Raw genomic sequence first — 69,348 nt, 5'->3', positions numbered from 1 at the left:
AGCTCAGGCCTCTGCCAGCCTGCCCAGCAGAGGTGCCCACACCCAGGACCGAGGTTGAGCTCAGGCCTCTGCCAGCCTGCCCGGCGGAGGTGCCCACACCCAGGACCGAGGTTGAGCTCAGGCCTCTGCCACCCTGCCCGGCGGAGGTGCTGGTGGGTGTGGACACCACCATTGGATGGGCTCCAGGTACTGCTCACATTGCACCACTCGGAGGGAGCCCAAGGTGCCCCGCAGGGATCTCCAAGGACTTCCTAGAACACAGCCCCCTCCCTTCCACCCTCCACATCTTCCCTCTGCCCACCTGCTCCCTGCCAGGGTAGGTGGCTCTCCCCTGCTGGGCCTTCCATCAGCACCAAGGGGTTGGCAGCGTGGCACCAGGGAACAGCCCTCTGGCACCCCCACCCCTGGCATGGGCCCCATCAGCACTGGGGTTTGTAGTCGGAGCTCTTGTTACCGAAGGGGTTAAAAACAAGCAGCAAACACAGCCGGCTCCACTATAGTCAGAAAGCCCAGAACGAAAGGAACGGAAGAAACCACCACAGGGCGTTGGGTGCTGATGGGAGCTTCCCACAGGGTCTGTCCCCATGAGGCAGTGCAGAGGTGAAGAACAAGGAAAGGATCCAGAACGCATCGGCCAACCCTGAATCCAGAGTCAGACGGTGGCCCTGACAGAGGGAGGTGGGTAAGTGGGGTGTCCTCAGCTGGAGGCCCGGGGGAGCCTGTCGTCTGGACCCGCACACGGCCACCTGTGCCGAGGCGCATCCTCACCCTGGCCCCATTGTGACAGTCCTCACCTGGGGCCCTGCCCCTCTGCTGTCGACTCAGGTGCTCACGGCTGTGCTGGTTTACAGGCTCACCCTGGGCAGGAAGAGCCCCCCACACCGAGGAGAAGCCTGTGCTCAGAGGGGCCCCAGGAGCCTTCTACGCTGGCAGCCGCCCATGGCCCTTGGCACCAGAAAGGAAGGCACCGCACCCTTGGTCCCCTCCTGGCCCAGCCCAGCACCTGCTCTTCCTCCAGACCCCAGCGCAGCTTGACTTCCCAGCCCCTCATTGCTGGCCTTTTGCCGGGCAGCCAATCCCTGTTCCCTGCCATGGAGGAACCCTCCCTCTGCCCAGCAGGCCTGCCTTCTGGCCTCACCCCTGTATCTCTGCAGGGTCCCCTGGCTATCCCAGGTTCCCAAAGAACCCGCCCTAGCCCACTTGGCCTCAGGGCCGCAGCCCTGCCTGGTGGGTCCACTTTTCCCAGAGACTTGGCTGGCTTTCTCCCAGCGTCTGCCCAGGGCCTGCCCTGGAGCAGGTCTGGACACACCCGCTGCATGGACAAGAGAAACAACATGGCTCCCTCAGCCTCTCCACCCGGCCAGAGACAAGGGGAGCAGGCCCCAGACGTGCTGATGGGTTAGTGCTGGGGAAAGGTGCCAACCCTTGAGTGATAGCAACGTGTGCAGAAAACACACAGGGAGTCTCCGGGTCAGAGGGCCTCTGCAGGCACCCCCATTCCGGCATCCTCAGCCCTGGCCCTGAGCCCCCAGGCAGACTCCAGCCATTCCTCAGCCCTTCCAGGTCTCTAGTGTGCTGGTCCTGAGCCACTGCAGGCCATGGAAGCGGGCACTGAGGCCAGGGTGCTCTGGGGACGTCCCTTCCACACCCATGTCCCCACCTGTTCCTGGCCTGCTGAGGCACAGAGAATAGAGGAGAATGTGGCCTGGTTCAGGGCTGGAAGGGAGTCCCCTGAGATTAAGAGGGAGGACAGAAGAACGGAAAGTACCCAAATGTCCCTCAGTGGGGGCAGGTGAGAGACCGGGCGTCCCTCTCCGCAGATGATGGGCCAGCCAGCAACGGGAAGCCGGGACCGAGGGCTCAGACTGCGTGGGGTCCAGCGTGCCACTGTTTAATCTGCAAGCATAAGTGTGGCTTCAGTTGTAGACATATGCATAGATTCATTCTGATGTTAAAATAGGAACTAGGCCGGGCACAGTGACTCACACCTGTGATCCCAGCACTTTGGGAGGCTGAGGCGGGCAGATCATCTGAGGTCAGGAGTTCGAGACCAGCCTGGCCAACATGGTGAAACCCCGTCTCTACTAAAATTACAAAAATTAGCCGGGCATGGTGGCGGTCACCTGTAATCCCAGCTACTCAGGAGGCTGAGGCAGGAGAATCGCTGGAACTCCAGGAAGCGGAGGTTGCAGTGAGCCAAGACCGTGTCATTGCACTTCCAGCCTGGGCGACAGAGCAAGACTCTGTCTCAAAAAAAAGAAAAGAAAAAAGAAAAGGGAAATAAAATATAATGGACAAATATTCACAATACCAGTGAATACTCACTATTTTTTTTTTTTTTTTTTGAGACAGAGTCTTGCTCAACACTTTGGCCTCCCAAAGTGTTGGGATTACAGGCGAGAGCCACCGCGCCCAGTCTCTTTCCTCTTTTTAAAAAATGTTGAGTACTTATAGCAGGGTGCAGTGGCTCACGCCTATAATCCCAGCACCTGGGTGGGCAGATATTCGGGCCCAGGAGTTAGAGACCAGCTTAACCAACATGGCAAAACCCTGTCTCCACTAAAAATACAAAAATTAGCCGGGCATGGTGACACATGCTTGTAATCCCAGAGATGGGGTCTTGCTATGTTGCCCAAGCTGGTCTCCAACTCTTGGCCTCATGCCCTCTGGCTGGATTTAATTTTTTTTTTTTTTGAGACAAAGTTTTGCTTTTGTTGCCCAGGCTGGAGTGCAATGGCACAATCTTGGCTCACTGCAACCTCTGCCTCCCAGGTTCAAGCAATTCTTCTGCCTCAGCTTCTCAGGTAACTGGGACTACAGGTGCCCACCACCACGCCCAGCTAATTTTTGTATTTTTAGTAGAGATGGGGTTTCACCACGTTGGCCAGGCTGGTCTCAAACTCCTGACCTCAGGTGATCCATCTGCCTCGGCTTCCCAAAGTGCTCAGATTACATGCGTGAGCCACGGTGCCCGGCCTGGATTTAACTTCTTAATAGTATTTTTACAAGTCAGTTCTTCCTTAATTTGTGTGTAAATCTAATACCATTCATTCCAATCAAATTACCAATGGGATTTTTCAAAGAACTTGATTTAATGTTCTTGTGGAAGGTGAGTGAACACGAGACAAGACACTTCCGAAGACTGTCACACGGCGCGGGGTGTTTAAACATGGTATAAAGCTACAGCCAGCGTGGCAGGAGCTCCAAGGCAGAAACTGACACACCCCTGGAGAGAAATGCAAAGCCTGAGACCCAGGCACTCAGAGAGGCAGGTGATTGACACACGGTTTTGAATGCATCAGGGAATGGAGGGCGTATTCAAAAGTGATCTTGAGAGAACTGGATAGTAATTCGCAAAAGCCATGGCAAACACTAAAATTATTCCAATTAGAATTAACACATAAAATGACTTAAATGAAGACATGAAATGATGAAATGGAAAAAATGAAATAAAATATCCAAAGAAAATAAAGGTGCATGCTTATACCATCTTGGGGTGAAGAGGAACTTTTTAAATGTATTAGGAAGAATGGAAATCTAAAAAAAGACTCGTAGACAGGGCCAAGCGCAGTGGCTCACGCCTGTAATCCCAGCACTTTGGGAGGCCGAGGTGGGCAGATCACGAGGTCAGGAGTTGGAGACCAGCCTGACCAACATGGTGAAACCCTGTCTCTACTAAAAATACAAAAAAAAAAAAAAATAGCTTGGCATGGTGGCACGTGCCTGGAATCCCAGCTACTCGGGAGGCTGAGCCAGGAGAACTGCTTGAACCCAGGAGGCGGATGTTGCAGTGAGCAGAGATCACGCCATTGCACTCTATCCTGGGCAACAGAGCGGGACTCCTTCTCAAAAAAAAAAAAAAAAAAAAAAAAGACTCATGGACCTGACTAAATGATAATGTAATATGCATGCATAGAAAAGAAAAATGCCATTAAACATTAAAATAGATTAACAAGCTGAAGAAAATATTTGTGATTTATATATACAAGGATTATGTGAGTCAATATCTTTAACATATAAAGAGGCTTTCAAATTAATAAGAGAAAAACAACCAAGGGTTACAAAGAAAATGAAAGGAACAGAGAAGAGAGACTTAAGCTTTGCCAGAGATTTCATGTCATAGTTCAGTAGCATTGGGGGCTGCACAATCCAGCACCATTTCACTGTTCCCACTTTGCAGCTTTTGAATATTGAGCTATGAAAGTATGTGACATATGCGAACATCATAAAACTCGTGTTTTCCAGAACACAATTTCGTACATGGCTTTTATAAATGTACCATAAAGGAAATTTCCTTTACTTAGTAGGTTTGGGGGAAATGGTGGATAATTTAACGGGTGAGGCAGATGCAGTATTTCGGGATTCTCAGAGACTCTAATACAAAGATGCCAACTGTGACCGCAGCGTGTCCCTGACTATCTGACGGTGCTCACCGTGGCAGCTCTGGACCGGGCTCGGCTAGGAGCGCTGTGGTTCTTCAATGGGGAGCCTCAGTGAACCCCAACTATGGCCCGGGAAGAGGCTGCACGCACCCCTTTCAGCCAGGAGAGGGGGATATTCGGTCATTTTTGTGGGTGGCCCCGGGACCTTGTTTTTGTGGGAGCCACGATTTGGAAGTGGCCTTATTTTTTCACTCGTTTTATTATTGTCCCGAACAGCCTTGTCTGAGGCCTGCTCTGTGAGGCTGCTGACGTCTGCAGGAGAGAACCAGGACCTCACTGTGAGCGCTGGGCCCACTCCCAGGCTTGTCTTTCTCAATATTAAAGCATCAGCTTCGTCCAAGGTTGAGAGAGCCACAGGCTTGGGTGTGGCGCTGGAGAGCAGTCTGGGGACCCACGGGCCCTGGGGCGCCTTGCAGTCCTCTCTAGACCAGGAGACAGACGCAAGAGCTCACGCCACCTCTAACTCCAGCGGCACTTTGTCTTCAGGAGAAAAATGAATGTTTGCTCATTCGTTCATTCACTCCACAAACACAAAACGTATCACCCCCCACCCCACTACAGCTGTGACTCGATGTGGCCACTGAATGTGGAGGGGTCACCACGTCCCCTTCGCCTGCCGTGATCACCACCTCAGTCTGCCCCTCAGAGGCCCAAGGACATGAGTGTGTCTCCAGATGCTGGGCTTTGGCTCCTGCTGTCTATAGATTGATCAAGCAGAGGTGAGACAGTGTCTTCCACACCGTGGGTTGGAGGGCAGAGGGCACACGGTATGGGGTCCCCGGGGCTCCCCAGCCCCCAGCGGGCCATCGGCGCCAGTCCTCGCACTATCACGGGCTCCTGGAGAGAAGATGAGTTGCACGGTCTTCCCACTTCTGGAGTGCGATTTCCCACATGGGTGTTTTCTGAAACACAGTTTCCCGTGCCATTTATAAATGCACCGTCAAGGGAAGGCTCTCTGCAGAAGCAGCTTTGGAAGAGATGGAGGCTTCCATTGATTAAGGGTGTCTGTCCTATGTGCTTCTCAGAAACTTCACGCAGGGATGTAAATCGCAACCCTCCAAGCAGGTGAGGGGCAGACAGTGTGTCCCAAACAATCTGATTATGCACCTGTTCCCAAGCACACCCATGACAGTGCCTTCTGGAGGGTGGGAGAAGCGGCAGCCCCTGCTGGGGTCCAGTGCATTGGCTGGCAGGTCTGGGTGAGGCTTCAGTGACCACCCCCAGGCTCCTGGGGCTTCCACAGTGGAGGCTGCCATCCTGTCCTTTCTTCCTGACCCTCATGGCCCTGGCTGTATGTGGCCACCCCGGGTCCAGCTGGGCCAGGCCAAGGCCAGGTTGAGTCACAGGGGCCTTTCCAGACCCCTAGGGTCAACAGCATCAGAAATCATCGTGTAGGCTGGGCTTGGTGGCTCACGCCTGTAATCCCAGCACTTTGGGAGGCCGAGGCAGGTGGATCACAAGGTCAGGAGATCAAGACCATCCTGGCTAACACGGTGAAACCCCGTCTCTACTAAAAATACAAAAAAATTATCCAGGCGTGGTGGCGGGTGCCTGTAGTCCCAGCTACTTGGGAGAATGTCGTAAGCTGGCAGTGAGTGGAGATGCGCCACTGCACTCCAGCCTGGGTGACAGAGTGAGACTCCGTCTCAAAAAAAAAAAAAGAGAAATCAATGTGTAGTGAGCTGTGGGTCACCCCATCAAGCCAGCACACAGGTGGCTTCCAGGCTGGAGAGGACATGGGAGCTCATGCAGAAGGGCTTCCAGGCTGGAGAGGACATGGGAGCTCATGCAGAAGGGCTTCCAGGCTGGAGAGGACATGGGAGCTCATGCAGAAGGGCTTCCAGGCTGGAGAGGACATGGGAGCTCATGCAGAAGGGCTTCCAGGCTGGAGAGGACATGGGAGCTCATGCAGAAGGGCTTCCAGGCTGGTGAGGACATGGAAGCTCATGCAGAAGGAAGACGCCAGATGCATCCATGAGTGCCAGGAAGGGGCAGCCACACAGCGGGGACTGTGCTCCACCAGCCCCCGTAGCCCTGCCTGGGGAGCTTTAAGGCCCACCCTGCCACGTTTGCATCCTTGGGGCTTTCTGGGGCATGGAGAGTGAGGCCAGAGGTCCCCCAGTGACCAGCACCTGTGGTCCGCATGCTGGTGGGTATATCACGGGGGCCGATGCCAGTGGTGGCCTCAGGGACTGAGCTCCCAGAGAGCTCCCCATGAGAGGCCAGCTTTTCTGGGGCCCATCTGTAGAGCACCGGGCCTCTCTCCTGCTGAGACCACTCTGGTCTCTGCTGAGCAGTAGTGGGGTGCACAGGGACTGGGGGCTCTGATGGATGCGAGGGGCTTCCTGTCCTGTGGCCTACGCCAGGGCACCTGTCCTGGACAGAACCTTCCTTTACTGCAGGAGGTTCTGGGGTGTGAAGTTAGAAAACTGCCCTTCCGGAAGCCGGACACAGTGGCTCACACTTGTAATCCCAGCACCTTGGGAGGCCGAGGCAGGCGGGTTACCTGAGGTCAGGAGGTCGAGACCAGCCTGGCCAACATGGTGAAACCCCGTCTCTACTAAAAATACAAAAAATGCTGGGTGTGGTGGCATGCACCTGTAATCCCAGATACTAGGGAGGCTGAGGCAAGAGAGTCGCTTGAACCCGGGAGGCGGAGGTTGCAGTGAGCTGAAATTGCTACTGTACTCCAGCCTGGGCCACAGGGCAAGACTCTATCTCAAAAAAAAAAAAGAAAGAAAAAAGAAAAAAAGAAAAAAGAAAACTGCCCTTCCAGGATAACTTGAGGTCAGGAGTTCGAGACCAGACTGGCCAACATAGTGAAACCCCGTCTCTACTAAAAATACAAAAATTAGCCAGGCAGCCGGGATGAGGTGGCTCACACCTGTAATCCCAGCACTTTGAGAGGCTGAGGCGGGTGGATCATGAGGTCAGGAGTTTGAGACCAGCCTGGCCAACATGGTGAAATCTCGTCTCTACTAAAAATACAAAAATTAGCCATGCGTGGTAGTGCACACCTGTAACCCCAGCTACTCGGGAGGCTGAGGCAGGAGACTCGCTTGAACCTGGGAGGCAGAGGTTGCAGTGAGCCGAGATGGCAGCACTGCACTCCAGCCTGGGCGATAGAGCGAGACCCCCCCCCCAAAAAAATTAGCCAGGCATGGTGGTGCGTGCCTATAATCACAGCTACTCGGGAGGGTGAGGTGGTAGTGAGCCGAGATCACGTCACTGCACTCCAGCCTGGCAACAGAGAGAGACTCTGTCTCAAAAAAAAAAAAAAAAGAAAAGAAAAGAAAAAAAGAAAAATAGGCTGGGCGCAGTGGCTCACGCCTGTAATCCCAGCACTTTGGGAGGCTGAGGCGGGCAGATCACGAGGTCAGGAGATCGAGACCATACTGGCTAACATGGTGAAACCCCATCTCTACTAAAAATACAAAAAATTAGCCTGGCAGCCCGGGCGCGGTGGCTCACGCCTGTAATTCCAGCACTTTGGGAGACCAAGGCGGGCAGATCACGAGATCAGGAGTTTGAGACCAGCCTGGCCAATATGGTGAAACCTTGTCTCTACTAAAAATACAAAAATTAGCCATGCGTGGTGGTGCACGCCTGTAACCCCAGATACTCAGGAGGCTGAGGATTCTCTTGAACCGGGGAGGTGGAGGTTGCAGTGAGCAGAGATGGCACCACTGCACTCCAGCCTGGGCAATAGAGGGAGACTCCTCAAAAAAAAACAAAACAAAACAAAACAAAAGCCGAGTATGGTGGTGCATGCCTGTAATCACAGCTACTTGGGAGGCTGAGGTTGCGGTGAGCCAAGATCACGTCATCGCACTCCAGCCTGGCAACAGAGCGAGACTCTGTCTCCAAAAAAAAAAAAAGAAAAAGAAAAAGAAAAACAGGCCGGGTGCGGTGGCTCACGCCTGTAATCCCAGCACTTTGGGAGGCCGAGGCGGGTGGATCATGAGGTCAGGAGATCGAGACCACCCTGGCTAACACGGTGAAACCCCATCTCTACTAAAAAAAAAAAAAAAAAATACAAAAAATTAGCCGGGCATGGTGGCGGGCGCCTGTAGTCCCAGCTACTCGGGAGACTGAGGCAGGAGAATGCCGTGAACCCGGAAGGCAGAGCTTGTGGTGAGCCGAGTTGGCGCCACTGCACTCCAGCCTGTGCGACAGAGCGAGATTCCATCTCAAAAAAAAAAAAAGAAAGAAAACTGCCCCTCCTTGGAGCCAAAACCAGCCCCCAGGAATTCTCCCCTTTCCACTTGTGCTGGTGGGAACAGCCCTGCAGGGCAGGGGAGGTTGGGTGTGGGGCTGGGGTCAGGGGACAGATGGGCCTGCTGCTCCCGCTGTCTCCTTCTAATCACTTTCAATCCCGTGAGCTCCTGAAAAACAAAGCTCTTTGGAATAAAAGGAAGAGAAAACAAGATCATTTTACTCAAACACAGGGAAGTGATCTCACTGTCATCATCAGTATTCTCTCCCTTCACTTTTTTTCATTAAAAAAAGTAACTATGTTAGAACAGCTTTAAAGTTATACAAACCTTGAGGCGCTAGTCCAGAACTGCCGCAACCCCCACCCAGCCCTCAGGCCCCCATGGACACTGTGGTTACATGAACAAACCTGCAGACACACCAAATTACAGCCAAGGAGCCACATTTTATTCAGATTTCCCACTCCCTACCGCCCCTCTCTGTCCCGGGATCCCATGTGACACTTCATTGTCGCAGTGCCTCAGGGTCCCCCCGCCCCCTGCCCCGTTGTTTCTCAGACTCCCCCGTTGGGCGGCCTGACTGCCCCAGAGAGGAGGGCTCAGGCACTGGGCCGCCTCTGCTTGGACCCAGCAGTTCACTCCTGGAGAGGCTGCGCTGTGGGTGGAGAGAGAAAGCCCCGGTGCGGGGCACCCACCCAGGCGAATCCTCCCCGAGACGCTGGCCTGGGCCAGGGGCCAAGGGGTCATCAGGCTGCCCCTGTGTGGTCACCCCTCATGCAGTACTTGCAGAAGGAAGTCACCAGGCCCAGCCCACACTTCAGGGGGGTTACCTCCCGCAAGGGTCTTCTCCCACTTTCGACCACCACAATTGTCCTGTGGCTCCAGGCCCTGCCCGGCGGTCCTCCGCCCCCTGCTCTGAAGCCCCCAACCTCCCTCCAACAAAGTCCCCCTTCCCAACCCACCCCGCACCTCCCACACTGCCCCTCTGCCCACCCCACCTTCCTGCTCCCTTCCCTGCTTCCACCTTCCACCCCCACCCTGAACCTACCCCTCCCAGCTCCCCAACCCCCCAGCTGCCCTGACGTTCCCCACCCAACACCCCTTACCCCATCCTCCAGGGCCTTCCCTGTTTCCTTCTCTCCCCCACAGCTGCCCCCCAAACCTGGGGCTCCAGACTGAGCTCCCAAGCCCGGCTCCTGAACGCCCCTCCCTCTATCCCGCCAGAGAAACACCTCCCCTGAACACCCCCATCTCCTCCTCACCATCCACCCCCACCCCCACTCCCATCCCAACCGACCCTGAGATCCCTAAGGCCCATCCCCACCCCATTCTCACCCCTATTCTGCCCTAAAGGCCACCTCCCCTGAAACCCCCATCCTCGGCCTCACACCCCCATTCCTACTTTCACCCTGTCTCTATCCTTGCCCTGAGCCCCGCCCCCCGCCACTGAGCCCTGCCCCTGAGTGCCCACCCTCACCCTATCATCACCCCCATCCCGCCAAAGGACCACCTCCCCTGAAGGCCCCCATCACGAACTCACCATCCACCCCCACCCCCACTCCCTTCCTAATCCCCCAACAGATCTCCCTAAGCCCCGCCCTCCACCCACCCACCCTGCCCTGAGGGCCACCTCCACTAATCCTCAGCCATCTCCACCCAGGGGGCCAACTCCACCTAACCCCCCCGCCCCGCCCTACCTCCATCCCTCCACCCCTCCACCCTCATCCCTTTCTTCACCCTTGCCCTGAAGCCCACCCCTATGACCTTCCTAAACCCCACCTCTGAGCGCCCTGCCCCTACCCCACAGCCACCCCTACCCTCCACCCCACCCCAAGGGCCCCCCTCTACTGAAACCCCCCTCATCTGCCCCATCCCCAGTCCTCCCATCTCCACCCCTCCCCTGAACCCCACCCCCCACTGAGGTCCCTAAACCCCACCCCTCACTCCACCCTGAGGGCCCCATCCTCTGAACCCCAATCCCCCAGCCCCACTGAGCTCTTAACCCTCCCCACCTGAGGGTTCCCTTTCCCTGCCCCTCCCCCAGCTTCCTAGCTCCCCACCCCAAGTGACCCCCCGCAGCTCCTCGCCCCTCCCACTGCAAACCGGCACTGAAGGGCTGCCCCGCCCCCGCCCCTCCCCGCCCCCGCGGGACACGCCCAGATTCTTCGCCCCCATAGCCTGGTGACCTCTGGCCACCCGCTGTCCCAGGTGGGCCTGGATCCTTCCAGCTCATTCTTTGCCTGCGCCGTCCCTCGTTCCATGGCCCAGTCCTCCCCGGGGACCCTGAGTCTGGAAGCCCCGGACCACTGGAACCTTGAACCCACCAGCTGGCTGTACCTGGAGCCGTGGCAGCAGCCCTGTGAAACCCGTGAGTCTCTCTCCCACTCCCTGACCATCCTGCCTTCAAGGGTGCGGCTGGCCAAGACCATCCCCAGGGGTCCCTGCTGGGCCTCGGGGACACTGTAGGAGGCTGGGGCATGGGGGTCCCTGAGGGGTTGAAGGCTGGGCCCAGAGGAAAGCAGGGGCTGCAGCGGCCATTGGCCCCAGGTCCTCATGAGGCCCCTGCCCTCCCCTTTTTGCCCCATCTTCCATGTTGTAACAGGGCCAGGCAGGTGGGGGGCATGCCTCAGGGGACCCTTGAGCCCCTCTCAGGGCTGGCACTGGCCTTGGCTGTCCTGCCCCTCATCCCTGGGTTGGGCAGGTGGGTGTCATTGCGGGGGTTCAGGTGGCCTGAACTAGTCAGGGTCTGCTCAGCAAGCTGCTTCCCGTGCTGGGGTGCATCAGGGATCTCAGCAGGGGCTGACGGCTTTCTCACGTCTGTGTCCGTGTGTCCTGACGCAGCATCCCCATGGCGGCCATCCCAGCCCTGGACCCAGAGGCCGAGCCCAGCATGGATGTGATTTTGGTGGGATCCAGTGAGCTCTCAAGCTCCGTTTCACCCAGGACAGGCAGAGGTGAGGGCTCATCGGCTTATTGGACCAGTCACTTAGGACGCTGATCCCAGGCCTGGATGAGGTCTGGAGTTCCAGGCTTCTGGAGTATTCATGCATTATTCAGACACCCGGGCTGGGGCAGGAGGTTCCCCACCCACAGTCTTCCCCCAGGTATGGCCGTTTAACACGCCAAGATAAGGTGTGAGGGCGGGATGGCAGGGGACCTCAGGCTCCTGTGACTTTGGAAAACGAATTGTGATGCTCACTTCCTGGCCAAATTTAAATTAAGAGATCAGAGGAAGAAGAAAGGGGCTACTTCTTATCTTCTTTTCCAGATCTTATTGCATATGAAGTCAAGGCTAACCAGCGAAATATAGAAGGTGAGTGTTTGCATACTGGCCCACACCAGACAAAAGAGACAGGGTGCAGTGGCTCACACCTATAATCCCAGCACTTTGGGAGACCAATGTGGGAGGATCATTTGAGCCCAGGAGTTTGAGACCAGCCTAGGCTGGTCTCACATAGTGAGACTCTGTTTTTACAAAAAAATAAAAATAAAAATTAACCAGGCATGGTGGCATGCACCTGTAGTCCCAGCTACTCAGGAGGCTGAGATGGGAGGATTGCTTGAGCTGGGGAGGTCGAGGCTGCAGTGAGCTATGATAACACCACTGCACTCCAGCCTGGGTGATGGTGAGATCCTGGAAGGAGGCAGTGGACACCACTGTGCCACGTGTATCCCTTCTCCCCCTCCCAAGGCCCCTGTAGCTTCATTTAAAGCATACAGTTCAATGTATTTTAGTTTATTTACAGAGTCAGCAACCATCATCACCATCTAATTTTAGAAGGTTTTCATCACCCTGAAAAGAAAACCCATGTCTAGTAACAGTCACTCCAAATTCCCCCTTCTTGCTTCCCTTCTTTTAACTCTAGGCAACCACTCCTCGACTTTCTCTCAACGTGGGTTTGCCTTTTCTGGATCCTTTGCATTTCCGTATGAATTTAGGGTCAGCCTGTCAACTCCTGCCCAAAAGCCAGCTGGGATTTTGAGAGGGCTCTGCAGATCCATTTGGGGACTCATGCTATTTTAACAATATTAAGTCTCTTCTTCTTTTTTTTTTTTTTTTTTGAGACAGTCTCTCACTCTGTCCCCCAGGCTGGAGGGCAGAGGCATGATCTTGGCGCATAGCAACCTCTGTCTACCAGGTTCAAGTGATTCTCCTGCTCAGCCTCCTAAAGTGCTGGGATTACAGGCATGAGCCACCACACCCAGCCAATGTTAAATCTTCTGATCCATGAACATGGGATATCTTTCCATTTTGTTCCATCTTCCTTAACATCTTCCAACAATGCTTTGCAGTTTTCAGTGTATAAGCCTCATATTTGTTTGGCTAAATTTATTCCTAAGTCATCTGCTGTATTTGACAGCACTGGGAAAACACAGTGTGCTTTGAATGTTTCCTTTAGACATCTGCATCTGCTGCGGAAGTCTCCAGGTTCACACACAGCACCCTCTGTTTGAGGGAGGGATCTGCGCCCCGTGTAAGGTAGGCAGGGAGGCTGGGGGTGACTCCCTTATGGCCTCAGAGCAGGGATGACACAAGCCAGCCTTGCTTTGCTCCTTCCAAGGACAAGTCCCTGGATGCCCTCTTCCTGTACGACGATGACGGGTACCAATCCTACTGCTCCATCTGCTGCTCCGGAGAGACGCTGCTCATCTGCGGAAACCCTGATTGCACCCGGTGAGGCGAGGGGCCTGCCCAGGGGGGTGAAGGGGCTGAGGACACACCCATCCTTTCAGCTACTCATTCTGGAGTGTGGGTGGATTTTCCTCCCAAATGGATGATTTCCCTGAGAGCTTCTGATTTCTGTCTCCAATGCGTCATTTGGCATAGAGCCCTGAGCTTGGGAGGCGGGTGTCTACGGTTGGCGATTGTGATTTTTCTTTTCGGTGTTGGTGTTGCCACATCACTGTGCAGGGGAGCGATGGAAACCCCACACCCCAGGCTGCCAGTCATGACCGGGGTGACAAGGGGTATGCTCACCCCTCAGTCGTTACTCCCTCGCCTCGGCTCCCTCTGTGGGCTCCTCTCCTCGGTCCTTCTGGGCCATCCTCGTATTTACAGCTCCCCCCGCCTCAAGTTCTCTCCCCCAGCTGCTGTTGCTACATTTGGTTTTGCTGGGAGTCCCTACGCTGTTTCTGCAGGCTCGAGTTTGGGGGCAGACAGGTGGCTTAGGGGGTTCCTTGGATCTGTCATTGCCTGTGAATCCACCTCCCTGTCTTCTGCACCTGGCTCGGCTCCTGTCACTCTGCGTCTCTAGGAAGGACCGTGTGCCCCTTCCCAGTCCACCCCCTGGTCTTCCCAAAGGGAGCTCCAGCGTGACTTTTCCCTCCAAAACAAGGCTCAATCAGGCCCACCTCCGCCATCCTCGGGAGAGGCGGGCTGTCATGTCCGCTGCTGTGGTTTTCTGTCTGGCCTCAGATGCTACTGCTTCGAGTGTGTGGATAGCCTGGTCGGCCCCGGGACCTCGGGGAAGGTGCACGCCATGAGCAACTGGGTGTGCTACCTGTGCCTGCCGTCCTCCCGAAGCGGGCTGCTACAGCGTCGGAGGAAGTGGCGCAGCCAGCTCAAGGCCTTCTACGACCGAGAGTCGGTAAGGAGCCCGTGGAGGGGCAAGACCCGGCAGCAGCAGGCCCTGACTTACGGCCTTCCCTCGGTTCCCACTGCAGAATGCAGGCGCGCCGACGGGCACCACAGCTGCAGCCTCGGGAGCAAACACTCTTTCCTGGGTTCCTCTCCGATAGTGGCTTCCACTCGATGGTGGCTTTGGGTAAACTGCTTTGGCAGTTTTGTTGCTTCCAAGCCTAGGAACGAGGCCCTGGTAGCAGATGGGAGAGGGGCCGGGAGAGGGTGGCTGGCACGTCTCAAAATCCAGTCCTCAGGAGCAAATGCCTGGGCTTGTGCTGGCCAGGTGTGGGCCGTTTTGGGAGTCCAGCCGAGGAGCCAGAGGGGCCGGCAGGAACCTCAGACAAAGGCAGAGAAGGTGGAATTTTGTCCCTCTGAGAGGGACTTCCAGGTCTCCATCCCGTACCTGTGAATGTGATCTTATTTGGAAACAGCGTTTTTGCAGATGTAATTTAGTTAAGGATCACGAGATAAGATGATTCCAGATTTAGGGTGGGCCCTCAATGCAGTGACTAGTGTCACTGTAAGAGATTTGGGAAATGGAGACGGAGAAAACAGCCACATGATGATGGAGGCAGAGACTGGAGTGAGGTGTCCACCAGCCATGGGTGCCAGCAGCCCCAGGAGCTGGGGGAGAGGCCTGGCACGTCCTCGCCTGGCGCCTTCTGAGGGAGGCACGCCTGCCGGCACACCTTCACTTCAAAACCTCTGGCCTCCTGAGCTGTGAAAGAATAATTTCTGCTGTGCCAAGTCCCCTGGTCTGTTTTTTCTTTTTGAGATGGAGTTTCGCTCTTGTTGCCCAGGCTGGAGTGCAATGGCACCCTCTTGGCTCACTGCAACCTCGGCCTCCCGGGTTCAAGCGATTCTCCTTCCTGCCTCCTGAGTACCTGGGATTACAGGCACCCGCCGCCACACCCGGCTAATTCTGTACTTTTAGTAGAGATGGGGTTTCACCATGTTGGCCAGGCTGGTCTCCAACTCCTGACCTCAAGTGATCCACCTGCCTCAGCCTCCCAAAGTGCTGGGATGACAGGCATGAGCCACCGGGCCCAGCCCCTCCAGTCTGTTTTAATTTGCAGGCCAGCCACGGGAAGCTCCTACAGAAGGGGTGTGGCCCCCAGTGAGGCAGCCAGCGGGGAGCAAGGGACCCCTGAGCTGACCATGAAACTGCACTGGCCTCCAGCTCACATTTGTTAAGGTTGAATGAAGTCATCTCTCCCTGCCTAGCAAGCTTCAGCCTGCTCCAATTCGAAGGAAAGGGTCAGATGGGAAGGTATTTTATAGGAACAGAGCCTAGCACTCTGAAAGCCGAGGCCCCCGAGTTTTGGGCCTTGGGGGTTGGCCCTTTAACAGGGAGCATGTGAGGCTGGAGCTGGCTGCCCGCCTGGCCCATCAGGTTGGCAGGGGCAGGGAAAACCACAGGCCTCACCTGCCCCGAGGCTCACCTCTCCCCGGCATCTCTGGTCTTGGGGCTCTCTTCTCCGAGGTTCTGGAAGCTGCCAGGATGAGCAAGACCAGCCTGGCCAATATGGTGAAACTCTGTCTCTACTAAAAATACAAAAATTAGCCGGGCGTGGTGGCGGGTGCCTGTGATCCCAGCTACTCGAGAGGGTGAAGCAGGAGAATCGCTTGAACCTGGGAGGCGGAAAGTTGCAGTGCGCCAAGATTGCACCATTGCACTCCAGCCTGGGTGACAGAGCAAGACTCCATCTCAAAAAAAAAAAAAAAAAAAATCAGCAAACCCCTCCACACCTACTGTCTCTCGGCTGGAGACAGGTCAGAGCGGGAGACTGACGCTGGGGCAGGGGGTGGAGTTGGCCTTCCTCGGGGGGCAGTGCTGGTCAGGACAGGCCCAGTCAGCCTCAGCAGGTGTGTCTTATGTGTGTCTCTGGTGAGTCTCAAGTGAGTGTTCATCCAGGGAAGAATTTTCATTGTAACTCAAGGGCTCTGTAGCCAAGCAGCCGGCACAATGTCCTGTTTTGGTTTTGTAATAAATAGGAGAATCCCCTTGAGATGTTCGAAACCGTGCCTGTGTGGAGGAGACAGCCAGTCCGGGTGCTGTCCCTTTTTGAAGACATCAAGAAAGGTGAGTCAGTGACGTCCCAAAGACACACATGGAAAGATGCCTCTACACACCTGACTGCCCCTCAGGCCACCCCCCGGGACTCCCCACCCCCTCCCCTAGACCAGCCAACTGCTGGTGTCCTGCACCCTTCCCCACCCTGGGCCCATGCTGACCCTGCACTGGGGCCTTTGGAAATGGCACTTGTCTTCTGGGCCCCGCAGGCACAGCCAAATCCATGAAGACACTCCCTCTCCTCTGGCCGTTAGGGATGCGTCCCGCTGGGACACCCACTAAGGCCCACAAGTGTCTCAGAGCGGCCTCACGCGGGAGCACATATCTGCCCCATGCAGCCGATCAGGAGCCTGATCCCGCAGCGCCTGCACAGCCTGTCCAAGGTCTTGCTGCCCAGGCGGGGCTGAGAAAGCCGGGGTCTCCTCCAAGGCCGTTCCAAGGCTCTGCAGCTCACACCAGCTGCAGAGTGGAGTGGACTCCACTGCTCTGTGGATTTCCTAGCCAGAGGTGACATCGCATCCCAGAAATGCCTGGTGCTGTAATACAGTCCTTGACATCCTTTTTTTTTTTTTTTGAGGCGGAGTCTCGCTCTGTTGCCCAGGCTTGATATCGGCTCGCTGCACCTCTGCCCCCCGGGTTCAACCAATTCTCCTGCCTCAGCCTCCCGAGCAGCTGGGATTACAGGTGCTCACCACCACGCCCAGCTAATTTTTGTGTTTTTAGTAGAGACAGGGTTTCACCATGTTGGCCAGGCTGGTCTTGAACTCCTGACCTCAGGTGATCCATCCACCTTGGACTCCCAAAATGCTGGAATTACAGGCTTGAGCGTCTGTGCCCGGCCGTGCTTGACATTCTTAAATCAATACTTGGCAATGTTTGCTTGTTTAGCTTGTTGTGAGACAAAAACCTCCATCCTTAATCCTCCTGCCACATCATTAAAAAGATAAAGTTGGGCTGGGTGCAGTGGCTCACACGTGTAATCCCAACAATTTGGGAGGCTGAAGTGGGTGGATCATTTGAGGTCAGGAGTTGGAGACCAGCCTGGCCAACATGGTGAAACCCTGTGTGGCACATGCCTGTAGTCCCAGCTACTCGGGAGGTTGAGGCAGGGGAACCGCTTGAACCTGGGAGGCGGAGGTTGCAGTGAGCCAAGATCACGCCACTGCGCTCCAGCCTGGGCGACAGAGGGAGACTCCATCTCAAAACAACAACAAAAATATACAGTTGGCTCCTTAATGGTAGGAGGGTCCTCTGATCGTCCGTCAGCCTTTTCGAGTCCCTGTAGGGGCACAATCCACGCTCACCCTCTGGGCCCTTCTGGTCTCTCCCCATCCAGAGCTGACGAGTTTGGGCTTTTTGGAAAGTGGTTCTGACCCGGGACAACTGAAGCATGTGGTTGATGTCACAGACACAGTGAGGAAGGATGTGAGTACCGCCGTGAACTCTCAGACACTGTAGTGGGAGCGGGGGTGCGAGCTTCCTCAGAGGAAATGCCAAGGATGAGGCGGGCAAGGAGGCGGCAGCAGGGGCTGGGAGGAGTCCTGAACACACGGGGGCCTCTCGGCAGCCTGGTGGGGATCCTGGGTCTGACAGGAGTCAGCCCACCCCCGCCGGCCCAGCCACCACTGTGATGCCCCACAGCGGAGGGCTGAGCAGCACCTTTTGGTGGTCCCAGCATTGCCCAGAGCCCAGAGCCCAGAGCTCAGAGCAGGGCAGTTGGGCAAACATCTTGTCCAACATCTTGAAATCTAAGTAGCCAAATTCCACTGCCTGTGATGGGGCGCTGTCCGGCAAGGAGGGGCTGAACCCCCACTCCACCCTCTAAAATGAGGAGGCCGAGCCTTGACCTGGACAACTGGTCACTGTTTGAAAGCATCCTCCCGCTGCTGGAAGGAGGTGACACAGCTCCAGTCGTGCGTTCCCCCTGTAGGCCAGATTCCCCGCTGCCCTGGTGCCTTCCCATGCCACTGTGAGAGAAGCATGAGCAGCCGCCTGTGTACAGGTCTTTTGGGGGCTCCCGGCCTGGCACCAGCAGCTCCCCCTCACCTCCGCTGTCCCCACCCCACCATGCCTTTTCGGCACTCGGAGACCCTCAGGTCGCACCTGCTGTCAACAGTTAGGTTTATCCACTTGCTACATCGTGGAAGGACACAAAATGATGCCCTGGAGGCATGAGGAGTTTGGGGCTAATGGGATTCGGGTTGTTATCTGATTTGAGGGGGTCCAGGGAAGTGGAGTCCATTGTAGACTGGTGCTATCAGGAGACGGGGTTCTGATACTTGACTATCTTAAGTTTTGGGGGGCTTTTTTGTTTTTTGTTTTTGAGATGGAGTCTCACTCTGTTGCCCAGGCTAGAGTGCAGTGGCACAATCTGGGCTCACTGCAACCTCCGCCTCCAGGGTTCAGGAGAGTCTCCTGCCTCAGCCTCCCAAGCAGCTGGTATTACAGGCACCCGCCACCATGCCCAGCTAATTTTTTGTATTTTTTAGTAGAGACGGGGTTTCACCATATTGGCCAGGCTGGTCTTGAACTCCTGATCTCAGGTGATCCACCCGCCTTGGCCTCCTAAAGTGCTGGGATTACAGGTGTTGGCCACCGCGTCCAGCTGTTAATTTTTATTTAAGAAGAATGACAGAGTGAGGGCCATCACTGTTAATGAAGCCAGTGTTGCTCACAGCCTCCCCTTGGTCACTTTTTGTGACTAAAGGGCACATGTTCAGGCAAGATTGTTGGGTGGCTGTGTTTTGTCTTCTTCCAGCTCGGCCATGGAATAGCCTGGTCCTTGGGGACCTACTCTGTGGTCCCCAGGGAGCTACTCTGTGGGGGCTGTTTCTGTTCAGCAGGGAAGGCTCTGCCCTTGCTGTTAGCTCCTGGAGGGCTGCGGACGGCACCTGCTGTGTTCACAGATGACAGTTACTTCCTTAGGTAGTCTGCATGTTGGGCCTCCCAGGACTGGTTCTCTAAGGGCAATGTGATGACAGACAGAAAAACCAAATTCTGCCAAAGTTTTAAAATAGGTTTATTCTGAGCCAATAAGAGTGACCATGGCCTGGGAAATACAGTCTTAAGAGGTCCCGAGGAAGTGCACCTGAGGCGGTCAGTTACAATTTGGTTTTATGTATTTATTTATTTTTATTTTATTTATTTATTTATTTGTTTTTGAGACGGAGTCTTGCTCTGTCGCCCAGGCTGGAGTGCAGTGGCGTGATCTCGGCTCACTGCAAGCTCCGCCTCCCGCGTTCCTGCCACTCTCCTGCCTCAGCCTCCCGAGTAGCTGGGACTACAGGTGCCCACCACCACGCCTGGCTAATTTTTTTATATTTTTAGTAGAGACGGGGTTTCCACGTGTTAGCCAGGATGGTCTCGATCTCCTGACCTCGTGATCCACCTGCCTCAGCCTCCCAAAGTGCTGGGATTACAGGCGTGAGCCACCACGCCCAGCACAATTGGTTTTGTACATTTCAGGGAGATGCGAACTGCAGGTGGAATCAGAAAACAGTACACGGGCCCGGCGCGGTGGCTCACGCCTGTAATCCCAGCACTTTGAGCTGAGGAGTTCAAGACCAGTTTGAGCAACTTGGTGAAACCCCATCTCTACCAAAAATACAAAAAAGTTGGCTAGGCATGGTGGTGTGCACCTGGGGGTGCTCAGGGGGCTGAGGCAGGAGGATTACTTGAGCCCAGGAGGTGGAGGTTGCAGTGAGCCGAGATCTCGCCATTGCACTACAGCCTGGGTGCAGAGCGAGACCCCATCTCAAAAAATCAATCAATCAATCAATCAATATATAGAATATGTGCATTGGATCAGCCCCAAAAGGCGGGATATCTTTAAGCTTACAGGTTATAGGTGGGTTTAGGGATTCTTTAGTTGGCAGTTGGTTGAAAGAGTTGAGCTTTGCCTAAAAACTGGGAGTCAGTAGAAAGGAATGCTTGAGTTAAAATAAGGAGGTCTGCTGTCTGTCGTGTGATGCCATGGCAGAGTCACAATATACCGGATCAAAAACACCCATTCCACAAGCTTTCATGGTTTGTAAGGCGCGATTCCCCTACGCTCCTTAGAAAGGAATTTGAGCAAGAAAAAATAAAGGCAGAATTCAGTCCCCAAATGCGTGGCACTGAGTCTTCACCTCAGACCCGGAGCGTTCTCCTCTGGGCTCCAGGCAGGCAGCCCCTGAGGCTGGTGGTGGCTGTGGATGGCTCTGCCCTAGTGGGCTCCACTCCTCAGCTTGCCCTGGCCTGTGGGCCCTGCGAGCTGAGCAGGGTCTGCCCTGGGGTCATCTCGTGCTGCCGCACGCGACCTTGCCCACTGCTGCTGCCTCTCAGTGCCCACTCCCCTCTGTCCTGCAGGTGGAGGAGTGGGGACCCTTCGATCTTGTGTACGGCGCCACACCTCCCCTGGGCCACACCTGTGACCGTCCTCCCAGTGAGTGATGCTTCAGTTCTGGCAGCCTGTCCCCACCACCCCTGTCTCCTCTCCTCTCTCCTCACACCTCCATGCCAGGGCAAAAACTGCAAATTGTCAGCATTTTTCAAAAACAGCTTTATCGAGGCACCACTGACATACAGTAAGTTGCATGCATTCAGTGTGTCCGACTGGATGAGTTCTGAGCTAGCTCCACACCCATGCACCCCTCATCATGAGCAACAGAGTAAGCGTCCCCATCACTGCAGGCTTCCCTGTGCCCCCAAGCCTCCCGCTGACCCCGTGCAGCCCCCAGCGTGCCCACATCACTGCAGCTCACGTGTCCTCTGGAGCTTCCTCTAAAAGGCAGTATTTGTGCCGCGGCACGCGCTCTGCGTCAGCTCCTCCCTCGGGGTTGCCTGTCTGTCTCTTCCCCACTCTAGGCCTGCCTGGGGGAGGAGGGGTCCTCGCACCTCTGTGGCCCCAGCACTGGGCAGGGCTTCATTGCTGCTGGAGGGACAGGGGCAGGGGGATCCCTCAGACCCAGGCCGGTGCGTCCCCTAGACCCCCTCAGCCCTTCTCTCAAGCCCCAGTTTCCTTAGGCCCCCGCCGAGACGCACCTGAACAGCGTCCCCATGACCAGCCCCCCCGGCCCCCCCTCAGCCCTGCCCCCTCACCCCACTCCAGGCTGGTACCTGTTCCAGTTCCACCGGCTCCTGCAGTACGCACGGCCCAAGCCAGGCAGCCCCAGGCCCTTCTTCTGGATGTTCGTGGACAATCTGGTGCTGAACAAGGAAGACCTGGACGTTGCATCTCGCTTCCTGGAGGTGCGTGCAGGGCTGCATGGGCCGCCCTCTGACCCCTGCCCACGTGAGGGAGGGGCTTTTCTGGTGGAGCTCAGTCTACACCCCAGGCTCTGGGCCTGGCTCCTTGCGGCCCCTGGTTTCCAGGTGTGTACAGGGCCCAGGAGAGCTGCTGTGCAGTCCGGGCAGGGACTGCGGCCTGGGACACAAAGCCCCTTCAAGGACAGCATTGGAAGGCAGTCCCACCTCACACCACTCCTGTGCTCACAGAACACGGCCTCGGGGGCTCACCTCCTGCCCCTGCCCCCTCAGTCTCCACCCACACACACACACATCACACCACACACACAGGTGCACACACACTGCAGTGCACAGTCACTGTACACATGCACCACACACAGGGACACACTTGCCACATACACACAGGCACACTACGTGCACGCATACTCACACCACACACATACAGCCTTTTCTTCACACGTCTGAATCCTGATTGTCAGAGCAGCCACTTTTGGACTCAGCGGATGGGTCCCCTCTGGGGCTGATGGGCCGGGTGTTCCAGACACTTCCAGGGTTGGGGAGGGACGGCCACACCTCAGCCACAGGAGACAGGCGTGAGGCTCAGGAGGGGGAATTTCCTCATGCTCTCAGGTTCCATGGAGGGGCCACAGCCAGCGGGGGCCCGACCCACCGAGTGGGCAGCACCTGTGGGCCAGAGCCTTTGCTGGGGGTCCAGGTGGCGTTGAGGTTCCTTTGGTGCTGGAATCTCGTGGAGTGGCTGGAATGCAAATCCAGCTATTCAGAAGGGGAGCAAACGCCATGAGCTGAAAATCACAAAGTCTGTGCTTTTAGAACAGGAGACTTTGTTTCTGTAAAGGGGCACAGCCTGCAAGGTCCCGTCCCCCAGGCTGGGAAGCACGGCCTCTGCCAAGACCAGAGGAGCCAGGAGGAGGCACTTCGAAGGGGAGGGGTGGCTGGGGCAGGAGCTCCGTGCTGACCGGGTTGGCTAAACCTGTGCGGCAGGTTATGGAGGAGCGGTGAATATTCATGAAGGGGGTCCTGCTGCATGCGTACTGAACAAAATCCGTGGAACTTACGACCTCTGTTCACTCTGGGGTGGAGTCTTATCATGTCAGTGTGTCGCAATGAGGCCCTAAACCTCAGAGGTCTTCTCAGGACACAGGCCCTCAAGCGCACAACCTCTGTAAACCGGCCGGAGCCAGTCTGTGGTCGGGGTCCCTTATCAGGAGGAGGTTCCTGAAGTCAGTCTCCTGCCCAGTCAGAGCTGTGGTCATGGCTGTGGAACGTGGTCAGTTGGCATCTGCAGGTGGATGAGCTGCAGTCGTTTGAACCTTGCTCATCCTCATCGCGGGGCCAGTGCGTGTTTAGCCGCTGCAGAAAAAGCAGCAGCTGTGGCGTGAGAGCAGACTCCGTCCTCTCAGTGTAGGGCACGCTGCTCGGCTCGACCCTTGCCTGGCGCGGCCTGAGGTCCTGTTTGTAATTTGATATCTTATTGCCACAGAGTCTGTTCTGTCAGTTTAAAATAATTCATCAGCATTTTTCTCCAAAGGTGATTTATAAGAAAAAAGGACGTAGGGAACACAGTCGGGCTAGAAAGTCCATTGACCACTCAGGGCCATTGGCGGCTGAGGCCAGTGGGCCTGTGGGGGGCACTTACCGTCCAGGTCCCCTGACCCACGGCCGACCCTCCCGCCCCCAGATGGAGCCAGTCACCATCCCAGATGTCCACGGCGGATCCCTGCAAAATGCTGTCCGCGTGTGGAGCAACATCCCAGCCATAAGGAGGTATTTCCTGGGCAGCTGAAAGCATTCAGGGTCAAGGGGAACATGGACCCAGAAGCGGGGTTCACTGAGGAAATGGGGTCTGTCTAGCAGAGCCAAGCCCAGAGCAGCCTCTGTGCCCCAGTGGGACTGTAGTCGGCCTTCGGGGCCACCCTGAGACCCTGAAGACACCGAAGCCTGAGGATGCCCCTTTCCCCTTGGGGAGCTTCTCCAGCACTGGCTCTCAGCTTCTCGGGGTCCAGCCCCTGGACACCCATATGTGCCATGGCGGCCTGGCCCTGAATCGGCTGCAGCCCCCAGGCTTTCATTCCGTGTGGCCTCCCCACCTCCCTTGCACACCCACAAGCTCATGCGTGCTCACACTCAGCCACACTCACATGACTCACTTGCACGCTCATCCACACGCCTGTGTGCTCATGTATGCACACACACAGTCATTCCCACGGTCACGCTCATCCACACACCTGTGTGCTCATGTATGCACACACACACACAGTCATTCCCACGGTCACGCTCATCCACACACCTGTGTGCTCATGCATGCACACACAGTCATCCCCACAGTCACGCTCATCCACACACCCACATGCTCCCTCAGTCACATGCTCACACAAGCACACTCATGACTAGCACCTGCATCCACACGTTCACATGTGCTCACAATCACACAGGCACACACGCATCAGTCTCACCCACCCACACGCTTGCACCCCCTACGGTGCACTCCTGGGCTGCCCTCCCCACCTTTTGGGGCCTTGAACACACGGCCTTTCCCCACGTGCCCTCTCTGCGGCTAAGCACCCCCTTCTGCTGCCCCCACAGCCTCTCCCAGCTGCCCCCGCCCCTCAACAGCCTTTCCAGGTGGCCCAGACCTCACGACCTCCAGCCAACCGCCCATCCATCCCCTCACTCCCACACTCGCATGGCGTGCCTCACTCATACGTGCATTCGTGTGGAACGAGCGCTTTCTGGCTCAGCTGAGTCATGTCTCCTCCTGCCTGAGAGTGAGTTCTGGAAACTTACTCCCTCTCACCTCCCGGGTTCCAGCATCTCCCACGTCACCACCGAGGCACGATCCTGTTGCCTGGCACCTGCCAAGGCATGGCACCCGCAGGTCTTGCTGGCCTGGCTTCCCCTGGATTTGAGTTTGGGTGGGGCTGAGCTGAAGCACTTTTCCAGAATGCTTTCTCTTCAGAAGCCCTCTCACCTGCATGCCAGCCTTCGCACAACCTCCCCCTAACCCTAAGCCTGTTCCCCGCCATGTCACTTCCTGGGAGGCCATGCCAGGCTCTGTGGGGCTGGGTGAGCGGGGGTGAAGGTGGGGGCAGACCCAGCAACACCTGAGTGCATTACAGGCCATGCCTCACCTGCTGCCTGGCCCCAGAGGCTCCTTGGCCCCCGGAGGCTCTATGCGTCCACACAGCAGTGAGAACAGCGCCCCATCAGGGTTCTTAAGTGGCAGGTGCAGCCAGACCCAGGGTTGCTGCTCCACAAAAGGCGCCTCCCTCTCCAGTGGCCACACTTGTGGCCCCTGCAGGCTTGGGCTGTGGGCTGGCAGCTGCCTCTTCCCAGTCCCCCTTTCTGAGCGAGGCTCCACAGAGCTCCTCACAGGGTTTCGAGGGCTGGATCCACCTGAGCCGTGATCCTGGGGTCACCTGGTTCCCAGAAGGAGGCTGGCAGTTCCTTCCCACAGGTTTCCCTCCCAGGCTCCTGGGTGTCTCAACAGTGACATGAGAGACACCCACTCACTGAAAGGAGAAATCATTTTGCAGAGGTAGCCACCATCACCCCCAGGATGGTTAAGGACAGTCCCCACTGCCCTAGGGAGGGTGCCTGAGGAGGAGGAGGAGGAGGGGGACACTGTATCTGGCACTTCACTCGCAGCCTTCACCCCAAAATAAACTGAGAAATGTTCCTGGCCTCCAGTGGGGTGGCTGGGAGCAGGAGAGGGGGTGTTGGTGCCAAGTCTGCAAAGCCCGACTTCCTCAAGGGCTCCTCACAGCACGCTGGCAGGGGACCTTTCCTCTCCCCACCTGCCCTCCTGCGCCCAGGGCTGGGGCTCCCGGCACAGGCAGCCCCAGGAACCCAGGGGAAGGCCTTTGTGATAGAATTCCCTGGGAATGCTCGCTGACTCTGCGAGGGTTTGGCCAACTTTTGCCCACAGTCCTGTCCTTTCCTCTGCGGGGGTGCTGCCCAGGGATGGTGACATCCTCTAGCGATGGCCCTGGAGCTCGCTGTTCACACGGAGTGACCCCCAGCCTGCTTCCCAGGGGACCAGCCCCCGGCCGGGGGAGGCAGGAGGCAGGGGAGTCATCTGGTCCCCTGCTGCTCACTCCACCTCCATGAGAAAAACTCCCAGAATCAGGCGGGGGTTCCGGGGGTGGGGTCTTAGGCACCTGGGACAACTGAGAGGCAGGCTGTTCCCCTCGCCCCCTCGCAGCAATTCCTTCCCAGCCCCATCTCGGGCCACCCAGTGGGCGCTGCGCTTGCTCACAACCTTCCCTCCCCTCCTCTCAGCAGCAGGCACTGGGCTCTGGTTTCGGAAGAAGAATTGTCCCTGCTGGCCCAGAACAAGCAGAGCTCGAAGCTCGCGGCCAAGTGGCCCACCAAGCTGGTGAAGAACTGCTTTCTCCCCCTAAAAGAATATTTCAAGTATTTTTCAACAGAACTCACTTCCTCTTTATAAATGAGTCACTACACTGTGAAGAGAAAGACTTTTCCTAGAACAAAGGCAACTTTCCTCACGTTGTCTCTTTCCTCTTCGGATTCTTGTTTTTTTGCGTCTCTGGTTTTTTTTGCGTCGTCACTGCAGACCCACGTTCCATTGGGTTCTGGAGACTCAGGGTCTCTCCCCCAACACGCTGGCTCATGGGACGGGGCGAGGCCCACGCCGCTGCACACGGGAACACACGTGGTGGTGCGCGATGTACTTCCTGAAAGCATTTCTGTGTTCTAGTTGAGAAGTTCAAGTATATTTATTATAAGATAGTTATTGGTCACGTCTGGTGTTTTATGTATAGGCACAGCCATCTGTCACCCTGCAGGGCAGGGGGTGGAGGCCAGAAGTGAGCAGGAGGCATGTTCGGAGCGCCTGCACCATGTCCCGCATGATGCACTTTCTGCCGGGGCCTTCCCCTTGAGGCCGCTGTTTGCGTTCGTAGAGAAACCACGCACCCTGATTGTAGCTGCACCAAACAGCCTGGACCTTTGCAAAAGTACAGGACCTCAGCCTTGGCAGACAAAGGAGGGACCTGCTGAACAGACGGTGCGGAGGCCAAGGCCAGATCCACCCACAAAAGTACAGGACCTCAGCCTTGGCAGGCAAAGGAGGGACTTGCTGAACAGACGGTGCGGAGGCCAAGGCCAGATCCACGCACAAAGGATGTCACTTGTGGGTCCTACCCCAGGTGGTATTGCTTGCAAAAAGTAGGGCTCCTCCTGGCCCTCTGCAGTCTGAGTCTCAGTGAGGATAAACCCAGCGGAAAGCTCTGCCTCAGGCTGGGCTCGAATCACAGGAAATGAATCTTACAGGGGAACTTTGGGTCTGCACTGGGACTATTAGTGGTACGTAAAATGCTTTGTGGAAGAAAGGTTAAAATTGGACCCTTTGAAGGTTAAAAATGTGTATCTGGAAGTAGAATAGAAGCCTTCACTTGAGTGAACATGACTGAACGCCTCTCCCATCTTGGGACAGTCCTGGATGCTTACGACACACATCTCATGTCCAGGGATGAATTTAGCAAGCTCTGTAATGACCCCGGGGTTCCTGAAGCCACAGAGGGAGCACAGGTGAGGGCATCCAAGTGCAAATGAGCCCTCTGGGGAGGCCGTGCTTAAGCTGGCACATAAATGGGGTTGAAACCATTGTGAGCCCATGGGCACGGGCCAGGCAGGGTGGTGAGAGCTCCAGACAGGGCGGGCTGGGCTCAGGCTGTGTCCACCCAGGGAACCAGTGTCATGGGCCCAACATAACTCGTGGTCGGTTTCTGTGAGGGCTGCTTCAAAGCAGGGGCCCAAGTCTCTGTTAGGGGCTTTCTGCCACCCAAAATGCACTTTCCTTCTTTTGTTCTCTCCCCAACACTCAGAACTGTCCACACCACCTTGAGATTCTCTATGTATTTTATTTTAAATTTTTATTTTTTGAGACAGGGTCTAGCTAGTCTCCCAGGCTGGAGTGCAGTGGCACAACCACAGCTCACTGCAGCCTCCGTCTCCTGGGCTCAAGAGATCCTCCAGCCTCAGCCTCTGGAGTAGCTGGGACTACAGGTGCATGCTACCATGCGCTGCTAATTTTTAAAAATTATTTGTAGAGATGGGGTCTTGCTCTGTTGCCCAGGCTGGTCTCAAGTGATCCTCCCACCTTGGCCTCCCTAAGTGTTGGAATTACAGGTGTGAGCCACTGTGCCCGGCCTTCCAAGTATTTGGATTTTATATACAGGGCCTGCATCATGATCCCATGCTCAGCTGAACCACCCTCCAAAGGATGCCCATGTCCCCATTCCCGGATCCTGTGAATGTTACCTCATGTGGCAAAGGAAGGACTTTGCTGACGGGATTAAATTGAGGTGGAAGGCCTCCCTGGATCATCCAGGTGGGTTCTACGTGTCATCCCAAAGGTCCTCATAAGAGAGGGGCAAAGTGAGGCTTGACCACACAGAGAATCCACACGGCCACTGAGGCGGCTGCTGGAGCTAAGCACAGGGATGCCTGGGCCACCCGGAGCTGGGAGAGGCAGGTAGGATACTCCCCTAGCGCCTCCACCAGGCAGGCTTCCACTCTCCAGGGCTGAGAGAGAATAGACTGCTGTTGTTTTGAGCCAGCAAGCGTGAGGTCGTTAGTTCCAGCGCCCACAGGAAACGAACATACAGTCATGCACCACATAACCTTCGGTCAACAAGCAATGCCACAGTGCTCCCATATCACAGCGCGGTATTTTTACTGCACCTGTTCTATGTTTAGATGGCTTTAGATACACAAATACCAGTGAGTCACAGCTGCCTACGCTATTCAGCACAGTCACCTGCCGCGTAGGCTCGTGGCCCTGGAGCAGCAGGCTGTGACACACAGCCTCGGCGTGTAGCAGGCTGTGCCACCAGGGCCAGTGTGTGCACTCTGTGTTCACACAAGGACAAAATCACCTAAGGACGCATTTCTCAGAAGGAATGTATCCTTTTCGTTAAACAACGTATGACTGTTCCCCGAAGAGAAAAGATCTTCCTTGGACCAGAAGTTGAGCTCTCAGCATCAGCCGACGCCCATGCTGTCAAACGCAGGTTGCTGTGCCAGACCCCAAAAGGACCCGGGCCTGGAGGTGCATCAAGGTGGAGATCAGAAGACCCCCCACGCCCTCGAAACGGCAGAGCAGGGCGGCCTGGGGCTAGGGGCATCAGGCAGCTGCTTCCTGCTTAAGCGCTACGACTCGCACCCAGAGCCTCGAACTCCAGGCTGCACAAATACGATTCCTGCTTGGTTCCCGGTTGGCCCTGGACACTGCCAAGGGGCCCTCTCTCCACACCCCTAGAACAAAAGCCTATCCTGCCGGCCCAAGAAACAGTCACGGTTGAGGGGGAAAACGAAAACCTTCCTTTGACTACAGGAAACTTCCCAAAGGTTTTCCTGTTTCTTCATCTAAACCCGTCTAAGTGTTGTGACCCACGTGCCGGTGTGCTGTGTGCGTTCACTTACAACAGCCCCATTCATGTATATGTCACACATCAGGGGATGCAGGCACCAAGGGGCTAAGGAACTTTCTGAGGTCACACAGCTCCGGAGTTGGGATCTGAACCAGCCACCGCTTACCGTTGTCTCCGAGGTTCCTGGGCTGGTCCTGGCACCCTCCCCCGCGGCCGCCTCGGCCTGCCTCAGTGTCCCCTTCTGGCCCAGCTGCCTTCCTGCCCCTGCCTGGCTGTGCCCTCCACGCGGCGTCCCCTCTCTCGGGGGGGGCCTGCCCGCAGCACTTGGCTTGCTGGGGTCTCCGGCGTCTGCCCGGGAAGCAGAGCCTGGACCTGCCCCTTCGGCCACAGCACGGCGGGCCCTGCGGTGTCGGACCCTCTCCCACCGCCCCCGGGCGGCACTGGGGGGCTGCGGGGTCTGGACCCACCGACAGGGCACCTTCCCTTCGCCGCCGCGGATGACCGGCCGCGCTCTTGGGAGGCCTTAATTTGGGAGGCTCTGCTCCCCCAGGACCCATTCCCCATCCTCCCAAAGCCCCCACGCGGTATCCGGGGGCCGTCCCCCTCCCCGCAGTCCCGCGGGTGGAGGGGATTCAGGTGCGCCCGGCCCTGGGGGGTGGAGCGCTCGGCCCGGCGTCAGCTAATCGGCGCGGCGCAGCCCCGGACCTCAGCCGCAGGCCCAGAGGCGCGCGGATCCCGGCCGGTCAATCAGGGAGGGCCTGCGGGAGGAGGTGGCGCTGCCCGCAGCCCGCCCGCCCGGCTCACCTGCGCCCTCCTCACCTGCGCCCTCCTCACCTGCGCCCTCCTCACCTGCGCCCTCCTCACCTGTGGGGCCATGCGGTCCCTTACCAGCAGCCGCCCGCCCCGGGGCGAGGAACCTCAGCCCCTAACATCGCCACCCCTCCAGCCTCGCCGGTCCTAGCCGGCGTCCCTGAGCGTGTCCCGGGAAGCGCACGTCCACGCTGGCGCTGGACCGGGTTTTCTGACTCCAGGGACGGGACTCGTCCTAAAGAGTCCGGCTCAGATGCGGTTACGCGCCTCACCTCACCCGTGTGCGGACCGCCAGTGCCTCCGCCCTGCACGCCGCGGGCCCTGCCCAGCTCTTCCCGCCGGAGGGCAGGTGGCCCCCGCCCCGCCCCTGCCAGGCGCGCGATTTTAAATCCTCCCAACCCCCGTCTCTCAGCGTGGCCTGGGAGGGGGAAGCCGCCCGGCTTCAGGGCTTCCTGCGCCTTCGCCGCCGCCCTACCTGCCCTCCCGCCGCCCTCCCTGCCCTTCCCCGCCGCCGTCCCCCCATCCCCCCATCCCCCCAGCCCGTCTCTTCCGCCTTCTTATTTTGTGCCTGGGCTCTCTGCTCCGCAAAAATGTTGACTTCCCACGGGCAGAGGTTTCAGAATTTTTTTAAAGCTTTTGTCCACGGCGTTCTCTACATCTTGGTTGAAGGAATGGCAGCCTGCGGGGTGCCGTCTGGGGCCCCCGTCTCCCTGCGCTTCTCGCCTCCTCCATGCGCAGGAGGCGGTGGGGATCCGAGCCTCAGCCCAGAGGCGGGGGCTCCGGGAGGAGGGTGCCCCGCTGCCCTGTCTAGCAGCCTCACCCAGGCCCTTCCGGAGGTGCCTCTGCAGAAAGGGAGTCACGTCCCCCCTGGGCCTCACCTGGCTTGCAGGGATCAGGGAGGGAGGGCGGGGTGGGCTGGGTGCGGTGGGGAAGGAGCAGGGACCCTGGGTCCCACCCTCGGTTGCGTGGTGCAGCCTTTCCCAAACCAGCTGCCCCAGACTCCAGGCCAGACGCCACTGCCAAGGCTGACGAGCCCAGAGCCGCAAGGCTGCCTCGGTTTCTCGGCGGGGGATCCTCAGAGCCAGTGTTATGCAAAGAGGCTGCGCCAGCGCCCTTCAGACCCCTAGAAGGCTAGGGGAGCAAGGCTAGGTGGGGGCGGGCTGGGGCTGGCCCAGAGGATAGAGCCCGCCCACTTTCCCTCCCTCCTTCCATTCATGCATGCGTTCATTCAATCATTCATTCCTCAGCAGTCGCTGAGCTCACTCGCCTAAGTCCTGGAGATCATCGGAGCGCAGCCGGCCAGGGGCCTGGCGCTCTCCCAGCCTTGGGGCCTGGGTCCCCGGACTCCTCCTCGGGGAGGGCCGCAGGACCGGCGCATTGTGCGCGGCGCGGGGAACGGCCCTTGCCTCCACGGTCCCCTCCCCCGCGCGCCGGCACCCGCAGCACCCCTGGCCACCTTCCTGCCGGGTACCCCCCACCCCTGCGCTTCCCAGGGCACCTACGGCGCCCAGGTCCGCGTCCAGGCGGACAGGCCGACCTGCCTCTGTCCCGCCTCCGGCCGACGGGCACACGCCTGGGCAGAGCCGAACTTTCCGGAGCCGCCGCGCAGCGCCCCGCCTCCTGTCCCGGGGCGGTCTCGGTCGCCAGAGGAGCCAGGCCAGGGGCGGGGCGGGGACGGGGCGGGGACACGGCTGCCTCCAGCACGCCGCGCGCTGGGCGCTCAGAGCCTCGGGAGCGGCGGGAGCGCAGTTAGAGCCGATCTCCCGCGCCCCGAGGTTGCTCCTCTCCGAGGTCTCCCGCGGCCCAAGTTCTCCGCGCCCCGAGGTCTCCGCGGCCCGAGGTCTCCGCCCGCACCATGCGGCTGGGCAGGTGAGCCGGGGAAGGAGCGGAGGCGCCGCGGTCAGGGGCGGGGTGGCTCTGCCCGCGGGTCCCCAGCTCGGCTCGGACGCGGGGCCTGCGGGGCTCGCCTGGAGGTGCCGGGCTGGCAGTGCGGGTCCGAGGAGCCGGCGGCGGAGGCGCCGGGGCGGCCGGCGGGGCGTGGACGGCAGTGGGCGGCGGGGCCTGGCACCGGGACCCACGGCAGGACGCACAGCCGTGCGGGGGCGGGCTCGGGGGCGGGGTCCCTGCCAGGGAAGGAGGACCGCGAACACTGGAAGGAGGGAGGGAAGGCGGGCGCACCCTGCACGCCGGGGCACGGGCGCTGCCCCTTCCACTCCCTGGCACTGCTGATTTCCTAGAAGAAGGGAGAAGGAGGGAGGTGACCGGCCGAGCGCTCTCCAAGGCCAGCTGGTGCCCACGGTCTGCGGACACGCCCTCCCCCACACACGTGGGATTCCCCGCAGCCCGGCAGCCGATCCACACTGGGGAAGGCGGGGCTGCCTGAACCAGGAGTGACAGCTTCCTCCTGGATTTTTGCGAAAATATCCAAAATATACTCTTCGCAACCCACGTTGTAGGGTCCGCAGCCTGTGCTCCCCTGGGTGAACCTGTGAGGCCCCTGACCCCAGGGATGCCTCCCGCACAGCTCAGAGCCGGGCCACACCGGAGTCACACTCCCCAGGTCCCCTCCCCATTAGAAGTGTATGCAGTTATGATCCTGCCCTAGAGAGAAAGAATTTAAAGGTCCGGGAATGTCATAGCCCTCCCAAATGTCTTAGCCCTCCGCCACCCACACCTTCAGGTAGGCAGCCCTGTCCATGCTGGGTCTTGAGGCAAGCTCGGGGTGGGGGTAGGTTAGATGCAGGGGTGCTGAGGGTCCAAGGAAAGGACACAGAGGCCGCTGCTTAGGCAGCACCCAGGGAGGGGACAAGCCAGAAACAGCCTGGAGCAGGCACCCCCCACCCTGGCCCAGGAAGCCCCCAGATGTCCTGAGGAGGCCTCCATAGACAGGAGGGGCCCTGTGGGCTGGTGATGAATATGGGCACTGTGGGAGACAAATGGGGGCACAGAGGGGTTCTCACAGCTGTCGTTTAGATGGTGGCTCTGGGGAGATGCTTGAAGGGGCTAAGGCTGGAGGCAGGGAGGTACCGGTGGAGGCAGGGGGCCTGCTGGAGGCCATCACAGCCATCTTGCCAGCCAGAATGGTGGCCCCAACAGGGGGAGTGGGAGAGAGAGGAAGGGCCGCCTGCAGGCTTCAAGAGCCCCTGGTGGCCAGGAGAGGCCTTGGTGCATGTGTGCTCACTTGGCACAGACACACCTCCATGCAGACTCAGATGACGGCCATCGTGGGTGGGGCAGGGGTTTCTGTGGCTCCAGGGCTCAGGGACAGCCCACTGGGAGGTTCCCACAAGACCAACCTTTGACTTACAAAGCCCCCAAGCTTTCCCAGGCAGAGGCCACAGAGAAGAGGGATGAGCATCTCCCAGACCTTGGAGGTGCAGGGACATCAGAGAAGGAGATGTCCCTGCTCCAGGGGCTCCTGCTTCAAGGGGAGCTGGCCCCAGAAACTGATGGTTTGGGGGGCTGGGGTAAGCACTGCTACCAAAGTGGTCCCAGCCACTAAGGGCCCCCACGTGGGGAAGGCATCCTGGGGGCTGGCGGGAGGAGGTGGCGAGCCTGTGGCGTGCAGGGTGCAAAGGCTCCCAGACCCAAGATGGCAGGGGCATTGGAGTCACTAGGGGAATTTGCTGCCCGAGGCAGGGGCACCAGCTGCAGCAGGATCTGAAACAGGAGGAGCTCAGGTTTGGTTTCAAAATGATCCGCGTTCCCCACAGGGCTGTCCCGTCACTCACCTGACCCTGTCATGGGCACGCCTGATGTTCTCCATCTCCCCAGCATTTTAAGTGACGCTCCTACTATATGTGCCCTGAAAGCTTTTTTTTTTTTCTGATTTCCTACAACTTCTTGGCATCTGTCCCCAGGAAGGCTAGACCAGCCTCACTGGCGTCCCTCGCTCCCCTTCATCCTCACGCCAGCATCACTGTGTTTCTGGGGATTTGTTACCGCGAGAGCTAGAGAGTGGTGAGAGGCTGCCAGCCCCTCAGACTTGCTGTGCTGGGCAGGGGGGTGGTGGTCCTGGCCCCGGACCCCAAATTCCCATGGAGAACAGAGGCAGGCAGGCTCCTGGCTCTGCCTTCACATTTCTGTGATGGGCCTAACTACCTCCTGCCCATGGGAACCAGCCTGCTCCTGTTTGGAAGATACAGGTAACTCCCTGGTGGCCCCGCCTCACCTGCCTTTCTGGTTGTTTTTTCCAGTCCTGGACTGCTCTTCCTGCTCTTCAGCAGCCTTCGAGCCGGTAAGTTCAGGGTGTGCTTTGCCATGGGGCGCCCAGCTCAGAGATGGGCTCTCCGGCTGTGTGGACTGCTGGCCGCAGGGCGCTGGGAGCAGCCTCACCAGGCTCCTTCTTGCTTCTCAAGTGGCCCTTTGGAGACAGTTGGACCCTAAACCTAGGTTGCTGCACAGGATAGAAGCGTTTCCTTAAAGGGAAACACTTCTGCAAACTCCGGAGTTCTTGTTTGACTCCGTGTTTGTTGTGGGCAGAATGCAGTTCCTCTGAGCCAGGGCTTCCTGGGTCCCCTGGTCTTCCTGTCCCAGGCAGCAGCCCTGCTGAGTCCTAAGAGCCACCAGCCTCTGGAAGAGCCAGGAATAAGGACGAGGCACCGCAGCACAAACCCGAAACCTTGCCAAGCCTTCCAGCCCAGAGGGCTTTGGGGGCAGGGGACACACACAGATTTTCCTGCAGGTGCCAGGTGCAGTGGCTCACTCCTGTAATCCCAGCACTTTGGGAGGCCAAGGCGGGTGGATCACCTGAGGTCAGGAGTTCGAGACCAGGCTGGCCAACATAGTGAAGCCCGATCTCTACTAAAAATACAAAAAATTAGCTGGGCATGGTGGCGGGCACCTGTAATCCCAGCTACTTGGGAGGCTGAGGCAGGAGAATGGCGTGAACCCCAGAGTCGGGGGTTGCAGTGAGCTGAGATCACGCCATTGCACCCCAGCCTGGGTGACGGAGCAAGACTCCGTCTCAAAAAAAAAGATTTTCCCACAGGCATTTACGTAGCTGCACAAACAGTAAAGCTACCCTGTGTCTGCCACATTTGTGACAGCTTTCCTACTGCAAGTGAGTAGCAATATAATGTAATTGCTGAGAAATTCTTTTCCCTTAAATGCCTTTCCCTTAAAGAACTTTTTATTGTGCATTAATTATAGACTCCCGAGAAGTAGTAAAAGTAGTGCTGAGTAACAAAAATAACACTGAGCGGCCAGGCCCCATCCAGCCGCTCCTCCCCATGGCAGCCCCTTACATAACAGGAGTGTGTCATCGAAGCCAAAGACTGACATGGACCTCACCATGAAATGTCTGCGTTTTTCAAGTTTGACTGCATTCCTACATGTGCCTTGTTAATAAATTCTGAGCCACTGTTGGTGTTTGAGGCTTGAAACCCAAAGCCTGCCCTATAGAGTAGCTTCATGGCCTGGGCATCAGCCTCCAGAAACAGATTTTGCATCTTTTGGGCCATTGCAGATACTCAGGAGAAGGAAGTCAGAGCGATGGTAGGCAGCGATGTGGAGCTCAGCTGCGCTTGCCCTGAAGGAAGCCGTTTTGATTTAAATGATGTTTACGTATATTGGCAAACCAGTGAGTCGAAAACCGTGGTGACCTACCACATCCCACAGAACAGCTCCTTGGAAAACGTGGACAGCCGCTACCGGAACCGAGCCCTGATGTCACCGGCCGGCATGCGGCGGGGTGACTTCTCCCTGCGCTTGTTCAACGTCACCCCCCAGGACGAGCAGAAGTTTCACTGCCTGGTGTTGAGCCAATCCCTGGGATTCCAGGAGGTTTTGAGCATTGAGGTTACACTGCATGTGGCAGGTAGGACCATCAAGGCGGGGACAGCTGGGTCCATCCCAGCCTCACATCCTGGACAAGTGTTCATGAAACCCCCTCCTTGGCTCATTCACTGTTTCTTCCAGTGAAGAAAATTCTCATCTGTGTTATCAGGCTTCTGTCTAACTTCGAGGGAAACTAAACAGCTGAAAAATCCTTAGTGCATGACCTGCGGCTGCTTGGTTTCCCGGAAGAGCTCCTACCCTTGCTGTCTTTGCCTCTTGAGTTAGTTAGCTTTTGTTTTTGTTTTTGTTTTTTGAGATGGAGTCTCGCTCTGTCACCCAGGCTGCAGTGCAGTGGCACGATCTTGGCTCACCGCAACCCCCGCCTCCTGGGTTCAAGCAATTCTCCACAGCCTCCCGAGTAGCTGGGACTACAGGCACGTGCCACCACACCCAGCTAATTTTTGTATTTTTAGTAGAGACAGGGTTTCACCATGTTGGCCAGGCTGGTCTCAAATTCCTGGCCTCATGATCTGCCCGCCTCAGCCTCCCAAAGTGCTGGGATTACAGGTGTGAGCCACCGCGCCTGGCCAGTTAGTTTGTTTTTTGAGACAGGGTCTCACTGTTGCCCAGGCTGGAGTGCAGTAGCGTGATCACGCTGCAGCCTTGACCTCCTGAGCTCAAGCAATTCTCCTGCTTCAGCCTCCTGAGTATCTGGGACTACAGGGACATGCCACCTCGCCTGGCTAATTTTGATTATTTGTAGAAATGGGGTCTCATTATGTTGCCCAGGCTGGTCTCAAACTCCTGGACACAAGCGATCCTCCTGCCTCACCCTCCCAACGTGCTGGGATTACAGGCGTGAGCCACCACACCCAAACTAGAGTTTTAAAAGTGAAATTTGAAGGGAACGCTATAAAGCACTAAATGAGAACAAAATTTAAGAGAAAAATAAGAGGCAACCAAGGAGCTCTGGGCAGTTCATTGGGGAGAACAGCTGTGTCCATTTCAGATGGACTGTGAGCCCCTGTGTCAGCAGTGAGAATGACCAGATCCAAATGAGGGGGTCCCGGCACAGCCGACGGCCGTGGAGTGGGGGGCCTGTGGGTGCCAGTCACTGCCCGACAGTCTCAGCGGTCTCTGGCTACTGGGACTGGCTTGGGAGATGACTCTTGGGCAGGACAGGGCGGAGACTGTTGCTCAGACCACAGCCCTGGTCCTGGCCTGTCACCCATGTCGGGGCACAATGGACCGCCTCCCCTCTGACCCAGCCTTGGCACCGTGTACCCTCTGTTTCTTGACCAGCAGGGCCTGGCATCTCTCACAACCTGTTTCCCTCCCCTGCAGCAAACTTCAGCGTGCCCGTCGTCAGCACCCCCCACAGCCCCTCCCAGGATGAGCTCACCTTCACGTGTACATCCATAAATGGCTACCCCAGGCCCAACGTGTACTGGATCAATAAGACGGACAACAGCCTGCTGGACCAGGCTCTGCAGAATGACACCGTCTTCTTGAACACGCGGGGCCTGTATGACGTGGTCAGCGTGCTGAGGATCGCACGGACCCCCAGCGTGAACATTGGCTGCTGCATAGAGAACGTGCTTCTGCAGCAGAACCTGACTGTCGGCAGCCAGACAGGTAAGGTCCCGGCACCTGCGTGCTGAGCTGAGCCCGACAGTGGGGCCAGGGCTGGCTTGGGAGAGCCTCTGAGGCAGGAGACAAAAAGTCCCTTCGACGCGGCTCAGCACCCGAAAGGTGGTTGGAAGGGAGAGGAGGTGAGAGGCACCTGCCGCACAGTGAGAACCACCGCGGTCTCCGGGAACAGGAATGGGTGCCGTGCCCAGCGCATATTGCTCCATTTTCTTCACCTGGAGTCAGTTTTCTTAAACCTACTTTACAGATGAGGGCTGAACTCTGAGGCTGGGTAACACTTCAGAAGCCGCAGGACTAGGCAGCAGCAGCCCAGAACAGAAGCCCACAGCTGTGCAGCCCCCACCCAAGCTCCCTGCCTCTTGGGCGTGTGTCCCCTGAGAAGACTGAAGCCCCCAGACACAGGAATCCCGCTGCGCACGGCTGCTGGCCCAGCCCCTCCCTGTGGAAAGGGTGCCCGGCTCCTCCCTGTGGAAGGGGTTCCTCTACGGGGACTCCTTTGTAGAGGACACAGGCCCTCCCCATTTGTGTCCCCATCTCCTGTGTCAGGATGAGAGGCAGAAGGTGGAGGCAGGAGATGATCGAGGAGGGGTCCTGGGGCCCTGCTGGCTGCAGGAAAGGGGCTGCCAGCAGGACTCACCGTGTGGCCCTGGGCAAAGCAAGAATGCAGGGCTCCTTGTTTCGGGAGCATTAAGAATTCCAGACAGTGACCACAAGCATTGCACCTCCTGCCGGCCTTTCTGAGCTCAACCCCAGAAGCCTGCACAGGTCATACCCTCGAAGTCCACCCTGGCTGCCAGGATCCCCAGCAGAGCCGGACATTCTCTTTCTTGAAATCAGGGCTCTGCCCTTCTGACTCAACATTCAGAGTCTGTGACCTGCGTGCAGCAGGATGAGGGGCTGCTCCCAAAGCAGCCTCTGATAACTGCCTTCCAGCCAGCATACTCCCCGCAGAGCAGCCCAGGTGGCAGCAGAAGCTTCTCCCAGGGCCGTCGTCTCAACCCCGGCTACACAGTGGGGTCATCTGGGCAGCCTATGAAAGCCCCCATGCCCAGACCCATTGCACCTGAAGCTCTGGGCTGGCACCTGGCATCGGGACAGTGTCTAAAAGCTTCAGAGGTTCAAGGTTGAGCACCGTCCAGGTGGTTTCTCCAAGTGTGTTTGGAGACGCGCCGGGCATTCAGAACAAGCTCCCAGGGGGATGCCGCTTATTGTTTGCCGGTGAGGACGGCTCTCTGAAGGGCAAAGGCATTGCACACAGAGACCAGAGGCATTGTTACCTTTGTGCATCGTGGTGGAAAAGCAGAAGGGCGCAGCTGCCGTGGGGAACGTTGTGGCAGTTCCTCGAAAAGCTCAGCGTGGAAGCACTGCAGGACCCAGCAGTTCTCTCCTAGGGATATAGCCCAGAGGATTCAGAACAGGGACTCAAACGCCTGTCCGTGAATGTCCATGGCAGCCAGAAGGTGGGAACCACCCGAGTGTTCCTCGTGGGTGGACGGATGCACCAAACGTGATCCATGCGTGCAGGGGAGAATTAGCCTGAAAAAGGAAGGAGGCAGCTGTCCTGACGCACGCTGCGGCGTGGAGAACCTCAAGGCCATTATGTGAGTGACAGAGCCAGACACCTGAGGACAAGCCTGTGGGACTCTGTTTATGCAAAGTGTCCAGAATAGGGTGAGCCACTGAGACACAAAGCAAACTGGAGGCTTCTGGCGCAGGAGGACAGCAATTCTCCTGCCTCAGCCTCCTGAGTATCTGGGACTACAGGCACATGCACCTCGCCTGGCTAATTTTGATTATTTGTAGCGATGGGGCCTCACTGTGTTGCCCAGGCTAGATTCACGCTCCTGGACACAAGCGATGCTCCTGCCTAAGCCTCCCAAAGTGCTGAGATTACAGGTGTGAGCCACCACGTCCAAGCTAGAGTTTTAAAGGTGAAATTTGAAGGGAGTGCCATGAAGCACTAAATGAGAACAAAATTTAAGAGAAAAATTAGAGGCCCGAGCTGTTCTGAGACCCCCTCATTTGGATCTGCTCCTTCTTGCTGCTGACACGGGCTCACAGTCCATCTGAAATGGACACGACCATTCTCCCCGATGAACTGCCCAGAAAGACAGCAGAGGGCAGGGAAGAGTGGGGAGTGGCTGCTCATGGACACAAGGTTCCCTTTTGGGGGTTACAGGTCCTGGAATTAGGTGGTGGTTATGATGGCACTGGCACCCTGAATTGTTCACTTTAAAATGCTTCATTTTGGGCCGGGAGGGGTGGCTCACACCTGATCCTAGCACTTCGGGAGGCTGAGGTGGGTGGATCATCTGAGCTCAGGAATTTGAGACCAGCCTAGACAACATGGCGAAACCCCTTCTCTACTAAACATACAAAAATTAGCCAGGTGTGGTGGCATGTGCCTGTAATCCCAGCTACCCGGGAGGCTGAGGCAGGAGAATTGCTGGAACCTGGGAGGCGGAGGCTGCAGTGAGCCGAGACCGCACCACTACACTCCAGAGTGGGCGACAGAGGAAGACTGTGTCTGAAAAAAGTAAATAAATAAATAAAGCATAAAGTGGCTCATTTTGGCTGGGCAAGGTGGTGCACACCTATAGTTGCAGCTACTTAGGAGGCTGAGGCAAGAGGATCACTTGAGCCCTAAGACCAACCAGAGCAATATAGTGAGATCTCATCTCTACCAAAAAAAAAAAAAAAATTAGCCAGGCCTGGTGGTGCACACCTGCAGTCCCGGCTATTTGGGAGGCCGAGGTGGGAGGACTGATTGAGCCCAGGAGGTCGAGGCGGCGGTGATCTATGATCACACCGCTGCACTTCAGCCTGGGCAACACAGCAAGACCCTGTCTCAAAAGCTCAATAAATAAAATGAAATGGTTAATTTTATGTTATGTGGCTTTCACCTTGTTTATTTTTGTTTTTTTTGTTTTTTTTTTTTGAGACGGAATTTCGCTCTTGTTGCCCAGGCTGGAGTACAATGGCGCGATCCCGGCTCACCGCAACCTCTGCCTCCCGGGTTCAAGCAATTCTGCCTCAGCCTCCCGAGTAGCTGGGATTACAGGCATGCACCACCACGCCTGGCTAATTTTGTATTTTTAGTAGAGACGAGGTTTCTGCATGTTGGCCAGGTGTGTCTCAAATTCCCAACCCCAGGTGATCCACCCGCCTTGGCCTCTCAAAGTGCTGGGATTACAGGCGTGAGCCACCGTGCCTGGCCTCACTTTGATTTTTAAAAATCCAGTAAGGGCCGGACGCGGTGACTCACGCCTGTCATCCCAGCATTTTGGGAGGCCGAGGTGGGTGGATCACAAGGTCAGGAGATCGAGACCATCCTGGATAACATGGTGAAACTCCGTCTCTACTAAAAAAGTACAAAAAATTAGCCGGGCGTGGTGGTGGGCACCTGTAGTCCCAGCTACTCGGGAGGCTGAGGCAGAATGGCGTGAACCCGGGAGGCGGAGCTTGCAGTGAGCCAAGATCACACCACTGCACTCCAGCGTGGGCAACAGAGCAAGACTCTGCCTCAAAAAAAAAGGAAAAAAAATCCAGTAAGAACCTGTGCTTCCCACCATACCCAGCCCTATGGTCCCCTGGCTGTGGTTGGGGTTATCGCCCCTCCCAAGTAGGACGGGGAGGAACAAGATCCCTGCAGGAAATGAAGCCCCTCTGCAAGAGAAAACCCTCGTCTCATCAGTTTGGTGTTTTTAAAACCTCAAAATCATGTCAGGGAAGTTCTCTGGAATAAATACTTCCCTGCAACACTTTCTACTCAAGGATGAAAAAAAAGACCCTTTTCCTCTAAGATCCTTTAAGTCGGGTTATTTTCCTCTTTCTTCTAGGAAATAACATCGGAGAGAGAGACAAGATCACAGAGAATCCAGTCAGTACCGGCGAGAAAAACGCGGCCACGTGGAGCATCCTGGCTGTCCTGTGCCTGCTTGTGGTCGTGGCGGTGGCCATAGGCTGGGTGTGCAGGGACCGATGCCTCCAACACAGCTATGCAGGTAGAGACGGCCCCGTATTGTGGATGTTAGTGTTTGTCCTGTTGGTGTGAACGTTTGCCTGCTTTAACTTCCCTCACTGATACTGATTTAGCTTGAAACTTTATTGTGGTAGGCTGGGCACGGTGGCTCACGCCTGTAATCCCAGCACTTTGGGAGGCCGAGGCGAGCGGATCACGAGGTCAGGAGATTGAGACCATCCTGGCTAACACGGTGAAACCCCGTCTCTACTAAAAATACAAAAAATTAGCCGGGCGTGTGGCAGGCGCCTGTAGTCTCAGCTACTCATGAGGCTGAGGCAGGAGAATGGCGTGAACCCGGGAGGCGGGGCTTGCAGTGAGCCGAGATCGCGCCACTACACTCCAGCCTGGGCGACAGAGCAAGACTCCGTCCCCCCCAAAAAAAAAAAAAAAAAAGAAACTTTGTTGTGGTAGCACTAATATTCATGAGGCTTAGCAACCCGAACTATCCCACAAAGTGGTTTTGAAACCCAGCATCTCTGACATTCCTGACACTGCCAAGCCAGAAGGGCGCTGCGAGGTCTGCCCTGCAGGTCGGGTGGGCAGGGTGGCTTCTGCATGTAGAGGCCGGGGTGGTGGTCATTTCCAGGGAAGCCGCTGAGGCTGCCTTGAGCACTCCTGCCCTGTGGGTCTGTGACTCTGGCCAGCTCCGCGACAGAGCCCAGAGGTCTGTGTTTCAGCCATGTAAGACACAGCAGCAGGACGCAGTGGCGCAGGAAGCCCTGAACGTTGGCTGCAGTGATGGTCCTGATGACGGGGGGGGCTCTTCCCAGAACCCCCCAAGGGTGGCAGTCAATGGAGTGCAGGCGCAGTGGCCACGGAGTAGGGGCGGCTCCTGTGGCTGCCCCTGTGGCTTTCCCATTTGTGGCCAATCTCAGTCATCGCAGAAACATCTTCCACGGCCATGATGCCACTGCTGGCTGGGCCGCAGAAGGGCCCCAGATCCAGGTCACAGCATTTTAAGTGCTTCCCAGGCACGTACCCCTTTAAGAGGATCTTTCGCAAAAGCCACGTGGCCTGGGGAGCCCCTCATCTGTGAGTGCTTTCCCCGCCTGGAGCTGGGAGCCTCGGGGAGACTTCCAAGTAGGGTGTTTAGGGGGCTGCTGAGAGCTCAGGAACACCAGGGGCTTTAGGGACACCCCCCGTCGCTGCTGTCCTGACCATTTTGGTTTGTCCTCCAGGTGCCTGGGCTGTGAGTCCGGAGACAGCTCACTGGTGAGTTTGCCGTGGGAAGCAGCAGGTTCTGGGGGGCCCAGGGGAGGCTTGGCTGCCAGCTGTCTTTCAGAGTTTCAAAAAACTTTCAAAAGGCAAAAGTCCCTTGCCTTGAACAACTGTTGTTCCTGGAGATGCAGCGAAGCCCTCGATGGTGCGCACGGCATTTCCTGCAGCCTCCCCTTGGCATGGGATGGCATCCTGGTGTGCACTTTGTCACACTGCGATGGGATTTTCCCAACATGCACAGAAGCAGAGAGACGAGTGCTAGACCCCCACGCTCCCCAGTGCCCAGCCCCGACCAGGGTGTCCAGGGCGGGTCCAGGCACCGGCGCCCAGCCCCCGTGGGGTGTCCAGGGCGGGTCCAGGCACCGGCGCCCAGCCCCCGTGGGGTGTCCAGGGTGGGTCCAGGCATCGGCGCCCAGCCCCTGTGGGGTGTCCGGAGCGGGTCCGGGCACCGGCGCCCAGCCCCCGTGGGGTGTCCAGGGTGGGTCCAGGCATCGGCGCCCAGCCCCTGTGGGGTGTCCGGAGCGGGTCCGGGCACCGCCAGCTTCTCTCTGTGGCAGCCACTCCTGCAGCTCTCGGGCGGCTCCCTGTCTCCTGGTGGAGGTTTGCCCCTCAGTTCCAGGAGCAACACAGATGTGGATTCCTGTCCAATTTGGGAAAAATGTCCACACCCGGTCACCCACCTGGCAGGTGCCTCTGGCTGCAAGGGGCGCTGGGCTTCGCAGGCAGGCCAGCCGGGCTCCCCGCCATGGGCCAGGATCCCCTCTGAGCCCCGTTTGCCACCCAGGAGAAGGGGTTCCCCGTGGACAGTGGGCTCAGGGTGTGCGCAGCCACCACGCTGTGGTGTCACCTGTGGACCCAGGCGAGCTGATGGCCGACCGCAGAAACGCACTTCCAAGGCCAGGTTGGCCCATCCAGATGATGCAGGAACACAGCTTGCTAAAAACACGGCAGGCCTGTTCCTGTCAGAGCCAGTCGAAGTTCCCTGTACAGGCCGCTGTTTCCGAAGCTTTAAACGCTTTGTTTCCACCAAGCTGAGTCCTGAGAAAACCGACGTCTGCCTGCAGAATGGAAAGGGGTGCTTCATGTTCCTCTCTCTCCTTCATCTCCCTTCCAAGGCCACGTTTGACCGGAGCTCACCGCCCAGAGCGTGGACAGGGCTTCCGTGAGACGCCACCATGAGAGGCCAGGTGGCAGCTTGAGAATGGACTCCCAGACTGCAGGGGAGCACTTGGGGCAGCCCCCAGAAGGACCACTGCTGGATCCCAGGGAGAACCTGCTGGCGTTGGCTGTGATCCTGGAATGAGACCCTTTCAAAAGCGTCATCCACACCAAAGGCAAATGTCCCCAAGTGAGTGGGCTCCCCGCTGTCACTGCCAGTCACCCACAGGAAGGGACTGGTGATGGGCTGTCTCTACCCGGAGCGTGCGGGATTCAGCACCAGGCTCTTCCCAGTACCCCAGACCCACTGTGGGTCTTCCCGTGGGATGCGGGATCCTGAGACCGAAGGGTGTTTGGTTTAAAAAGAAGACTGGGCGTCCGCTCTTCCAGGACGGCCTCTGTGCTGCTGGGGTCACGCGAGGCTGTTTGCAGGGGACACGGTCACAGGAGCTCTTCTGCCCTGAACGCTCCCAACCTGCCTCCCGCCCGGAAGCCACAGGACCCACGCATGTGTGTGCCCACAAGTGTAGTTAGCCGTCCACACCGAGGAGCCCCCGGAAGTCCCCGCTGGGCTTCAGTGTCCTCTGCCACATTCCCTGGGAGGAACAATGTCCCTCGGCTGTTCCGGTGAAAAGTTGAGCCACCTTTGGAAGACGCACGGGTGGAGTTTGCCAGAAGAAAGGCTGTGCCAGGGCCGTGTTTGGCTACAGGGGCTGCCGGGGCTCTTGGCTCTGCAGCGAGAAAGACACAGCCCAGCAGGGCTGGAGACGCCCATGTCCAGCAGGCGCAGGCCTGGCAACACGGTCCCCAGAGTCCTGAGCAGCAGTTAGGTGCATGGAGAGGGTATCACCTAGTGGCCACAGTCCCCCTTCTCACCTCAGCAATGATCCCCAAAGTGAGAGGTGGCTCCCCCGGCCCCCACCACCCTCAGCAGCCCCACCCCACTCAACCCTGAGGGTCCCCAGGGTCCTGATGAAGACCTCCGACCCCAGCGCCAGGCTCCTCGGAGCCCAACAGTCCCAAGGGAGCAGGAGACGGGGTGGCCCAGTGCTGAGGGGTACAGCCCTGGGCCCTGACCAGCCCCGGCACCTGCCATGCTGGTTCCCGGAATGAATCAGCTGCTGACTGTCTCCAGAAGGGCTGGAAAGGATGCTGCCAGGTGACCCGAGGTGCACTCGCCCCAGGGAGATGGAGTAGACAGCCTGGCCTGGCCCTTGGGACACATTGTCTGCCCCGGGGCTATGGGCAAATGCCCCTCCTTCTTACTTCCCAGAATCCCCTGACATTCCCAGGGTCAGCCAGGACCTGTTACAGCCCTGGTCACTTGGAACTGACAGCTGTGTGAGGCCTGCACTTCTCAGACCCAGACTTAGAACAAAAGGAAGAGTGAGGACTCATGGCTACAATGAGGTTCCAGTACTTGTTACAAGAAATTGGTTTTCTGCAAAAAAACTCCCTACCTGGGCCTTTAGGTGAATGTGGGATCCACTCCCGCTTTTAACATGAAAGCATTAGAAGATGTGTGGTGTTTATAAAAGAACAGTTGTCATCACCGGGCATTGATCGGCAGGGACAAGGAGCTGCTTGGGTGTGGAAAGTTGGGGCGTTGGAAAGTGGGGTGTGGTGCCCATTTGCAGTGACTGTGAAGTGACTCCAGGACGGACCTGCGGGGGCACCCAGAGGTCCTAAGCCCCAGGACTGAGGGTCGTGCATCTCCACTCGGGTGTCCCGGGAGGTGCCCTGGGCCCGGGGACCTCACAGGCAGGACGGCGACACTAATGCAGGGAGAGGGAGTCTGGCCCCAGCTTTTCCCATCGGACGCGATTTTCCTTCACCAGGGGACGGGCAGGAAAGAGGCAGGGGCCCCAGAAGCTTCTATCCCTCATGCCTGAGGGCACGGGGGACACTTGGAGGCTGCTGTCACCACTGTGCGTCCAAGGCCATGCCCTCTGCGGGTCAGTGCCTGAGTCTCGCCTCCCTGCTGGTCCCTGAAGCCCCCTCAGAAGCCCTGCCTGTCACGTCGGCATTTGTGAGACCCACCCTGTAACGCCTGCCCCTCTCAGCCCGACATCAGCTTCCTCTTTCTCCCTTGCTATAGACAGGCTGGATTCCAGTGTTGGGACAGCCATCTCCAGAAACCTGACTTAAGAGAGTAAGATGCAAATCGTGCCTGTATCCTGTGGCTTCGGCGGGTGCAGGGAGTCTTGGGCGCAGCCAGCTCAGCTGTCTGTGGTCTGAGCAGGAACAGGTGCCACTCCTGCTCAGGGGACCCTGCCCTACACCAGGCTGTTCTGTCCCCCTGGAAGACATGGGGCCAGGTCTGGAGGCATTTTGGGTTGTCACAGCTGGGGGCTGTTCCTTGGCTTCAGCGGGTGGAAGCCTCAGATGCTGTTCAACATCTTCTGGACACGGGAGGCCCCGACAGAGAGAAGCGTCCACCCGCAAGACCACAGTCTGAGGTCTCCCCTCAGAGACCCTGCCCTGCACACCCACCTCCAGCCAAAGGTCCTGCCTGCCCCAGGGCTCAGGGGAACCTTGCCGGTCTGTGGAACAGGAGAGGGGACTCTCGCCAGCTGCACCACCCTGCACGTAGTAGGTGTGCGGTAAACATCCACCAGGGAGGCTCCAGTCAAGGCTGGCAGATGGGGCGGTCCATCCCTAGGGCAGGTGACAGAAGGGAAAAGGCTGCCTGCTGGCCCCCGAGCCAGGTAGCACATGCTTGTGCCTCAGTTTCCCCTCCTGTAAAGTGAGGCGCTGGATCCAGGTTCTGTCTACTGGGCTCTGCAGCTTGGATGCTCCTAAGACCAAGCGACCCACCCTGGGGAGGGCAGCTATGGCTTTGGAATAGCTGTCCAGGCCTGGGCACCTCCAAGAAGGCTGCCACGCCCTGCCTGTGCTGCAGGGGTGCAGGGGTGAGGGGCAAGACTCCAGAGGCCTCCTCTCTGCATCTCCTTGTCTTCAGTGGCCGGAGGTGAGGCCTGAGCTCAGGGGAGGGGCTTCTGCCACGAACCCTATGGCGGGGCACAGCACACTTTTCCCAGGGAGGACCCCTGGGCCCCCTGCGTTGTCCCCAGCGGAGTGTGGGGTCACCTTGCAAGAGCGACATTGAGAAGCTCCAGCTCTAGGAGTGTGCAGACTCTTAACCAGGCAGGCCCAGGCCCTGGGGCACACAAAGGCGGGGCCTGCTCTCCCCAGCTGCCCCTGCCAATGGGGGCTGGACTGTCCTACCCTCCTCCCTTCTACCTCCCCACTGTCTTCCCTCTCCACTGTCACCACTGCCTCCCTCTTCCACTGTCCTCCATGCACTGCCCTCCCTCCACCTTCCCCCACCCCCACCACTCCCCATGCTGTCCCCAGGCTCCCCCCACTCTCCCCCCTCCCCACTGTCCCCCTCCCCATGCTGTCCCCAGCTCACCCCGCTCTCCCCTCTCCCCACTGTCCCCCCTCCCACTCCCCATGCTGTCCCCAGCTCACCCTACATGGACTTGGCGATGTCCTTCCATGGCTCACCGGTCTGAATTTCCATGATGAGCCGGGCCTGCAGCTTTGCTCCCCTATCCCTGCCCAGGCTGCAGCTGTCCATGCAGGGAGCGAGCTCCAGCACCTGCGGAGTCCTTCCGTGGGGGCCTCTCCGTGCCGCAGCAGCCAGGGACCTCAGGTGCCCGTGCATGACGCCACCGCCCATCCTCATCCTGAGCCAGCCTCTCAGGATCAGGACCTGGTTTGGCGGCGTTAACCTTAGAGCCTGCAAGGGGCTTCCTCCTGGCGGGCCTGGCCGTAGCCTGGGGAGGCCACAGCTCCAGGCCACTCCAGACCCCCCTTCCTCTGGGCCTTCCATGTGGTGGCAACCACCGCAGCTGCAAGGGAGGGAAAATGGAGCCTTTGTTCTCTGGCTGGGCTGGGGTCTGGGGGAAGCCATGGGCATGAAGACTGGAGTATTATTTGATGGAGAAGCGGCCACTCCTGGAGACCGGCGGCAAACACAGAAGCACAGCGTGGAAGGTGCTGGTGTCAGCCCACACGGGTGATGGGGTCAGACTCAGGAGTCACACTCAGGAGTCACCAGGCTCAAAGGGCCCAGGCACCGCAAGTCGTGCTCAGCCCCAGACACAATGCATTCCTGTTGCCCTCGCCCTCAGCCAGGCCCCACGCAGGCCAGGGAGCACTGGCAAAGCTTGGTGACCCTCTGGGGGCCAGCCTCCATCCAGGCCGAAGGTGGTCAGTGGCCCACCATGGCTCAGGTAGAAAATTCACGGATTAAGATTTCATGCCCGACTCCAAAGGCAAGAGACTTTATTATTTTATTTTTTTTGAGCCAGAGTATCGCTCTGTCACCTAGGCTGGAGTGCAATCTCTGCTCGCTGCAACATCTGCCTCCCGGACTCAAGCAATTCTGCCTCAGCCTCCCAAGTAGCTGGGATTACAGGTGTGCGCCACCATGCCCAGGTAATTTTTGTATTTTTAGTAGAGACAGGGTTTCACCATGTTGGTCAGGCTGGTTTCAAACTCCTGACCTCAAATGATCTGCCCACCTCGACCTCCCAAAGTGCTGGGATTACAGGTGTGAGCCACCGCACCTGGCTACCAGACACTTCAGAGTCACAGGTTAGTTTTTCTTTTTCTTTTTTTTTTTTTTTTTTGGCGGAGGTGCAGGGGGAGTTAAACAAACAAACAAACAAAATAAACGGGCCGGGTGCGGTGGCTCATGCCTGTAATCCCAGCACTTTAGGAGGCCTAGGTGGGTGGATCACGAGATCAGGGGTTCAAGACCAGCCTGGCCGAGATGGTAAAACCCCGTCTCCACTAAAAATACAAAAATTGGCCAGGCACGGTGGCTCACACCTGTAATCCCAGTACTTTGGGAGGCTGAGGTGGGCAGATCACCTGAGGTCAGGAGTTCAAGACCAACCTGACCAACATGGAGAAACCCCATCTCTACTAAAAATACAAAATTAGCCAGGTGTGGTGGTGCATGCCTGTAATTCCAGCTACTCGGGAGGCTGAGGCAGGAGAATTGCTTGAACCCAGGAGGCAGAAGTTGCAGTGGGCCAAGATGGCACCATTGCACTCCAGCCTGGGAACAAGAGCGAAACTCTGACTAAAAAAAAAGAAAGAAAGAAAAAAATTAGTTGGGCACGGTGGCAGGCGCCTGTAATCCCAGGTACTCAGGAGGCTGAGGCAGGAGAATTGCTTGAACCCGGGAGGCAGAGGTCACAGTGAGCCGAGATTGCACCACTGCCCTCCAGCCTGGGTGACAGAGCAAGACTCCGTCTCAAAAAAAAAAAAAAAAAAAAAAAAGGATACATTGTAATACCTCAAATACTTGTAAGTGAAGCACCCCAGTTCCCATAGAGCTGCCGCACTCGGAGGCTTCTGTAACCTGCCTGCTCCCAGCATTCTATTTAGGGTCTGGTATGTCCAGAATTTGCAGACACAGCAATTCCTGCAGCAGCAGTGCACCATGTGGAAGGGGCCCCATGACCAGCCCACTGTGAGCTCACACGTGATGACTGAGGCTTCTTCACACAGCAGGGCTCTGGGTGTGATACCCAGGGCACACGCGTTTGCACAGGCACAGGCCACACAAGTTCTCACATGCTCAGCCCCATAAGCCGTGCTGGACAGGCATGGCCGTTTACACCCAGGATCCTGCTGAGAACAGCAACCAACTCACCACCCTGGCATCATGAGCCTTGCCACACAGGGGCTCTGGTGGCTTTGGTGGCCTGGGCTGTGGCTCTGCTGCCAGCCACCCTGAGTGAAGATCCAGGTTCTCTGGGTGCTACTCAGCTGCTGTGTGGGGAGCTGGCCCCTGGGGTGATGAGGGCCCTTCCCAACCCGCCCTCAGCCCTTGGACAGCCAGGATCACCCGGGGCTGTCTGCACACAGACTTCTCAGGGGAGTTCTCAGCTTGTACCCTTATCTCCCCAGAATCCTGGAACCTGCTCCTTCTGCTCTCGTGACTGACTGTGTTCTCTGTGCAGCTTCCAATAAAACCTCTTCATTTGAAAGGAAAAAAAGTCTGCATCATCTTTTTAGGAAGGAGGAGAGTTCATATTGCAATCTTTTTTTTTTTTTTAATAAAAATAATCTCAGCCTGGGCAACATGGTGAGACCCCATCTCTGTAAAACATTTTTAAAAAATTAGCCGGGTATGGTGGCGCACACTTGTAGTCCCAGCTACTCAGGAGGCTGAAGGGGGAGGATCCATTGAACCTGAGAAGTCGAAGCTGCAGTGAGCTGTGATTGTGCCACTGTACTCCAGCCTGGACAACAGAGTGAGACACCATCTCAAATAAATAAATACATAAATAAAGGACTCCGAAGCCTTATTACCATGGTTCACTCTAAGTATTTTTGCTCTGAGCTGTGCTTCCATACATAACTTTCATTATGCCCATTAGGGTCCATAACTATAAAAATCCACAATTAAGTCATATTTTATATGCTAATTTGTCAGCCCGCCATGGTGGCTCACGCCTATAATCCCAGCACTTTGGGAAGCCAAGACGGGAGGATCGCTTGAGTGTAGGAGTTTGAGACCAGCTTGGGCAACATTGTGAAATCCTCTCTCTACAAAAAATACAAAAATTAGCTGGTTGTGGCGGCGTGTGCCTGTAATCCCAGCTACTCAGGAAGCTAAGGTGGGAGGATCAGCTGAGCCCAGGGAGGTCGAGGCTGCAGTGAGCCATGGTTGTGCCACTGCACTCCAGCCTCGGTGACAGAGCAAGGCCCTATCTCAAAATAAATAAATAAATAAATAAAAATTAAAAACAGGCCAGTGCGGTGGCTCACGCCTGTAATCCCAGTGCTTTGGGAGGCCGAAGCGGGCAGATCACGGGGTCAGGAGATCGAGACCATCCTAGCTAACATGGTGAAACCCCATCTCTACTAAAAATACAAAAAATTAGCCGGGCGTGGTGGCAGGCGCCTGTAGTTCCAGCTACTCAGGAGGCTGAGGCAAGAGAATGGTGTGAACCTGGGAGGCGGAGCTTGCAGTGAGCCCAGATGGCACCACTGTACTCCAGCCTGGGTGACAGAGCAAGACTCCATCTAAAAAAATAATAATAATAATTAAAAATAATTTGTCAATTGGCTGGGTGTGGTCCTGTAATCCTAGCACTTTGGGAGGCCGAGGTGGGCAGATCACCTGAGGTCAGGAGTTTGAGACTAGCCTGGGCAATATGGTGAAACCCTATCTCTACTAAAAATACAAAAGTTAGCCAGGTGTGGTGGCGGGCACCTGTAATCCAAGCTACTCAGGAGGCTGAGGCAGGAGAATTGCTTAAAACCGGGAGACAAAAGTTGCAATGAGCTGAGATCATGCCACTGCACTCCAGCCTGGGTGAGAGAGGGAGACTCCATCTCAACAACAACAAAAGAAGTCAAGATAACATTTTTCTTAGGTATTCCACTAATTTAGGTATTTAGAAATAATACCCTATGGTTGGATAAATCCAGATAATTACCAGATAGAGATTGGATATTGTCAAACATTATTGTTCAAATAATCTTTCATTTCTGCCAAGAAATCCTTTTGAGTAATTTGTGTTTGATCAAATTGCTTTTAACCAAATCATCTGTATTTTTTTCTTCTTTTACACATTACCCATATCCCTTTTTCCTGAACCCAGAATTCAATCACTTTGACCCTCTCTGCCTCTCATTCTCCCAAGCCACCCACAGGTGACAATCTTCACTTTAATTTGTCCTCTGCAGGGATCGAAATGGGAAAAACCCGGCCAGGTAAGCAGGCAGGGAGACAGGCTGGAGTCAGGTGTGGGGAGTCAGCCACTGAGGTCAGGAGCCCTGCAGGCAGCAAGCCACCCAGGCTTAGGAGGGATGGTTTAGAAAGTATCAACAAAGGCTGGAAACAGTGGCTCACACCTGTAATTCCAGCACTTTGGGAGGCTGAGGCAGGTGGATCATCTGAGGTCAGGCATTCAAGACCAGCCTGGCCAACATGGCGAAACCCCATCTCTACAAAACTACAAAAAAGTTAGCCAGGCATGATGGTGGGTGCCTGTCATCCCAGCTACTCGGGAGGCTGAGGCAGGAGAATCATGGTGGCTGCTGAGGCAGCAGAACAAGGCTGTTCTGCTCTGCGGTTTGTGGGTTTGACACTCGTGGCCCAGGAGGAGGGTTTGACACTTAAACCCAGGAGGCGGGTTTGACACTCGTGGCCCAGGAGGCGGGTTTGACACTCGTGGCCCAGGAGGCGGAGGTTGCAGCGCAGTGCAGTGGCCGAGATCGCGCCACGAGCCTGGGCAACAGAGCAAGACTCCATCTGAAAAAAAAAAAAAGTATCAACAATGAAATTATTGATGATGGGGTAACCCCAGGAACCTCTCTGCCTCCACCGTGAAGAAGCATCAAGCAGAACCCGGCTGTGTGCAAGGGAGTCACATGCCTTCGGAAGAGCCCAGGTCTGGGCACAGCTGCCTGCTCAGACCAGAGGGAGGCCTGCCATGCCCCAGGAAGGCACTGGCTTGGAGTTTTTCTTCATTGTGAAGAATCACGATGACGAATTAGAATTAGTGAGTTTGGCACGAATGAGGTGCTTCCTCCAGGACGTTGCTGGAGGGCGCTGCTATAGCTGGCATCCCGGCCTGGAGGCACTTCCCCTCTCATTCTTCTCAGGAGTCAGTCCTGACTGAGACCTGCTCCCAGGGCAGGACTCTGGGCTTCAGGATCGTGGTCCTGAGCCGCAGGGACATGGTGGCTGGTCTGCAACAGGCTTCCCATCCCGTGGACATGTGGACACTCCAGAGCCCTGGAATTTCAGCAACATCAGCCAACGGCCACAGGGACAACCACAGTAAAGCCAGCCTGCCGGGAGAAAAGTAACAGACTGAGCTAAAATCACCTCTGGAACTTCCTGTCTACCTGGACACCTGTCTACAGGGCCTGAGAGAGGAACTGACACTTTCTCCTCCAGCAGAGCCACGTCAGGAAGGAGCCTCTCCGGCAAAGGCTGCCCAGGCCCACCCGGACTCCACTCAGAGCCTGAGCCCTCGGTTCCCGTGAAGCTCTGAGGGCAGGTTGGCAGCCACAACACCGGGCCAGGACCCAAGATGGGGCAGGCCAGTCCCTCCACCAAGGGCCCAGAACCTCTATGCAAATGCAGGCCATGCCTGTGTGCAGCCAGGGGCCCCTGGGAGAATGCAGTGAGGAAGAGCAGGTGGATGTGCTTGGACTGAGACAGAAAGCTCCAGGGTGACGCTTGCCATGAGCGTGGGCACGGCCCTCCTCCTCTTCCTCCTCCTCCTCCTCCTCCTCCTCCTCTTCCTCCTCCTCCTCCTCTTCCTCCTCCTCCTCTTCCTCCTCCTCCTCCTCTTCCTCCTCCTCCTCTTCCTCCTCCTCCTCTTCCTCCTCTTCCTCCTCCTCTTCCTCCTCCTCCTCCTCTTCCTCCTCCTCCTCCTCTTCCTCCTCTTCCTCTTCCTCCTCTTCTTCCTCCTCCTCTTCCTCCTCCTCCTCCTCTTCCTCCTCCTCCTCCTCTTCCTCCTCCTCCTCCTCTTCCTCCTCCTCCTCTTCCTCCTCCTCCTCTTCCTCCTCCTCCTCTTCCTCCTCCTCCTCCTCTTCCTCCTCCTCCTCCTCTTCCTCCTCCTCCTCCTCTTCCTCCTCCTCCTCCTCTTCCTCCTCCTCCTCCTCCTCCTCCTCTTTCTTTTCCTTCTCTTCCAGGCACTTACCCTGCAGCTGCAGTGGGAGGTGTTTCCAGATGCTGGAATGTGCTCCTGGGGCAGCAGCTCCCTGCCTGCTGGAGTCTCCTGGGCTCCTCTGCTGGGCTGTGCACACAGCACTGATCTTAGGGCACAGCCGGTGGGGAGGCCACACAGGGGAATCCTCCTGTGGCACTGGGGATAAAGGTCCTGTCTTCCAGCCGGGGGCAACTCCATCCCGTGTGGCCTAAGGCAAAACTTGGAATCCATGTTGACTGATTTTTGAGATGGTGTTTTGCAAACAGTAAAGGGATAGGCAAAGTTCTTGTTGTAAGCCACTCAGGCACCCTCCTGACAGAACCCTGGGGATTCCGGAGGTAAAAGCTGTAAGGTTGGGAGTGGACCCTGGAGCCCACTCCCCCGACCCCCGACCCTCAATGAGGTTCTTTAGAAGACTGTGCCCTGGGGCTGCCCACACAGCCAGGCACTCTAGGGCCTGGGAAGACACTGCTCTCCCGTGCATGTCGGGGACACAGGCTTTCGTCCTCAGCAGTTGTGCAGGTCAGGTGGGGACTCAGGGAAGGCAGCCGGGCTGGGTGAGAGCTTAGACAGAGACAATGACCAGCCACAAGATGCAGTTAAACAAGTACACAAACCTGCTTTCCAGTGGTTTACAATGGATTCTGAACAGCCCGGGGCCCCAGAACAGCTAGATTCCTCACTCCTCTCCATTCCCAGGCCAACCTGTGGTCTCACTTTATAAAAAAGAGATTGGGCTGGTTTACTCAGCCAAGAAACACTGAAGAGATGGTACCTAAAACCAACGGCTTTGGATCAGCTGTCTGGCCCAGGGCTTCCCACCTCCCCGCCTCTGACAGGACTTCCCACCTCCCTGCCTCTGACTTCAGTTGGGAAGAGGATGGTGGCGGGAGATGGAGGATGAGGCCCTCCTCATCCGCTTGGCCAAGGCTGTTCTGCTCTGCGGTTTGTGGGTTTGACACTCGTGGCCTTGAAAGCAAGCCTCCCGGCCCAGCCTCCATCTTCCTGACAGTAGTGCTGCCTGTGAGTATTTGCATGGCACGGCAAAGTCACAGCTCAGCGGACACTCCTGATAGCACTCTTACCATGCACAGGGGAGGGCGAGCACACTGCCCTTCCGGAGACCAGGAAACTCCCCGAAGCCTCGGGGTGATTGACCTGCCCCTGCCACGCCCCTAATAGCTCCATCTTCTCACTCCACCTTCCTGCCTCTTTCTGAGTCTTGGTTCCAGGTGCCTGCCTGCCCTGGGTGAGTGAAGCCACCAGTACACACCTAGTCACGTTAGAACTGCCCAGTTCCATCCCAGGCCAGTGTAAACCAAAAATAAAACCCGAAGTCCCCAGCCAACTGAAGTGACCCCCGCTTGGCCATGTCCACCCCAGAGAAGCCTGAAAAACCTCCTCCTGGGTGGTCACACAGGCCTCGTTATGTCACCGAGCAGCTCAGCTTCGAACTGTGTTTTAACACGGCCTTTCTTTCCTCCTTTCTCCCCAGTCTCAAGACATGGCTTTGAGCAAACTACAGATGTGCTTCCTTTCATCTTGAAATCCAGCCTGGGAGCGAGCTGTGAGCCCACTGCCTTCCCTCTCCCACCTGCAGCTCCCGGGCCCTGTGCACATTTGTTTATCTGGATGCTTGCTGAGTGCACACCATGCTCACCTGTCTGGCCATCTATTTCCTAGAAGCTTTGGGGGCCAGATCCTGGGACGAACCAGGCATCTCCAGAATTCCTTCCCCAGCAGGCGGGTTACTTCGAGGCCAGAGCTCACTCCTGGCTAAAGACTCACTGCAAGATTGACTGTGATTGATTTCTAATCTGGGGGTGACCCGCGATGGCGCAGCCCCTTCACCAGATGTGTTTGTGGTGGAAGTTATCCAAGTGACACGGCACCAAAACCTGTGATCGGTGGCAAATCCGTACAGGTCTGCGGCAGCCGCAATTCTCACCTCCTCAGAAGAAAGAATTCGACCGAGGGGCAGAAGGCAGAAGAAGAGACCGAGACAAGTTTTAGAGCAGGAGTGACATTTACTAAAAAGCTTTAGAGCAGGAACGAAAGGAAGGAAAGGACGCTTGGAAGGGGGCCGAGCGGGTGACTTGAAGGGCAGGTGTGTGGTTTGACCTTCGACTTGGGGTTTTATATGTTGGCACGCTTCCGGGGTCTGGCCTGCCTTCTCCCCTGATTCTTCCCTTGGGGTGGGCTGTCCACATGTGCAGCGGCTGCCAGCCCTCGGGAGGAGCACGCGCTGTGTGTTTACTGGAGTTGCACGCCTGCTTACCTGAGGTGTTGTTCCCTTACCTGTCAAATGTCCCTAGGAGGCCATAGACCAGTTGCACTCCACAATTTTGCCTTTTAATACACACGCTTGAGCCCACTCACCCAATGCCTGAGGTCTTATGGGGAAGGATTTTTCTGTCTGTTGGGAGGCTGCCTTTCCCTGGCATTGGCTGTGACCAATTATTATTTTAGAGAGACAGTTAACAGCCACCCGACCAACACTGATGATCGCCTGACATTCCTGGTTGCGAGGGCCCTCTCCTGCCCTGCTCATGTCTGACCAGCTGCCTACTGTAACAGATGGAACAATAACTCAAGAGAAGCCATCAGAGCAGGTCACCTGGCACCTCCTAGCCCCTGCCTCTCCTGCATTCCAGACCCCTTCTACGCGTCCCTCTACAAATTGAAGAGTGGCCATTTTTGGAAAGGATTCCGGCCAATCTCCCCCTTGATAGCATGAGAATAAAGCTCATGCTCTTTCTTTTTTCTTTCTTTTCTTTTTTTTTTTGAGACGGAGTCTCGCTCTGTCACCCCGGCTGGAGTGGAGTGGTGCCATCTCAGCTCACTGCAAGCTCCGCCTCCCGGGTTCACGCCATTCTTCTGCCTCAGCCTCCCGAGTAGCTGGGACTACAGGGGCCTGCCACCAGACCCAGCTAATTTTTTGTATTTTTAGTAGAGACGGGGTTTCACCGTGTTAGCCAGGATGGTGTCGATCTCCTGATATCGTGATCTGCCCGCCTTGGCCTCCCAAAGTGCTGGGATTACAGGTGTGAGCCACCGCGCCCGGCAGCTCACTCTCTTTCTATCACACCCCACTCTTGTCATCGTGGCTTCTTTTTAAGCGGTGAGCAGCCAGACCTTTGCTGGTTACAGCCACAACCCTCCCTTTCAGAGTTGAAGCACAGCTGGCCAGCCCTGACATTAAAATCAGGATCCTAAGATGGATGGAACACACTCTGTGTGGCAATAAGACACCAAATTCCAGCCTGACTCTGGTATAGCATCACATGACGGATAGCAGACTCTGAAGGAAATGAGAATATTTTGCCTTAAAATATATTTCTTTGACATATTTTGAAAGGGTCCCACAGAACCATCCTTTCTCAGAGAAACTAGCACCCGTAGAGAATCTCCATGAATGCAGCCAGGACTTCCCCTTCTAGTACTTTCCAGACCTAGGAGAGATTAACTGAGGGCCTGACACCTTTAAGGTCTGAAAAGAGACATTTGCCATCTATTCTCTCTGAGGGCTGCAATCTACAAGCTTCATCTGCAAACCAAGGGCCTCGGCCCCCACACCCCTCTTCTTAATTCCAGCCTTCCTTCCAGCCGACTTCACCTCTGTAGACAAAGCTTCACGCTTTCAATCAACCGTCAACTAAAGAATCGCAGAACCAGCCGGTGCAGTGGCTCACGCCTGTAATCCTAACACTTTGGGAGGCCGAGGCAGGCGGATCACTTGAGGTCAGGAGGTCAAGACCAGCCTGGCCAACATGGTGAAACCCCGTCTCTACTAAAAATACAAAAATTCACCAGGCATGGTGGTGGGCGCCTGTAATCCCAGCTACTTGGGAGGCTGAAGCACGAGAATCACTTGAACCCAGGAGGCAGAGGTTGCAGTGAGCCGAGATCGCACCACTGCACTCCAGCCTGGGCGACAGAGTGAGACACAGTCTCAAAAAAAAAAAAAAAATCGTGGAACCTACCTATGACCTGTAAACCCGGCTCCAAGATCTCCTGCCTTTCAGGCCAAATCAGTGTGCACCTTCCACATTCTGGTTTATGTCTTGGCCTGTAACTTGTGTCTTCCTGAAATGAGTAAAACCAAACTGTAACCCGGCCGCCTCGGGGCCACTCAGTCAAGCTGTAACCTGGCCGCCTCGGGGCCACTCAGTCAAGCTGTAACCCGGCCGCCTCGGGGCCACTCGCTCAAGGCTTCCTGGGTTTGCGTTCTCTCCAGGCCACAGTCACATGTACAGGCTCAGAATAAACCTCCGTTAAATATTCTAGAGTCTGTTTTTTCCCATTAACAGCAGTTACGGAAGGGTTGTTTTACCACAAAGGGATCCCAATCCAGACCCCAAGACGGTACTTGGACCTCCTTCCAGAAAGAATTTGGGACGATTTTATAAAGTGAAAGCAAGTTTATTAAGAAAGTAAAGGAATAAAAAAAATGGCCACTCCATAGGCAGAGCAGAACTATGGGCTGCTGGTTGGCTATTTTTACGGTTATTTATTGATTATATGCTAAACAAGGGGTAAATTATTCATGAGCTTTCCGGGAAAGGGGTGGGCAATTCCTGAAACTGAGGGTTCCTCCTTTATTTGTTTTTTGTTTATTTATTTTTTGAGACAGGTCTCACTTTGTCACCCAGGCTGGAGTGCAGCGGTGTGATCTCGGCTCATTGCAACCTCCGAATCCTGGGTTCAAAAGATTCTCATGTCTCAGCCTCCCAAGTAGTTGGGATTACAGATGTGCACCACCACACCTGGTTAATTTTTGTATTTTTAGTAGAGATAGGGTTTTTGCCATGTTGACCAGGCTGGTCTCCAAACTCCTGGTCTCAAGTGACCTGCCCATCTCAGCCTCTCAAAGTGTTGGGATTACAGGCGTGAGCCACTGCATCTGGCCATCCTCCCCTTTTTAGACAATATAGGGTAACTTCCTGATGTTGCCATGGCATTTATAAACTGTCGTGGTGCTGGTGAGAGTGTCTCTTAGCATGCTAATACATTATAATCAGCGTATAAAGAGCAGCCACATGGTGAAACCCTGTCTCTACTAAAATACAAAAAATTAGCCAGGCATGGAGGCGTGTGCCTGTAATCCCAGCTACTCGGGAGGCTGAGGCAGGGGAATTGCTAGAACCCAGGAGGCGGAGGTTGCAGTGAGCTGATATCACACCACTGCACTCCAGCCTGGGTGACAGAGCAAGACTAGGTCTCAAAAAAGAAAAAAAAAGGCAAGGTGTGGTGACTCACGCCTGTAATCTCAGCACTTTGGGAGGCCGAGGCGGGCGGATCACGAGGTCAGGAGATCAAGACCATCCTGACTAAGACAGTGAAACCCCGTCTCTACTAAAAATACAAAAAATTAGCCGGGCGTGGTGGCGGGCGCCTGTAGTCCCAGCTACTCGGGAGGCTGAGGCAGGAGAATGGTGTGAACCCGGGAGGCGAAGCTTGCAGTGAGCCGAGATCACGCCACTCCACTCCAGCCTGGGCGACAGAGCAAGTCTCCGTCTCAATGTTAAAAAAAAAAAAAGGAGCAGTGAGGACGACCAGAGGTCACTCCTGTCACCATCTTGGTTTTGGTGGGTTTTACCCAGCTTCTTTACCACAACCTGCTTTATTAGCGAGATCTTTGTGACCCGTACCTTGTGCCGACCTCCTGTCTCATCCTTTGACTTAGAATGCCTGACACCCTGGGAATACAGCCCAGTAGGTCTCAGCCTCATTCTACCCAGTGCCTATTTAAGATGGAGTCACTCTGGTTCAAATACTTCTGACAGTGGGGTGGGACCCAGGTACATCTAACATGCAGCCAGCTTATACTCACTCAGAAGAACCATTGTGCTGTGCAAATGGCAGGCCAAAGGAAGTGACCAACAGTGACCTCACGGGAGCAGTCTTATGGCGACAGACAGGGTCCCACCGTGATTTTACTGAAAGGAGCCAGAGGCCCAGGGGGATGGGATGGTCTGGCCAGGGGTTGTGATCCATGGCAATAGCCACGTTGGCCACGACCAGAATGGGTGAGGGGAGACAATCTGGGAAGCCAGGGAGGAAAACGCGGGGTATGCTCACCCCTGGGGCCAACGCTGCACTTGCTGGAGCATGAGGGTCTTCCCCAGGCCTCACCTTGGTGCAGCCCTGCCCAGGGCCCCAGGTGTGGAAACCATTACTAAATATTCAAGAATTTTGCAGCTAGTTGAGAACTAGCTGGAAGCTTACAAATGGCCACAGCAGGAGTACGGAGCATTTACACGACAGAAACTGTGAACTCTAAAATCAGGGCTGCGCTTGGGGTGTGTTTTGTTTGGAGCACCTGCTTAGCCGCACCCACCACTCCTTGCTCTCCCATGGCCAGCCCTGAGCCCACAACCTTCTCCAAATTATTTATTTATTTATTTATTTATTTATCTATTTATTGAGACGGAGTCTCACTCTGTCACCCAGGCTGAAGTGCACTGGCGTGATCTTGGCTCACAGCAACCTCCGCCTCATGGGTTCAAGTAATTCACCTGCCTCAGCCTCCCGAGTAGCTGGGACTACAGAGGCATGCCACCACGCCCAGCTAATTTTTGTATTTTTGGTAGAGACAGGATTTCACTATGTTGGCCAGGCTGGTCTTGAATTCCTGACCTCAGGTGATCCGCCTGCCTTGGCCTCCCAAAGTGCTGGGATTACAGGTGTGAGCCACCACGCCCAGCCCAAAGTATTTATTTATCTGGATTTTTGCATTTCCTGTTGAGAAGTTCCACGCTGACAAATGCTGTTTTGTCCAAAAAATCCTCAGGACAAATTGGCCAAGGGCATTTTCCTTAAATAACAATCCTTTATGTGGGGCCCATGGTTTATCTGCAAAATCCATGAATGAATTGTCAGTGTCTTTCTTAGTGACTGTTGGCCTTTTCCAAAGGCCCCACCCACCCTGGACACAGACCCCCATGTCAGCCTCAGCTTCCCCGAGCAGCTGGCCTCACTCCCGGGCTGTCCCCAGGGAAGCCCCCAGAGAGGTGTGTTATATTTTCAAGAAAAGGCCCTCAGCTCCTGAACATGTAACTTTTCTGAATTCAATGACAGTGACTCCTTTTGATAAAGGGAATTTCCGTTCGTTTGTTTTAAAAAAAATTTTTTTAACGGTCTCTATTTTTAACACTCTCAGCTGAAGCCCCAAGGTTGGCTTCATGAGGCCCAGGGTCCAGGACGTCTCCTTTCCCATGAAACTGTTCTGCTGAAGCACCTGGGGGGTGAGGGGGCTTCGTATTCATTCATTCATCCCACATTCACTCACTCATTCATTCATCCCATAGTCACTCATTCATTCTTCCCACATTCACTCATTCATTCATCCCACATTCACTCATTCATTCATCCCACATTCACTCACTCATTCATTCATCCCATAGTCACTCATTCATTCATCCCACATTCACTCATTCATTCATCCCACATTCACTCACTCATTCATTCATCCCACATTCACCCACTCATTCCTTCATCTCACATTCACTCATTCCTTCATCTCACATTCACTCATTCCTTCATCTCACATTCACTCATTCCTTCAACACCCATTCCCTCATTCATCACACATTCACTCATTCATTCAGCCCACATTCACTCACTCATTAATTCATCCCACATTCACTCACCCATTCAGCTCACTCACTCATTCATTCATCCCACATTCACTCACTCATTCATCCAAAATTCACTCATTCATTCATTCATCCCACATTCACCCACCCACTCATCCATTCATCTCACATTCACTCACTCACTCTTTCGGCCCACATTCACTCACTCATTCATCCCACATTCACTCAGCCCACATTCACTTACTCACACATTCATCACACATTCACTCACTCATTCGTCCCACCTTCACTCAGCCCACATTCTCTCACTCACACATTCATCACACATTCACTAGCTCATTCATTCATCCCATATTCACTCACTTTTCACTCATCCCACATTCATTCACAGGCATCCATCCATTCATTCCACATTCATGTGTCCCTGACAGATGTCAGGTGTCAGGTGGTGGGACCTGTTCCAGGAATTGGAGACAGAGGGCAAGCCATGCAGAAGGCAGGCAAACCAGACAGTGTTGGAGTGACCTGGGCTCTGGGAGAGAATCAAACAGGGGACTTATCAAACTGTGAGTGTTAGGGAGGCTTCTGAGGAGGTGATATTTGTCAAACCTATGACCTTGTGTCCTGTATCCTTCCATCCATTCATCCATCCCTCCCTCCCTCCTTCCCTTCATCTATCCATCCATCCCTCCATCCACCCATCCCTCATCTCTCCATCCATCCATCCTTCCCTCCTGTCCATCCCTCCCTCCCTCCCTCATCTCTCCATCCATCCATCCTTCCCTCCTGTCCATCCCTCCCTCCCTCCCTCCATCCCTCCATCCATCCATCCCTCCCTCCCATCCACCCCCTCCCTCCCTCCATCCCTCCCTCCCTCCCTCCATCCATCCATCCCTCCCTCCCTACCTCCATCCATCCATCCATCTATCCCTCCCTCCCATCCACCCCCTCCCTCCCTCCATCCCTCCCTCCCTACCTCCATCCATCCATCCCTCCCTACCTCCATCCATCCATCCATTCCTCCCTCCCTCCATCCTTCTATCCCTCCATCCTTCCCTTCCATCCATCCATTCCTCCATCCCTCCATCCATCCATCCATCCCTCCCTCCCATCCACCCCCTCCCTCCCTCCATCCCTCCCTCCCTCCCTCCCTCCATCCATCCCTCCCTCCCTACCTCCATCCATCCATCCATTCCTCCCTCCCTACCTCCATCCATCCATCCCTCCATCCATCCATCCATTCCTCCCTCCCTACATCCATCCATCCCTCCACCCACCCATTCCTCCCTCCCTCCACCCTTCTATCCCTCCATCCTTCCCTTCCATCCATCCTTCTATCCCTCCATCCTTCCCTTCCATCCATCCATTCCTCCATCCCTCCATCCATCCCTCCCTCCTTTCTTCCCTCCCGTCCATCCTTCCCTACCTCTTGTCCATCCCTCCCTCTCTCCCTCCCTCCATTCATCCATTCCTCCCTCCCTTCATCCATCCATCCCTCCTCCTTCCATCCTTCCATCTATCCATCCCTCCCACCCACCCATCCCTCCCTCCCCTCCATCCCTCCCTCCCTCCGTCATCCCTCCCTCCATCCCTCCATCCCTCCATTCCTTTATCCCTCCCTCCTTCCCTCCATTCATCCATCCAGCCAGCCAACCATCCATCCTTTTGTTTGCTCCTGTCCTGGGTGCCGGGAATGTGTGGCCTGCAGTATTCACACCCCCTGCTGTGACACCATGCCTAGCTGGAGAGACAGACACATGTAAGTCACCAGTCATCTCCCCAAGGGGTGGGCCTGGGGCTGACGGAGAAACCCAGAATGTTCTTCCACAGTGGGTGGGGAATGCCAGCTGAGCAGGGGACTCAAGAGAGAGGTTGGGGGAGCAGGGCCTCTCCATGCAGAAATCTTACCCATGGTGGGTAGGAACTTCCAAAGGTGAAGGAGAGTGGGCTTTTCTTCAGGTTGATGGATTACTTTTTTAAATCATAACATAAGTCAGGCATGGTGGCTCATGCCTGTAGTCCCAGCTACTCAGGAGGCAGAGGCAGGAGGATCACTTGAGCCCAGGAGTTTGAGACCAGCCTGAGCAATATAGCAAGACATGTCTTTAAAATAAAATAAAATAATAACATCAAGTTGTCCCTCGGTATCCTTTGAGGATTGGTCCCAGGACCCCTGCGGATACTGAAGTCCCCAGAATAAAATGGCGCAGTGTCTGCCTAGCACCTGTGCCCACCCTCCCGCACATCTTCCTGCAACCCGCAAACCATTGCTAGATCACTTATCAGACCTAACACGACGCAATGCTCTGTCAATAGCTATACTGTATTTTTTATTTGTGTTCTTTTTTATTGCTGTATTGTTCTTTTTTTTTTCATTTTTCTTTTTCAAATATTTTGCATCTGGCTTGGTTGCCTCCAGGGATGTGGAACCCTCGGGTCTGGAGGGACAGCTGGTCTCTCAATTGGTGAAAATATTCCCTTAACCTGGAGAATGCTTTTGCCACTTTTGCTCGGTCTGCTCCTGGATCCGGTCTGTGTCATTTTGCCCGGATCCTGGGCCCGCTCCCAAGGAGGGCTCCCCCAGCTGCAGGGGTGAGGGCCTGTGCTGTGTGGGCGCATGGCTCATCTGCCAGCGACCCATGATTGTTCCCTGGGGCTCTGCCACCCCCAGCTGACTCCTCTACACAGCTCCTGATGCCTTGGGCAGGCCGTGTTGGGGGCGTGTATCCCAGAAAGGCATTGTGTGGGGTGCTGGTATCGCTAGGGGCCTGGGGTCCCCTGTCCCCTCTGTGACTTTCATGAGCAGAATGGAGGTACCCAGTCTCTCCTCATGTCACCACACCCCGCTATCAGGAAGGGACAGGGTCTCAGGTTCCTAGTGTTCCCAGGACCTGCCTGCCGGAGGGCTGCAGCTGAACTGCTGTTAGCGTGGGTGGCTCTGAATCAATGGCCCATTTTTCTGTGCAGTGTGTTGGGGGCAGCCTGAGCCTCTCAGGTTGAACAGGAGCTTGGGGAACCCTCTTCCAGACCCTGAAGGGGTCCTGCTCTGTGTCCTGACCAACACTCATAGGGTCTGCTCTGTGGTCCTGACCTCACTCAGGCCCTGCTCTATAGCAAAGAAACAAGCTAGACCTTTCTCCTTTGATGTGGATATGGGAAAAAACAAGTTTTAGAATAACATGCCCAGAATGACCCCAACTAGGAACAATCGACTGTAGGACTGGGAGGATTTGAACATGTGCAAGCAAAAGGAGGCACCAGAGGGCTGTTCAGATGGATAACTGTGGAGGTGGGCATCCGTGCAGGTGGGTATTCGTGCATGTGGACACAGGTGGGCATTCATGCAGGTGGACATCTGTGCAGGCGGACATTTTTGCAGGTGGGCATTTGTGTAGGTGGACATGGGTGCAGGTGGGCATTTGTGCCAGTGGACATGGGTGCAGGTGGGCATTTGTGCCAGTGGACATGGGTGCAGGTGGGCATTTGTGCCAGTGGACATGGGTGCAGGTGGGCTTTCAGGCAAGTGGGTATTCATGCAGGTAGGCATCTGTGCAGGTGGATATCAGTGCAGATGGGCATTTGTGCATGTGGACATCTGTACAGGTGGACATTGGTACAAGTGGGCACTCATGCAGGTGGGCACTCCTCATGCAGGTGGGCATTTGTGCAGGTGGACATCCATTAGCTGTCACCCTTATACCCACCATCCACATCCTGAGGATCCAGGGCCTCCTTCCTTGCAATATGTCCCCCACTGTCACCTCAACAGGTAAGGCAGGTCCTTACCACCTGCCTCTGCCTGCCCTGCAGGTCAGCCTCCCAAGGTTGGGCCTTCTTCTTGCCTCAGACTCACTTGCTTTCCAGCAATATGGCTATGTTATGGGCCCACATCCAAAATCCACACAGCCCACACCACCTGCAGGACAAGGGCAGCCAGTTAAGCTTGTACAGTCAGTCAGGGCTCACTGCTCCCTCCCTGGCCCTCCCTTGCCCTCTGAGAGGCCCTTTTCTTACCCACCCAGGTGTCCATCCACCTGCCCTGGGGTCCCCTCCCCTCCTGTACCCTTGCAGCTCCCATGAGCCTCAGCCCCCTCCAAGCCCGTCTCCCCAGCAAAACCTTCCCTGAGACTCTAGCCCTTCCCTTTCTGCTGTGATAAGATCTTACCACATCTGCAGAAGATTTAGTGTCTCCCGGCCCTGAGGCCCCGATGAATCACCCAGGCCTGGGTTCTTCCTGCGGACGGAAGACACTGACGGAGGCTGCGGGGCTCGCTTCCCTGAGAACTTGCATATTGACATCCTCCTCCTTGGTGGCTCCTTCCAACCACAACAAACATGCAGGCCGAGAAGGACAGGCAGGATGGCGATGTGGGGGCAGGGAGGGCTGAGAGTAGCTGCCCCCAGGGAGGGAGAGGGCCAGAGAGAGTGACCGGAGGGACACAGACATGGACACGTCCCCACCATCGCCGGGGCTGGAAAGGAACAACCCAAAATGTCTCTGGACTTTGTCGAGTGTCCCCTGGGGTTTCAAATGGCCTGGGGTGAGAAGCTCTGGTCCAGGCAAAGTTGTGTCCCTGGACAATGACTGTGTCCAAATCGTACCCCCCGCCCGGGGTCTGAGTCATCCAGTCGTGCCACGGTGGTGGCTCTTCTGCATGTGGACCAGAGACACCTGTTTTCCCCGATGCCCAAGACAGTGTTAGCGATGAACAAATGAATGAACAAATGCTGCAGAGGGGAGGCCTCCCTCAGCCTGGGGCTGCTTGCCCACCTTCCCCGTGTGTCCTCCTGCCCCCAGCCCTGGAGGGAGCCCACAGTCTCACTTCGGAAAACCCCTCCAGAAAGCCCGGGACAGAGCAGGTGTGTGGTTCAGCTCGAGGAGGAAACCGGAAGCGGCCATGAACCCACGCCTGGGCAGCCACCTGGAAACGCGGTCAGATGTGACCTCTTCACAGACTCGGGGGTGCTGGGCTCTGAGCAGAAGCGGCTGGGTGGTCCTCCTGGGTGCCTCAGGGGCCCGGGGAGCATGGGTCAGGGCGAGTGGCTGCTCCCTGGCCTCAGGTTATCTGGGTGCCCGGTGAGTGAGGCATGGCAGGTGATACCGGACCCCACCCGCCGCGTACACCTCTGGAATAGCGATTGCCATGATTGATGTCAGTAGCCCGGGCTGGGAGCCTGCAGGTGGGTGTGAGGGGGTAGAAGGAGCTGGTGTGAGAGGAAGTAGGGCAAGCGGGGGCTGGGAACTGGTTTGGGAACGACCGCAGCCTGGTCATCAGGACCCACAGGGCCTGGACAGGGGCTGGAGCTGACCGCTGGCTGACCGGCTTTGCTGCAGCCACGTTCCTGCAGGGGACACAGACCCACCCACATTAGAAAAGTGACCCCTGCACCCCCAGCCAGCCTCCCGGAACGGCTGTCACCACTGTTTCCTGATTCGCTGGTGCATGTCTCCCCCACGGGGCACACATGCGTGGCCTTAGGCCTGAACAGAGCTGCTCACAGCACCCACTTCCCTTTCGGTTTTAAAGCTGCTGTGCCCGGGGGAGGGAAGCCTTCCCCCAATGGGTGTTCTTATTTATTTTCTTAATCACAGGTAATCAGAACTGCGAAGATGATTGGGTCACAGCCAGGAGACTGATTATGTACCCAGAAGTTTCTGTTTCACAATCGCTAAACTACTCATGCTCAAAGATTAGTGTCAACAAGAAATAAACAGACTCTGATACAGATATAAAATGAACGCGCGTTCAAGATTTCCTTCAACTCATTGTCAGCGCAGAAACTGGTAAGATGTGCCAGCCAGGTCAAAGGAGAAGTGACAAAGGCACCTGTGTACGCGGAGTAAAGGGATACAGGTACGCTTCACACACGAGGACTGGCTCTCCCACTGACAGGCGGGCGGTGGGAACTCGTGGGCAGCCGCGGGCAGAGCCCATCTGCATGCTGTCCAGGCAGTCCAGACTGTCCAGGCTGCTGCAACAGAGGACCACAGGCGGGGCCTAGAAACCACAGATGTTTGTCCTCGCACATTTCTGGAGGCCAGAGTCCAGCATCAAGGCGTCGGCAGGACTGGCTCCTTCTGGGAACTCGGAGAGAATCCGGTCCAGCCTCAGCCCCTTCTGGCACAGCCGGCAGCCCTGGTGTCCCCCGATCAAGGCCGCGGTGCTCCAGTCTCTGACTCCGTCCTCCTGTGGTTTGCCTCTGCGGACCCCAAATCTCCCTCTCATTCCTTCCACACGGGTGCTGGCGTCGGATTCAGGGTCCATCCGCATAACCCAGGATGGCCTCGCCTCAAGGGCCTTAATTTGTCTGGGCACGGTGACTCACGCCTGCAATCCCAGCACTTTGGGAGGCCAAGGCAGGCAGGTTGCCTGAGGTCAGGAGTTTAAGACCAGCCTGGCCAGCATAGTGAAACCCCATCTCTACTAAAAATACAAAAATTAGCTGGGTGTGGTGGCGGGTGCCTGTAATCCCAGCTACTTGGGAGGCTGAGGCAGGAGAATTGCTTGAACCCAGGAGGCAGAGGTTGCAGTGAGCCAAGATCGTGCCACTGCACTCCAGCCTGGGCAACAAGACTGAGACTCCGCCTAAAAAAAAAAAACAAAAAACAAAACAAAAAAACAAAAAAAAAGCCTTAATCTAATGACGCATCTACAAACACCCTATTTCCAAATAAGCTCAACCCCATAGGCATGAGGGTCGGGACTTACACATAGCTTTTGGGGGCCACTGTCAACCCACTACACGTGGCTATAAGCAAGAGTTATCTGCATTGCTCTCTGTTATCTGTAATGTACAGATTGGAAAATCGCTCAAAGGCAGTGCGAGGCTAAAATCAGAAAACCCAGAAGGGGGATGGCTCCCACTGCAGGCACCCAGTCCTCCTTCAGGCTCGGCTGCGTGTTCCAGACATGCTCACACTCACTTCTCAGGGTCGTTCCAAGGCTCCCAGAATGGCCGCTGTGTTTTTTTGTTTTTTGTTTTTTTTTTTGAGATGGAGTCTTGGTCTGTCGCCCAGGCTGGAGTGCAGTGGCGCGGTCTCGGCTCACTGCAACCTCCACCCCTGCAGGTTTAAGCAATTCTCTGCCTCAGCCTCCGGAGTAGCTGGGATTACAGGCGCAGGCCACCACGCCCGGCTAATTTTTTTGTATTTTTAGTAGAGACAGGGTTTCACCATCTTGGCCAGGCTGGTCTTGAACTCCTGATCTCATGATCCACCCGCCTTGGCCTCCCAAAGTGCTGGGATTACAGGCGTGAGCCGCCTGGCCCGCTGTATCTTTTTATGCCCACCCGTCCCTGGGGGCTGCAGGCACAGGCTCTGGGGGCCTGGTCAGTGCTGTTTGGGCAGGGGGAATCCTGGACCTGGAAAGGGGAGGGGTCTGGAGCACAGAGGAGCCAGGTGAGGGAGGCCTCCAGGTGCAGGCAGGGTGCAGCCTGGGACGGAGTGATGCCAAGAGCCCGCTCCACTCCGCCAGCACCCAACAGCTCTTCCCTTTCTCTCCCAGGCCTCCTGCCTTCCCTCTTCCCTGGTCTTCCCTTCAACACCAAGACTGCAGGCATCACCCCCACCCTAAGAGCCCAAGCAACCACCGACGCCCCGTCCCCTTCCCCTCCCCCATCCCCTCCCCCCTCCCCCTCGGTCCCTTTTTCCCATGGGTGCTGGAGCTTGCAGGGCACCTGTACCCGTGGCTCCCTCTCCAAATGCTCCCCTAACACACGCCCTTCTCACTTCCATCGGGCTCTGCTCAGAGAGACCTACCAATGTCCAGCACCCATGGCCGCAATACTGCGTGAGCTGAGACCCCCCTGCAGCCATCCCCATCTGCACCACAGGTACTCAGCAGACAATGGCTGCAGGTGGGCGAGGGCACCCTCACCATCCACCTCAAGTGCAGACCTGCCAGCCTCACGCTCAGCCCTTGGGCCTGGCTGGGGAAGTGTCTAGGGCACAGATCCTGGCACAGGGCAGGCCCCTCCTCCACCTTTCACAGATGGCAGATGAATGAGGAGGAGGGGAAGGAGGGAGTGAGCAGCCCATTGCCAGAAGCCCGTGGGAAATAGGGATCCTGGGGGAGATCCTGGCTCACGGAGATCAGAGGGGCGGGGCCACCAAGGAAGGGTGTGGGGCTGGAGGCAGCTGCTGCTCATGGAAGGCAGCCGGATGGAGGTAGCGGGGTCAGGCAGAACAGGCCTGAAGAGAGGGGCATAGGGTAGGGACACCAAAGGAAGAGGCAGCGGTTGCCCTGGCCAGGGCCCACAGCAGGTGCGGGCATGGCTCTGGGCTGGCTCACCTGGCCCCCCGACACCCTCCCTGCAGAGCCCCCGCCCACAGCTGCTCCACAGGGGGTGCCAGTGGGTGTCAACCCCCGGCAGCGGGGACACCAGGCCTCCACTGAGCTGATATGGGGGGTGCAGGGGCA

General features: G+C 56.4%; 2 protein-coding genes across 5 annotated transcripts; both read left to right on the top strand.

The window, feature by feature from the left end:
• The first annotated feature begins 11,503 nt into the window (after positions 1-11,503).
• On the top strand, positions 11,504-26,047 carry DNMT3L (DNA methyltransferase 3 like). Its single transcript, XM_057300943.2, has 11 exons — positions 11,504-11,610; positions 11,925-11,969; positions 13,057-13,136; positions 13,219-13,331; positions 14,073-14,244; positions 16,275-16,362; positions 17,690-17,778; positions 20,701-20,776; positions 21,443-21,582; positions 23,279-23,364; positions 25,882-26,047. Exons 1-11 carry the CDS (start codon positions 11,505-11,507, stop codon positions 26,045-26,047), a joined length of 1,161 nt encoding a protein of 386 aa, XP_057156926.1. The 5' UTR covers position 11,504.
• Positions 26,048-31,485: 5,438 nt separating this feature from the next.
• Positions 31,486-59,240, top strand: ICOSLG (inducible T cell costimulator ligand). Of its 4 annotated transcripts, none has more exons than XM_003823845.6 (7): positions 31,486-31,673; positions 34,001-34,041; positions 35,272-35,622; positions 36,927-37,217; positions 41,072-41,236; positions 42,435-42,468; positions 43,590-45,153. In XM_003823845.6, the coding sequence occupies exons 1-7, from the start codon at positions 31,660-31,662 to the stop codon at positions 43,651-43,653; spliced, it is 960 nt and encodes a 319-aa protein (XP_003823893.3). In that variant the 5' UTR covers positions 31,486-31,659; the 3' UTR covers positions 43,654-45,153. The 4 variants fall into 4 exon arrangements, with proteins under 4 accessions (XP_003823893.3, XP_014198638.2, XP_014198640.2 ...); XM_014343152.4 differs by lacking the exon at positions 43,590-45,153 and adding an exon at positions 54,826-59,240 and having other exon boundaries at positions 31,493-31,673; XM_014343154.4 differs by lacking the exon at positions 43,590-45,153 and adding an exon at positions 45,731-50,915 and having other exon boundaries at positions 31,493-31,673.
• Positions 59,241-69,348: the final 10,108 nt, after the last annotated feature.

Source organism: Pan paniscus, chromosome 22, assembly GCF_029289425.2.
Source record: "Pan paniscus chromosome 22, NHGRI_mPanPan1-v2.0_pri, whole genome shotgun sequence".
Lineage (NCBI taxonomy): Eukaryota > Metazoa > Chordata > Mammalia > Primates > Hominidae > Pan > Pan paniscus.
The sequence above is the reverse complement of the archived record's forward strand: the minus strand, read 5'-3'. Positions and strand labels throughout refer to the sequence as shown.

Coding starts and splice junctions, on each gene's coding strand:
- DNMT3L (XM_057300943.2), top strand. CDS start 11,505: ATGGCGGCCATCCCAGCCCTGGACCCAGAGGCCGAGCCCAGCATGGAT. Junction 13,137..13,218: donor GGATCTGCGCCCCGTGTAAG/GTAGGCAGGGAG, acceptor GCTCCTTCCAAG/GACAAGTCCCTGGATGCCCT. Junction 14,245..16,274: donor CCTTCTACGACCGAGAGTCG/GTAAGGAGCCCG, acceptor TGTAATAAATAG/GAGAATCCCCTTGAGATGTT.
- ICOSLG (XM_003823845.6), top strand. Junction 35,623..36,926: donor GGTTACACTGCATGTGGCAG/GTAGGACCATCA, acceptor CCTCCCCTGCAG/CAAACTTCAGCGTGCCCGTC. Junction 42,469..43,589: donor AGTCCGGAGACAGCTCACTG/GTGAGTTTGCCG, acceptor CTCCCTTCCAAG/GCCACGTTTGACCGGAGCTC.